Source organism: Protopterus annectens, chromosome 10.part0 (genome assembly GCF_019279795.1).
Source record: "Protopterus annectens isolate FY-2018-M chromosome 10.part0, PAN1.0, whole genome shotgun sequence".
Classification (NCBI taxonomy): Eukaryota; Metazoa; Chordata; order Ceratodontiformes; family Protopteridae; genus Protopterus; species Protopterus annectens.
In genome coordinates this window covers 902721767-902793855 of record NC_056744.1, presented here as the reverse complement: position 1 = coordinate 902793855, position 72089 = coordinate 902721767, and positions in this window count along the sequence as shown.

The window sequence follows — 72089 nt, the reverse complement described above, 5'->3', positions numbered from 1 at the left end:
GGTGTCATGAAGTTCACCACTTCTGTCTTAAGAAGCATGAAGTTGGCTTTGGAGAAATATTTTACTGTGGTTTCCTTAATGGGGGGTAGGGGCGGGATGTGGATATCAAGGGTGATTAGCTTATGGTTGGATCGGACCAATGAGGAGTTGACTTCAGGTGTGGAATACCGGTCACTTATGTTGGTAATGACTAGGTCTAGGATATCGTTGCCCCTTATGGGGGTGTGGATAAGTTGATCCAGGGCATTGGATTTTTTGAATTCCAGAATGCATTGAACTAATAAGTTGGTGCATGAGAAGTTTTCCCAGTTAATGGTGGGGTAGTTGAAGTCGCCCATTATTAGGGAGTTTGGTTGAACCCTAATATTTTCCAGTACATCAAGAAAAGAGAAGTGGGAATCCTGGGGCATGGTGGGGGATCTGGAGCAAGCTACAATTTGGATTGCAGTTTTGCACAGAGTTAGTTGCACTTGGATAGCCTTGGATGCATTGTGCTGAGCAACTAGCCTGGAGGTGTGGACATCCTTAATGAATATGGACACACCTCCGCCTTTGATGTTTCGGTCCAGGTTACATGGCCAAAAAGTGTGGTATGAGTTATAGCCTGGTAGTGCAGGGGTGCTCTCTGGAGCCTTGAACCAGGTCTCAGTCACTGCAAAGATATCGATGTTCTCCATTTTAAGGAGTGCCTCAAGTGAGTGCATTTTGAGATTTAGACTTCTAGCATTGAGTAGCATTACCCTCAGTTTTTGCTTGCCTATTCCTGTTATGGTGGTGAATTTGTTATTTGAACCTTGCATAAAAAAGGCACTATAGGGGCAGCAAGAGCCTTAGCCAGTATCTGGAATCCCAGGGGCAACAGATGCAGGCCATTTGTGGCAAAGCAGCATGGACTGTGACCATGTCATCCCAAGCAGACGGATACTGGATCCCTTTAGAATGACACCAGAAGCTTAGCCAATTGTTGAAGTCAATCATTTTGTCCTTGTACTGCGGTATCATTCTGGGCAATGGCAGAATGCTACTCAGGGCTATGGTCATACCTACCTAGGCTACAAGATCAGAAAGCTCTTCCATGTCTCTTTTCATGTAGTCTAGGGAGGTGTCTCAGGTCATTCACACCAACATGGACAATAACAGAGTCATATTTGTACTTGTTGTGGAGTGACCTGAGTGTGTGTGTTATGTGGTGCATCCTGGCACCCAACAGGCAGCTGACAGTAATCTTCTCCTTGTTTAGCCTGGTGAGTGGGACATCAGTGTGCCTGACTATAGAGTCACTTATGACTAGTGTGTTGGGTATGTTGTTTTGCCTTATTGGCTGTGGTTGAGTGGCACACTGAGTCTGTGGGCTATGTGTCATTTGGGTTGTGTTGGGGGATGGAGGTTGCTTGCGTTTCTGCTTTGGAGGTCTCTGTTGCTTAGACAGATTATTATTGAGAGCCTCCGCAAATGTTTTTGTGTTACTATGTGTGGATTTTGGTGGTGTAGATTTAGTGAGACTATGTGATGAGTGTGGTGTGTTGCAAATGTTTACCTTCTCCTCATGACTGTCAAGTTCAGTCTTGGTTGGAGAGATAATAAATAAACAGAGATCTCTCAGGGTAAGGTACCTGCTGTGCCCCCAAACAAAAAAATGTCAATATCAAGGTGCAGGTACTCCACGACTGTCAAAGCCAACCATCAACCAAAAAAGCAAAAGTCAATAAAAAATTTTTATACTTGAACAGCAAAAGAACTTTATTCCATGGGTTGTTAGCGCTTTCACGTCTACTCTGGACGCTTCTTCAGACTTCTTCAGATTTTTTATTGACTTTTGCTTTTTTGGTTGATGGTTGGCTTCGATAGTCGTGGAGTACCTGCACCTTGATATTGACACTTGGTTGGAGAGAGCTTTACCTCCAGTTTGGCTAGATAAGTGCATCTCTCACAGGTTGTAGTGTTGGGTGGTAGGAGGAGAGGGTTGTCTGTGTACATGAGGCAATTTCTACATTGCCTCAAGATGCCCAGATTCATCAGATAGGAGAGAACACTGGGAGCTGACCCTTGGACATGCCTGAATAAAAAAACTGTTTTCCTCTAGATAAGTGAGGAAAGTGAATACAAGAGCTGTTTTTCTCTAAGCAAGTGAGAAAGTAAGTACAAAAACTGTTTTCCTCTAGGTAATGAGGAAGATTTAATGCTATAGTAATTAGTAGCTTATTTAGTGCTTACAAGTTCTGAAGAAGTGCTGAGCATGAATAAGCAATCCCGATAGGGTCTTGGATAACATAAACACACTGCACCCCCCAACAGGTACACAGTCATATATCCATGTACACTACAGAGCCCCTGTAACCACAACTATGCAGGTACAAGCTGCACTCAGGCTGCATGGGACCTGTCCACATCCCAGGTTTTATCATACACATATGGCAAAACAATTTGCTCTCCACATACACATCATGTAATACATAGCTTCATGTCAGGCTGTGTACACACCGAATGGTGCACACCAACAGTTATCACAACCCACAAAGGGGGAGACACCACTGATAGTGGGAAGTACTGCACTACTATCCTGCTGAGTCTGGTCTGAAAGGCCATGAACCTTGATCAACTTATTTGATGTCAGCAGTACAGATGTAGATGTCAGTAAGGTTGATTTCACACAGCATATCATAACCTTGCCAGGTCATAGGACATCATCACCCATACTGTGTTCCACCTACACTCAGTATACTAGATGTACATTCCTATGTCACAGGAGTGTTTTGCAACTGGACTGCTGTCAGAACCAACACTACAGAAGGTGTCTGAATAATACATGCACATTACACCAGTGCCAGCTATAGTAAGACAGGGTTAATTCATTGTAACCCCCCCCTCATTGTAGTCTTTACCACACAGACTAACAGAAGTCATCTGCCTATTGAAGTATGTGAATGACTGTGACCTAGGAGCAATAGCTGTCTCAATGAGTGTTGCGAACAACATACAGAAGGGGCTTTGTGGGTGAGGTGTGTGACATATGGCCACAATCTGACAGCTACATATTGCATTGTCATCCCTATGTTAATAACCCTGTACCCATGAACTACCACCTAGGCAGCGGTCAACATAATGGACACTATGTGTAAGGCATGCAGCTGGGCAGTTGTCTTTCCTGTGATAGTTATGTCACCACACCTGTCAGGTAGTCGTAAGTGGCAACCCTAATCATGACAGGGTGCCATCCACAAATATAGAGATCATTGTTCAGCCATACACAACACTCAAGTGACCCATATCAGATCACATATTTCCTTTAAGGGGTATTGGCCATGTTCAGATGGCCTACACCAGCCTTCCCAATCCCCATCTCCACTATGTAGCATGATGCCTACACTGAATAAAGCCATGTCCAGCCCAGTGATGTTGGACATGCTACACGTACAAATCCTGATCTCAAACACATACTTCATGGACATCCACCTTCCTAGTACAAGGATCACCACATGCTGGACAGATCCTTGTCCCATACACTTTACATACTCCTGCCATACTATGCATCCCTGTCCAGCAAAGCTGCACATTGCCCCTCTTTCAGACATGGTGTGATGACCGCATGGTAAATATATCATTAACCCTGTGGATCAGTTATGTGGCACTGCTTGACCTGACCCCAGGAACCCGCCTGTCAGCTACAGCTAGGTAACCTTTCATCCTAGGCTCATACATGGCCCAGGGCATATAGCCTACTAGTTGACTTTGACCGTACATGCTATAGTTGATATCCAACCCTGCAAATACCATCAGGCTAGTCAGTGTCCCATGTGTATCACATGTGCAACACAGGTGAAACATGGCAAGATGTTGAACTGCTGTACAGAACCATGTAGATGTATATGGCAAAACACATACATGTAAAACCTTCCATGAGCAAGAATGCAGGGTCACAGGTCATGTTCATTAAGGCAGTGTAAGTCTTTATATGTGACATATACACAGCATCAAGGTCGACTGCATTAATATGGACACATCCAGGCATGTGTGGATAGGTGAGAACACCAGTACAGGCAAACAGACATGCCCACATCAAGACAGCATCCACATGGAGTATGAGCAATGTAATCAGGTGACACACACATATATGGTGATAATATCCAATCACCATTGAGTGTCAAATGTGTGTGACACATACATGTCAGTGGTGCCAGTGTCATGTAGATTTACAAAGACAACTATTTAATCGTAATAAATGTGATACACATATATGTTCAGCTGTAGCTCTTTACATCTCTGTGAGTTACTGTGACCTGTCTCCATCATTATGTCTTCCAGGTATGCCGTGTGCAAGGTTGCCACCTTATACCTGCTTGGAGGATGCGGCCCTCATCCCGTACCTACTTGATAATCATCATGTACTGTTCAGCCATGTGCCACTGGATGCACAGCAGTGGGATGCCTTGTGGCAAGAACTTTGCAGGAGGGTTAATGATGTGGGTGGCCACAAACACACATATCAGCAGGTGCACAGACACTGTACAGACCTAATTAGATGGGTGAAACAGTGTGCAAATGCAATCGCCAGGGAACAAGGTGGAACAGGTGGTGGGCCACCAACCCAGCCCCCACTCACACTTACCGAGGAGCTACTGGCCAATCTGGGGACACCTGCAGAACAACATCCACAAGCCTTAGTTGATATTGTGGAGGTGGGTGTCTCTCAACCACCAAGCCTGAAGTTGCCTGATAAGTCACTACTGCACATATAACAACTATATTCCATAAAGTTAAATGTGTCACTGTACAATATGTAATGTAACATCATATGCAAGGCATGTATACACACATGCTGCATATTATAGTATGCTACTCTGTGTATGCACACATGTGCTTACTCCATAGTATAGTCTATTGTACTGGCATATGTGTTAACATGCACATTCCACCCTGTAGCTATCATACAGATGTGGATAATGATCATACAGCTGTGTCACTCCTATTTAGGTACCTTTGGCATTCCGCTGTGACAGCAGCTTGTTGCAGGTGAGACTGTTATTATTTATCAGGCATGTTAATGCACAGATCGATCTGCCATGTGGCCATTTACCACATGTATACATAATGTGTGATCCTGTCACAATATACAGGTCGGACCTGCAATGCACCACAATGGCTACCCATGTGCAATACTTGCAAACTATGTGAAACACCAACATGAAACCTCACAAACTGTCATTGCCAGATGTGTGGACAGCTGCTCATACAATGGTGGAGATGTTGTTCACTGTAGGGATATGTACTACAGATCAGAACTACACATGTGGGGAATACAAACAGTACTACACAGTGAGCTGGAGTATGGCCAGCCTACAGGATTCACTGGTGTGGATTATACCCCTGCTATGAATGTCACACAATGTTATGTGCTATCTGACATGTCCATGACATCTAGTGGGCTGGCTGCAACACTGCCTAACTATCCTGAAAAACATATCCCACATACCAAACATACCATCCTTTCTCTGCATAACCCTGTCGTCAGTGGAGCATATGACATCTATGGGTGTATGTCATATGGGACAACACAGACATGTGAAATAGATGCCACATGACCAACACATGTTCACACATGGCCATGAAGGATGGCCAGAGACATGAAGCAACACATGCAGTAGACATGATGTGCTTGTGTGTACACCCTGTCATGCATTGGCTCCACATGGTCCAACTATGGCCTTTGTGTAATGGTTATATTGCAGATGTGGAACACTAGACATCCTACAGGCCTGTGCACATCTTGTGTTGGCGTGACATCAATCAACCACATAAGATGTGTTGAACATCTTGAGTGTGTCACAACATGACAGCAGTCACCTGTACAGTATCCACATACATACACAGACAACCACATCCGCCCACAGATACAGTACATTCCCCTTGCTGGTGTCGGACATCACTGTCATCCTTGCTCCTCATGTCTGTGTGTGTGGTACACAGATGTCATGTGGGACATGGTGTACCGAGTTTGCCATGTCTGGCCATAGTTGCCAGGCAGCAGCAATATGGTTGCAGATGTGCATGGGTATCATCCGTATACCCTTCAGTGACCTGTGTCACACATTCCACATAATGGTTTAGTGTGTATGCACCTCAGTGACGTGGGCCACATTCCACAGTATATATGTATTGTATCTGAACACAGTCATGGCTATGAACTGTGTCTGTAACTCACACTGTATAGCATTAGAGACGACACATGATTCCCTGCAATGGCCATGCACATCAGCTAAATGTGCAGTATATCTGTAGGGTGGACAGACAACTCTGCGTCAGCCGATGGTCCATGTTAGTATAACATATCTGCATTGGGACACCATTACTCCACTGTATATTTGACAGGACACCATTGTGTTAAACATGTATGCATGTCGTTACACACATCAGCAGATCACATATCATACTATATGTGATTGTCAAGATCATATGCCACACATCAGACAGGTTTACTGTTAACCTGTGCTGGTCTACATGGTGTAACACAGGAATGTATGCTAACTACTACAATGATTGTGTAATGTGCATGCCTTCTGCTATGACACATGCATGCTGTTGTGTGCAACCCAGGGATGTATGATAACTACCACTATTATTGTCTGAGCTGCATGCCGTCTGCTGTACCACATGCATGTTGCATGCCTTCTATCATATCACATGCATGTTGGGTGCCATAGCATGTATCTGTGTGTGTGTTTGTGTGTCTATTGCATCGATTGTAATGTACAATTCTTGTCTGCCCCTCACAGGTATTGATGTAGGTACATTTCCCTCCTGCGGTCCATCTGAAGTTAGTGTCCCCACAGACTCTAGCAGTGATGATGAACATATGATTGAGGTATAGGCAGGGTTGTCAGTGGCTGAATCTGTGCCATTGGTTGCCATTCCACCTATATCCCCCTCATCCCTGCACACAGTTCTCATGCCAACACATACCCCATCACCAGTGGCCATAGAGGAAGGACAGTTGGCATGTGGCAACTTGGAACAGGAAAGTGTAGAGGCTATGGAAGGTGTGCCTGCACACCATGGTGTCACCCAACTGACTGGTGATGCCCCACACAGGCATGTGGTCAGTGCTGCTCGTAGGAGGACCTCTGACCAACATGCCCCTACAAGACAGAGCGCAGCAGCTGGTGTCACCAGATGCATGTTTCAGGCTGTAATGGAGGCACAGGCATGTGCTGAATGGCACAACAGAGAATGCCAGAGGCTTCAGAGGGCTGCTGTCCATTCTTTAAACAACATACAGGCAATGGCAAATGCTCAACAGCAGCTTGTTGAAGTTTTGGATAGGCAATTGGGTGACATGGTTGGAGTCTTTGACCGTGGCATGACAATCTGCGAGCGTGAGATATCTGTGCTGGAACATCTGGTAGGATTGAGGCATCGGGCACATGGACGTAGGCCAGCTACATCACCTGTTGCAGATCTACATGAATGAGCTACCTCATATGCTCGCTCTCATAGTGGCGGTAGCAGCAGCAGTGCAGCTGGTGCTGTGCTGTACACACCAGGACACAGCAGGCCATGTGCACGTGGCCCTGGACATTCCCAACAGGGATACAGTTCCAGTGGACATGTGTCATCAGACAGTACCCAATTTGCACCTCTGCCTGGTAGTGCCTGTGCAACCCCTGGCAGGCACAGGTCACGTGGCAGTAACCAGACACCGTGAACTGTAAAACCTGGCCTGTACAGTCCACAGCTGTCAATAATACCCCTGTGTATGCCAGACACATGCCAGAACTGTGTGCATACATACACACACACACACACACACACACACACACACACACACACACACACCAGAAACATATGTAGGGCACCGCAACACACACATGCATAACATCCACACACGCCCAATGAGATCAGAGGCCCAAACCCACGCACATGATGTCATCCAATGGTGCTGCCTAGGCCTCTGGCAAACATTATCACCCTGTGCATATGATGATGCCTGTGCCGCATCCCTGTCATCCACAGCATCGGTGCAGCAACATGCTCATATGGTCTGATGCACAGTATGAACAGACTAGGAAGATAATTGTAGATTACAATTGTTGTGTATTGTTGACAGGCAGCAGACATACCATGTAGTACAGGTTTAGAATGCATTTTGTACTGCTAACAGTATGTATCATGTGTAACAGCAGTAACTGCATGTTGGTCTTGATGTTCTGACTTCCTCCTTCAGGTCTAATTGCATGTGCCAGTGGATGTCAGTGTTTGCAGTTAGTGTCCCATATGGAAATGTGGACTACTCGCAGGTATGTATGAAAATACCAGCATGCACTTTGTAGCTTCTACATCACAGTTAGAAAGTCCCACATTCCAAACACGTCTACTGATCTACTGATCCAAGAGCATGATAGCTGTGTATTAAGCTACTGTGGCTAGAGACGTGACATCCATACTGGGTGACATCACAGGTACAGTTACATAGAGTGGGGAGGTAAGAGAGCGGTCTAGCTGATGACAAGGGTAGAAGCCAGTGGAAAGCATGATGCCTCATTGGGAAGCAGTACTACATGTTCCCATGACAGGATGCAAATGCACAAATACACCCACACACTCAGGTATTCACACACATGTATTCAGAGACACAGTAACATACCCACACACTCACAGAATCACCGACACAGTAACACACACACACACACACACACACACACACACACACACACACACACACACACACACACACACACACACACACACACACACACACACACACACACACACACACACACACACACACACACACACACACACACAGTTGCTAGTGTTGTGGTGAGGACCCCTGCCTATGTGCAAATCATCATTACAGTACTGTGCACTTACATGATATGCCACAGAGGTTACACATGTACAGGCAGTCAGTATGGCCTAAGATTGAGGACATCAACAGGGATAGTAGATTGCATCGGTTGGATGGGGGGGGGTCTTATCAGTTCACTATGGTAACATACATCCTCACTCCAGGGACCAGAAAGCCATGCATACACACACACACATATACACACACACACACACACACACACACACACACACACACACACACACACACACACACACACACACACACTTGGCATTCACTATTGAATACACCTATGTCACGCACATACAGATACTTCACATGTGTGAGATACACACCTCTGCCTATGTCCTGCTTTCTACATTGCAGTCTGTACAGATGTTTACAACAGTGTACAGGAGAGTGAGTAACAATTGAGATGCATCCCCCACCATACGTGGCATATATGGACACACACGCAGCCACACATGCCAGTACTGTGAATCAAACACCTGCCTATCTCATGATATGTATGACAGACTTACAGCAGTATTGCACATGTTACAAAGTGTACTGACACTTCCTTTGGCAACTGTGCTGATATATGCACAATATATGCACACAGAAGGTCTTAACTGTTACAAGTGTCAAGTGATTTACCTTTGGTGTCACCCTGACTGCTGTCTAAGTTGAGTGTGTTCCCCTTCAATTAACAAAACCATAGCTTAGCAGTTACACAGGTTATTGTAGGAATGCTTGTGACACACCTGTGAGCTGTCCTCAGCAAACATTCATCTACAAAGATGCCCCACCACTTAATTATGTCCACAGATCTGTCCATACCTGAAGTACATCTTACTGTACTTTCAGCATATCACCATATACAGTTGGCAATGTTGAGGCTGCATTGCAACTGCATGATGTACTAAGACACACGTCACCTGCTAACATCAGCAACTGCACATGCATGGTATCTGAATGCACACCACTACGTGTGCATGTGTGTAGGTCCTACATTCCTGTCATTTGGGCATGTTTGCAGGCATTGCATTTGGTGGACATGTGTAATGACATACATGACACATGGACTGTTGTATGATATGATAGGTGTCATGAGTGACCAGTACAGAGGGAATGTTACCTCTGTCAACACTGATATCACACCTTATGTACTGTTAGCATTAAGCAACCATGGACCTACCTTCCATGTGCATGTGTGTAATGGCTGTAGCCACCTGTCTGCACAAAGGACAACAACAGCTATGCTATTTACATATATGTTGTATGTGTGTGGCAGGTACATGTATGTCATATCCAAACATGAGGGTGTTTAATGGTGTACTGCAACAGTCACCTGTTAATGCTATAAATAACTGAGGGACCCTGGTATGTGTACAGCCGACCTGGTTGCAAACAGTGGTATCATTGCATTGCATAACACATGATGCAACTGTATCAGTACATGGGTACTCTACACAGTTGATGTAGAGCTAGGTACACTCCACTGGTCAAGGGTCACATGGTGTTGTACTATTATATGTCCTACCACATGTATGGATGTTTGTTGGTGGTCCGAGGGCATGGTGGTGTCTGAGGGTTACATCCTAGAATGCAGCCTTTGACACTGTGACCTGCACCTGACTCATCTGTGATGCCTTTTGTGGGAGTACTGGTCAGTACACGTGAGTGGCCTTTATGTATGTGGGGACACCACCACCTGGAGCGATCTGTACCTGTGTTATGGCCCACATGTCTGGTTCTGAGGTATATGGTGGCAGTGTTATTGTGCACTATAGAGCCTTCGGCCAGGTGTTCCTCACTGCACAGATGTCAGTATTCCCCATTGTTGGATCTACAATGAGCAGCTGTGATTATGAACGCTACACATCTAGCACTGGTTAGCATAAGCATACAATGCAGTTGTCCTCTAGGTGTCAGGATGTTATCCTGTGTTTAGGGCATTTGCCTTGGAATGGCACTATATGGATGAATGCGACCTAGGTATTATCCCCACTGCCTTGAATCATGGATGCATGTGATATGTGACAAAGGCCTGTCTACTTTCAGTCATGTCATCCCAGAATGACAACACTGGGCAACCTCGTAATTACAGAAGGACATTAGCTCATTGTGTTGGTCAAGCAGTTGCCACTCTTAGCAAGACATCGCTGTGAGTGGTAGTATTGTGCTTGGTATAGAATGGTACATCTAAGGTGATGGACAGCAGCAGACGTTGTGTAGATGACTGGTGTCAGATATATGTAGTGCAGTGTTCCTGCTAACAATGACAACTACTAACACCGGAGTCCATTACAATATGTTCTATATGTCTAACTGTAATAGCATGGCCACTGTGGCCTTCCATGTTTAGAATCACAGTGCATCCCAAACAGCCCTGTGCTACTAAGTGTATGAGCATGCCCAGTATAACCTTGTGTAATTGGAGAAATAGTGCATTCCAAACAGCCCTGTGCTACTAAGTGTGTGAGCATGCCCAGCGACATCTTGTGTTGGTTATGTGCCTCTACGTGTATGGGCATGGCCATTATAACCCTGTATAGTGATAGTGGTCATCCATTCTACAGATGGGCATACTCCAGTTCAGAATGAATTCCTACTTTAAACACACAGGTTCACAGGTATGTACATCTTAACCTCCAGCATCCCTGTTGATGTCCGCATTCCTAAAAGGTCATAATGACAGCCCTGAAATGTGTAGTCCCTGTGGTGCGACTCTTAACCATGTAGTATTGTAATAGTGCTCTGTAGATAGGCAGGTGTTCTGATCCCACCACTGGTGTGTGTGTGTGTGTGTGTGTGTGTGTGTGTGTGTGTGTGTGTGTGTGTGTATGTCTCCGTCTGCCTGAGGAAAGAATAATGCTTTTAGACTGCTCACACTCCATACAATTCCTATACCCAAGTTTGGCAAGGCTGATGATGTCACCCACCTAGAAATACACCTCTGAGAGTGCTGTGACTCAGTAATCTCGGTAGTGCATTCTGTAACTGCGTAACGCTGTAGTGTGATAATGTAGTTAGGTCGGTGTTCTAATCCCAGACTTGTCAACTGTGTGTGTGCATGCGTGTGTGTCTGTCTACGTGAGACAAATACAATGCTTTGTAGAGTATGCACTCTCTGTACAAATCACATGACCACCTTTGCCCATCCTACTGTTATCACCCACCTAGGAATAAACCTCTAGGAATGCAGTAACCCAGTATTCACCATCGGATGTGCTCTAAATGTGTATTGCTGCAGTGTGATATGGTAGGTAGGGGTTTGAATATAGGACATGGCAAGTGTGTGTGTTTGGCTGTCGGTGGCTGTGAATATCTAACCGCTTGACATGTTGGGGAGTGGATTTTGTAGTTTTCCTTTATGGTGTCCATCTTATGACACAATGGCCACCTCATGAGGAGTACAGATGTCAGTCAGCCATGGGACTGTGTTGGAAAGCCATACCCCTACATCTGGCAAAAGGCCTGGTGAATAAAGTATGCACCCATGTGTCATACACAAACACACTTGCCTAGGATATCCCGCTATGTTGCTAGTACCATGCACATTGATGACAGATAGTAGGCATGGTGTGATTGCAGTGGACCACAGAGGACATGGCACCCTGTACAGCAGTACAATAGGCACATAATTGCGGACAATGTGCCTTCACTATGTTCCCCACTGGATGCCTGCAACATACGTGGTGCCATCAAATGTGATCCACAGAGGCCATATAATGCCATATACATGTGCCCTGTATGGACCAATGCCACTGACACCAGGGAATACCTGTATCATGCTATCAATACAGGTGCAGGGTCGACCTGTTGACTATAAGCAGGTTTCACCACACCAGGCCAGTACTGGCATATCGGGGGATAACAGTCTGTGTACATGACATGTGCCTGCCAAACCAGGTACACATGTACATGTCACTGTACATCCCAGGCAATGTCCATGTGAAGGACTATCAAACACAGACATGGCATGCATTGCAAGGCTATGGCCATACACAATGGTAACCAGGATGTCAGGGCTGTTCATGCAGTACCCATCTATGTGGGACATTGCAGGCACTACACCCCTGTACCACACTGCACACCATTGTCGGGTGGCGCAATGCCAAGGATTAACTTCACCCAGCCTTGTACAGCCATCTTGCACAGCCAACCACTACACACCCATGAAGCAATGCATACATGCATGTCAGTACTGGTACCTTGTGTCTGCGTGTGGGTTATGATGCTCCCAACCACAGTCACTCCCAGTATAACCCTCATTGGCATACCAACAGATGTCAAACATGTTCACATGTCCTAGCCCATAGAACCTCCAGATATCCTCTGTGGTGCATGTCATCCTGTGTATTACTGCAGTGTGGCAAACTAATTAGTTAGGGAGTGTATTTATGGCCCTGGCAAAAAGTGTCAATGCAAGTCCATTAGAGAGTGTGGTTGTGGTGACAATGGCATCCATTCATGTGGACAGCTATGTGTGCTACACCTAATGTATGTCTATTATATCTCTGTTGCAGATGTCTCTCACCTACACACATATATGTTCTTACAGCACAGCAACATGTTGGCTTTGTGGCACATGTAGTAACTGCATGCACATGTAATAGTAATGACTAGTCAGTCACGGGTTTGACCCCTGTACTGGTAGGCATGTGGCATATGATGCTTAGGGTTTAGTCTCCAAGCCCTTCTCTGATGTACTTCGTCTGTCCCTCCCACACACTCTCTGGTGGATGTGGAGGAGTACACTTGCATAGCAGCAGCATGTGTATTGTAAGTGATGGACATGATCAGGTGATGGCCTCTGCACCTATTGCAGTCCTCCTCTAGCTGATTGCATGTGGAACAGCTGTGATGATGTTCCCATAGCCATTCGCATGATAATCACAACACATTATCTAGGAACATCATGTTGGTGTTTGGCCATGACAGTCGCTGTGAGTGGTACCTGGATGTGGTGTTTTTAAACGACATCACAGATGATATCTGGATGTTCCTCAAACATCATACCCAGTGGGAAATAGCCTAAAGACAGGAGGATGATGTGCCAGACATGACTACAGCATGTAAGTGTAGCTATGCTGCATTGAGACTACTGCCTGTTTAACATATTGTGTTTGGTAATGGCAATTCTGCATGTTTTAAACAGACATGGCAGAGCTCTGTTCATGAGGGACCCCCATCTGTAGGGCCATCTGTGGACTGGTCAGTGTCTGGAACCATTTGTTTCCTGTGTTACACACTGAACACACATCTGTGCACAGCAGGAGCATAGTGTGAGGAATGCAGACAGTACATGGTGATAGGGATGTGTTACTGTCATCGCATCCCTGAGTGGATATATGTCACATGAAACAGTGGTATGACAGACACTGTCTGGGTTTCCTAGTGACAAGCCAATATTGGGCAACTGTTCATAGCTGCAGTCACATGTCTACTACACATTGTACAGATATCATGCAGTATATATGTATGTGTTGTACTCCCTCTGTAAATGTATACCATCTGTTGTGTTGGGTTGATGGTCATATCTATGCATACTGTTGTAAGTAATCCTGAATGCTGCTGTCTATTACTAAGCCATATTTGTGTTTAAACTGCAACACCATAGGCTGTATGGGATGGGAGGTCCTGGCAGAACCTCCTGTGCCACTTCAGCTGACCATGGCACTGGGCACCAGCACATCTGGGGCCCAGTCTTGGACCTCAACCTCTGTTGGCTCTGCACCACCTTCTGGTGGTGCCACCACTGAGGATGGGGAATGTCCCCCCTGTGAGCAGGGCCAGACAGGAACATGTCTGTGTCATGCGTTCCTGGATGTGGTGCGTTGGGTGCTCACTAAGGGATTCCAAAGCCAGATACACAAGCTCAAGGGTGGAGTCTCACATTTACAGAGTGAGGCTGCCCCTCCTGGACAGCCCCCAGCACTGCCTCCTTTGCAGCTGTTTTGGTGCAGTGGCAGCTGCCCATGGCTGGGGACCTCCATCCCACTGCTCCCATGGGCTTGTGAATGATAAAAACACCCATCCCCGTCTGAGGTGTATCCCCCCACCTGTGTCATATACCGACCCTGTATGCTGTCTTGTCTGTGATCCTACTCTACCTATCTTTCACGGGCATACCTACTCCCCTTCCCCCACATCCCACTCTCACCCTACGGAAACATAAGGCCAATCGGTTCCTAGGACAACATTTGTCCTACACATAGCTGTCCATTTCACACACGTGCCCACTGGACACATGTAACCCTTGTAATATGCATAACAACATACTCCAGTTATCCTCACCCCTGTCCCTCAGGCGCACGATCCTGGTATGCACATCTCTCCTAAATGGTCCAGGTACATGTGATACGGATGACTCCACTGTACACACAACACTACTGGTCCCTCTATGGTTACCTCAATTACCTTTATCGTGATGATGATGTTGCACACAGCGCCTTGCAAGAGTACTGTCCTCACATAATTATTGGACAAGTACTGTTGTGTTAATGTAAATTACATGCACAGAGTGATGTATACGGCCAATGTACAACTGTTTGCGTGTATGAATGGCACATGTCTGTCTGAGGGAGTCTTGATATTACATAGGACAACACCACTACATAATACAGGTGTCACTGGTATTTCCCTTTTCATTCATTTGCAATGCTTTGTTGCCACATGGTATGTCTTTGATATATCTCTATATATGTATGTACCTTAATGCTGGACATAAACACTCACACATGCATCTACATGATGGGATACAGTCCTATACTGTTGAATGACTGCGCTGTATGATATCTTTGTGGTAATGTCCGATGTCTGTATATTTGCCATGGTGTATTGGTAAATCACATTAGCTGTGTGTGAAGGGTCCTGGTTCCGAGCCTTACAGAGGCAGTTTATTTTGTTGCAGGGCAGAACAATGCCATTGGATATGGAGGGATTAAGGCACATTAAAGCAGTTGTGAGCGGGTGTGCATGGGTTTGCGAGGTGTTAAGCAATGCTTACCTCTGGTTACAGCTTCTTACACTCAGTTAGCCTCTATATTGCTTTACCAGTGTAATACTTGCATACTGGTAGCCAAACAGGCTTACACCCGCTCGCTCCCACATTTGCAAATGCACAGATATTGGTGCTTGCATCTGACGCTCACTCTCCGGGGTAGGAGCGAGGACCACAATATTACCTTGTGATGCCTATTACATCAGATTACATGCTTACAGTATCAGGAATGGCTGCCCATTAGGTGACAGCATGCCGTTCGACTATACGGAATCAGCGGCCTTTCCATTGTTTTATTCATATTATTTGTGTATTCCTCTTATAATCTGCACCCATCTGACTGATACATGGGAAATGAGACTCTTAAATACAGGCAAGTAATTGGGATTTGGGACCCACATAAGTCAGCCGAGTCATGCTACTGCATACCTATTATTCTATCATCTTTCTAAGGTAGTCAGCGGAATATGTGCTTTCTGTCCCTATCAGACCTCTCATACAATTGGGGAAAATGAGGACTGAATCAGGGACACTGCATATCAACATCAGGGACACATTTAAATATTTGGTGCTATTACCCTGATACATTGACAGACTCAGAGCATATGAATTCATACACATTGTCTGAAGTACATGCTGTTTATGACTCTTAATTGTTGTTATTATTAATTACGTGTAATCCATCACCTTTCCTCCTAATATCACTAGTTCTAGGAGGGTTTAGGTGGGACAGAATTAGAATCTGAGTCAAAATCAGGGACGTCCCTGGTAATCGGGGACAGTTCAATGGTATGGTCTCTATGTGTTCCGCCAATGGTTTACTGACTATCCAGTGGATGTGCTCTTAGGGGTAGGGAGGTATGGGTGCCAGCTATGCCCATATCGGAATATTACTTACATCCACGGGGTGGTCCTAATATGGCTCTGCCAGCCAACACCTGCACGCCTAGGCCCATAATTGCATACCCATAGTTCCCCCACCTGCCACTCATCTACAGCACTCATCCTTACTGTGGGTGCAGCTGGAGTATAAACACACCACTACACACTGCCCACTCTCCCCATGTCTGGACACATGTCGTACGTTGTGTCGACACATGGCTTGCACATCCTACTGGTCCGTGTACATCTACATCCTGGTTTGATAAATCATTACTGGGACTGGCTCCGATCATTAATTATTGGTGTCCCACAAGGGACTTCAATGTCTATGTTTCAAGTTTAGAACTTGCAGGTCTCTCCCACTGGTAGTATCCTACCGGTGGTCTGGGAAGCAGTGGTGTGTTTACCATTATTGTGTGTCTGTATGTCTCACTGGCCTAGCTGGGGGGGGGGGGTGGGAGGTGATGCTACGTGTTACATGTTTGTTTATTGGACCTCCCACCACCATATGCATGGCCTGTGAGCATATGTTACTCATAATTGCTGTATCATATCCTAGCTCTATACATGTGTATATTTACTGTCACATATATATATATATATATATATATATATATATATATATATATATATATGTATCTATATATATATATATATATATATATATATATATATATATATATATATATATATATATATATATATATATATATATATATATATCTATATATATATATATATATATATATATATATTTACATTACTATATACAGCTATATCTCTATATGTATGCATGCATATATATATATATATATATATATATATATATATATATATATATATATATATATATAAAATCTAACGACATATGGGTCTATGGTTGTCTGCATATATATATGTTTATATGTGGGTATGTATCTGTATTAATTCTCTGTATGTATACATTCATACTATGGTGAGGGAGAGGCATATCTCTATGTTGCTATGGGTAGATATGCACAAACATATAGCTACATGTATACATCTACATCTGGTTATTCCGTTCCTTGCCATATAGATTACACTTTGCTTTAGTGGGTCTCGCAGTGGGTGTGGCTAGTCATTGGCCAACGTCTCTGCCCAATGAACACATTTGATTGCATCCCTAGGGCTGCCCATACAGGCCCACATCAGCCAACACCTGCACACCTAGACCCATAAGTAGCTACCCATAGTTCTTCCACCCTCGCCTGCTTAACAGCACCCATCCTTACTGTGGGTTCTGGTCTGTTCTGGACACACCACTACACGCTGCCCACTCCCCACTTCACGGGACTCATTTCATACAATTGTCTTGGCCCATGGGTCATCAAGGTTACCCACACTTGTATTCTGAGTCTGTATACACCACAGACAATATGGCTGGACTATCGCCTTTATTTGGTTTGTGCAAATTATGGGATGTCCCGCAAGGGATGCTCCAGTCTGTATTTAAAGATTACAATCCACTGGTGCACTGTGTACCCCCCCGGTTGTATCCTGCTTGTGGTCTGGGGAGTAGTGGACTCTTTACATTGTTTGCGGGTATGTTTCTCGTGTCCGGCTGGGGGTGGTGGTGGAAGGGCATGCTATGTGTTTCATGTTTCATGCCTGGGCTCCTCACTACCATTGGCATAGCCTGTGAACATATGTCACTCCTGTGTGCTGTTTCCTGTCATAGCTGTGTATATCTGCGCACACACACACACACACACACACACACACACACACACACACACACACACACACACACACACACACACACACACACATATATATATATATATATATATATATATATATATGTATGTATGTGTATATATATATATATATATATATATATATATATATATATACACACACATATATGTATATGTCTGCAACTATATATATATATATATATATATATATATATCTATATATATATATATCTATATATATATATATATATATATATATATATATATATATATATATATATATATATATATATATATATATGTATATATATATATATGTGTGTGTTTGTGTGTGTGTGTCTGTAAACCAATACATACCCAGCGCAAACACACTTACACATGCATAATGGTGTTTATATATGCTTCCCTTCATACGAGTGCCTTATTCATTATGACACTGACACTTCATTCCAGTTATCTTGTAATCGATATTTAGCAGGTTATACAGCAGACAGATGTCGCAATATGTTCATGTACGGATTACCGATGGTAATTGGAATGTGATACAGTGGGATTCGGTACGAGAATATCTGTTTGTTAGGGAGTTGCTGTAATGAATGCACTATTGCTGTGCTGCTCCATATGCATATATAGCCATATTCCCGTGGATCCTGGTTCCCCAAAGACACACCCCAATGCCTCCCTAACACTGCTGTCATCCATTCTCCTGTCAGATTCGCGGTGTATCAACACCACTACACACTGGCCACTCCCTACTCCTATAGAGCCATCCAATTGGTTTACTCACTCCACATATCCTCAGAACTCAAATACGTTTAGTCCACAAACACTGGTGATGTGAGCATCTGAAGGAATACTATTCACAATTATTGGGTTTCCCCACATGGAACACGCATGTGTTTATGGCAAGATTAGACTCTATACTTCATTACATCCTTACTGCCGTTGACATGACATTATAATTAATTAATATGTATGACTATGTGGTAATGCACACGTTACACATAGAAGCCTAATTATGTACATGTCCAGCATATTTCCTTTACAAATAGACCAGTTTAGCACTTGGCGTTGCCATAGCGGGAAGATCACAGGTTTGATTCCATGTGTTGGGAAGCACTCACATTTGATTATCGTCAGCACAGCACTGACTTTGGACTCTGTACACACCTCTGCTTTCTAGCTGTTTCATCCCATCCCTCTTCTGCACAGCCTACTATCGATGTTTGTATGTGCACATTCCTGTTATCTATGTCTACATATGGAATGCATGTGTTACAGAGAATGTATTTCTATATATTGATGTCTGCATGTGTGTATGCATATATACGTATTGTGAACTCGCTGACCTCCACGGGGCGGTCCAATTAGAAACGGGCCATCCAACCCTGGCACGCCTGGATCCATAATTTCATACCCATAGTTCCTCCACTCTACCCGTGTTCAACTTACACACGTAACTTCCAATATCTACTTATTATCGCAGCCATGACACCTTCAAACATTACCCTCTCCAGAGCGTTAGGGGCCCTACACATATGTTGTCCCACCTCGTGTATTCTCAGGCTCTCCCACCATTTAGTCTTTGGACATACCTGCCCTTGTTTGTGTTATGGATGACGGCCAAATGCGCCTTAGAATTTTTGGTAGTCCCAGCAGGGACTACTCTCTGTTTGTGTGTAAAGTAGACTTAGCAATTCAATGATGTTACTCCCACTGATAAAACACTGCCTGTGGTGTGAGTAGCAGTGCTCTGCTCACTCCTGGCCAGCTTTTTATGACATACGCTGACAGCACTATATAATACCATAGTTGCTGTTGATTCCCTTCTCATCCCTTGTCTGTGCTTTATTGTTATGACATTCATTCTTCATATATATATATATATATATATATATATATATATATATATATATAAATACATGGCCGCCACTTACCGCTGCCCCTATATCCAACAGCCATTATTCTGGGCATCATATAAAATTAGCAGCCCTTGCATGGTTTGGACCCAGGAATGGACACACCTTAGTTTGACCACTACATCATTCGTGGTACATTCTGCATGGATGGTAGTTAGGTTATATGACTTTACTACAGGCATTCCACACTATTGGCAACAAATGTGACAGTTGGTTGGTGTACGTATGTATAGTACATGTTAATGTTCATATGTTTCTGAGAAACATATGTATACATTTGCAAGTATACATATTTATAAATAGGACACATACATGACAACTACTTATATGCATGTATGTGTGATGTGTAGCTGTAGCTATGCGTATATAAGTATGCACATTTATAGATGTATGACTACATATCTGGGGTTGTACATGGCCATGTATATGAACACCCGCATCCAGGAGGGACATGTGCCGTTTGTATACAGGGATGATCATTACGACGTGGAACCTGGACAGGGTATACAATTTGTGGACGTGTTCTCTTTGGACGATGGCTATGGGGAAGCTTCTAGGGAACATGTGAACGGTATATATTCCCGATAATGCACATGGGGAGATGTGCATCACACTCAGGTGTTTAATCCTGGGTCGTAGGTTATGCAGGACCGGCTGGAGGCTGAGCAGGGTTGTGGACAACTACTGCTAATGCAACTTGTGTCCGGATGTCTATGAGGCTGGACATCGTGTTGTGCCACCAAGTCTAATCTTTAGAACAGACACTTATCCCATGAGGGATGTCCAAAAATTGTGGACGCCAATGACTCCCATTCTTTTGGCTATATGAAAATAAGGGAGGATTATACATGTAAGGGATACCTAGTTTGCAAGCCTGAGACTGCCTAGGGTGAGACTTCCTTCTAGATATGGGTAGGGGGCACTATGTGCAGATATGGCTGCACAAAGCTAGCAGCCAGAGTATGGGTGGTTTTGGTGGACGTTCAGCAAGGGGGGGATGGTGTGCTGTGGAGAGGATGATGGGTATTCAATTATGTATCCAGGTGTGTTGGGGTTGGAGGCTCAGTTCAGGCCAGACCATTATGTGGGTGTGAGCCGGTAATGTATCTGTCCATGTGTATTGCACATTTTAATGATCATATGTTTGTGGGATTGTGTTCTGCAGTATGGCCTGTCAGGGTGTATTGTAGATGTGAATGTATGTTCTTTGCTTTCCTTTCTGATTCACCCAATGCTCCCTCGTACACCTCCAGTTCACCTATTGTACATCCAACCCAGTCTCCCCTTGGCAAATTACTACATTACTCGTCACCAACCCCCCCTAATTCCACAAACATACCATCCATCCCTTCTCTGGTTGCTGACCCATGGCACAGAAAGCAGTATACATTGCGTACTCTACATATCTCTGGTGCCAATATGGTTTTGAGGACAACCCTGGCATATTTGATCTTCCACATGCTGTACTTCACACACATAGGTACATGCAAATACTTATCTTTCATGACATGGTAGGTAGACCTGGGTAATACCCATTCATCTTTGGGCCGTACAGACAAGGATGACTCAGACCGTGAAAGGGCAGATATTGAGCAAATGCACTAACCATTGGGCCATATGACTCTAACAAACATACAGGATGAATTGAGCAATTGAACATGCATTGTCCTGCATTTGTAGATGTGTGTGTGTGTGTGTGTGTGTGTGTGTGTGTGTGTGTGTGTGTGTGTGTGTGTGTGTGTGTGTGTGTGTGTGTGCGCATGTGTGTGTGCACGTGTGTGTGTGTGTGTGTGTGTGTGTGTGTGTGTGTATGTGTGTGTGTGTCTAGCATCAAAACACATTTGTTCTTCAGTGTTATGCTTTATACTAGCAGATGGCCAGCTATTATAGTCTAGTATCTCACAATATAGCCATTTATCCTTTTATATGACAATGTTTGCAAATATCAGACTGTCATACAGCGCACAGTGTTAAAAACCCGATATACTAGTACTTATTTGTACTTTAATGCCTGCACATGGTTCCTTCCCACCCAGTCCTTTAAAATATGATCTGATTATCCTGCATTACATAGTCATACCTGCTGATCTTTGTTTGCATCTCACTTTAGCTGTACAACTCTAACTCATATGCCACTTTGCATTGAGAATGGACTGACAATTGTTACATTTACACAGCATCATTGCTGTTTTACATGCCATGACTGTTGTACTTATTGGGCATGCACTTATTGGGCATTATTGTACATTGTGTAATGTTATATTATACTGAATGAGAGTCACAGCGATACCATAATTGCTTTTTCTACTCAGAAGAATGGCAACAACATTGAAAAGAGAGCTCAGCTTTAGAGAGAGAAGACTGAGTTCCTCATGATAGTACTCTCTGCACTGACAGGGTAATCTATGGGCTTAAGGCTAGACGCATGAGGCACTAACCTCAAAGGTGGATGGAGGTGATAATATACATTACTGGTGATACTGGACATGGACAGTGATATGAAGAAAGCAATCAATAGGGAGGAGGTATCAGTTCTCCATTTGCAAGATTAGTATGGCCAGACCAGACAAGATCACCAGGTACATCATTTTTAGTGGGCTTGAGAATGAATTTGATGTTGAAGTACCATGTCATGCCAATGTGTATATTCTGAAACACAAGTGTGATTGTCCTGGCCTGTTTGTATATGTTGCATGCTTATGTTTTAATTTTCTTGCCCATTTTGCTGGTGAACTATCTATTATGTACCTCAAACCTCTGTCTTGAAAAGACCACCTGTTAATACAAGTCAGCCACCTAATATCTTTTACCCTGTTGGGGTGCTCAGTCAGTATGGGATGTTCATACTCAACTCTTAGGACCCATGTCTATGCCTTTACTGTGCCTTCAGTTGTTTATTTTTATCTTCATCACAACTACATTTTTCTCCTTCGGTGGTACCTGTACCATGCAATTGGTTCCCATATACTAGAACTCACATATTGTCTAATCTGGAAGGGGAAGATGGCTCAGGTGAGGACACATATGGCTTGGACTCATTGCAGGCTGTGATGCTAATGATAAAACAGCTTGGAATATTATGACTAAGCTTGGTGCATGCATACATAGGTGCCAGCCAAATTCCACTGCATATAGCGACTGTCACAGTGGTCTCTAAAGTTAATGATGTTCATAACAGGTTTAGCCAGAACCAGAGTAAAGGGACAAGCACAGTGCTAATCCATCAAGCATTCTATTGGGTACATTTCCTTGCATTGCAATGAAGGTGTGTCATCACAGCTGGACATATCACACACACACACACACACACACACACACACACTCACACACACACACACACACACACACACACACACTCACACACACACACACACACACACACACACACACACACACACACACACACACACACACACACACACACACACACACACACACTCATGCCACATAAATCATGGGTATATAATTCTCACTGCACAGATGGGCTTATCCCTCATTGTCATATAATCTATGTGGATGTAGAGGGAATTGGATATTTACCAGTGTATTCCCCACATGCTAAAGTCTCACAACTGTATTTAGTCACACTGTGGCTAAGAATGACGCTATTACCAATGTAGCTGCTGGGAGGGCACTGACATGATATGCGATTCTGAGACATTGTTGCCACATATGACATTATAGATATTATACTCCACTGCATATATGGAACTGTATATGAGACGTTTGCTGAATAATGTCCATGTGTGGTATGAGGAGGAGCTATGCAGGATAGAATGCATGCGTGCTGCATATATTGTTCAGTTAAGGCATCAAACAGCAATTAATATGCATTGTTGGTATGAGCTGCATGCCTTGCCAATAACTATTAACATTTCTCTTCAACTAAATGCTGTTATACAAGATTCTGCACAACACATGTTTTACATATCAAAAATGTGACGTCTAGGTCATGAGGGGTGTCCTGGTTGGGAGCATTCTAGTCCCACAGTCTTGGACATTGTTACTTTAAGAAAATTATATAGTTCAATAATGACAATTATCATTTTATGATGAACACACCATTTCAGGTTTCCTCTCCATTCCCCAGTCTCTGGCCTACAACACTATAGCAAATTCAGGGTGGATATAAAAATAAAATTCACAAAAATATTATAGTGAACAAGAGAAGACATACATTTATTAATTTATTTCCAGTTTGATAACCGGGGTGGTCCACTGGGCTCAAGGAGTCCATTTTCAGTGGAGGCCCGGGAAGAAAAGCTCCAAAATTACAAAGATACAATAAGAATACAATAAAAATATGATAAAAAGTACAATAAAATGCAGTTATGAATAATCCTAGTATTATATAATATTTTAAACAAAATTGTAAGATGATACAGTGAGATGTAGCAAAAAGATGTAATGCAATAAGTGGAGTACAGGAGACTTAAGGATAGTTCATACAGAACATGCTTGGTAACGAAGATGGGTAGTGTAAAGTATGCAGAGTAGTAGGAATAAATACCTAAAGTGGAGGAAGGCGACAGAGGCAGTTGAGTAGTGAAGCAAGAGGCAATTGTTTATTAGAAAGAAGAACATATGTGAGAAAAAAGCAATAGGGGGTAATACAAGGGGGATGGAGGGTAAAGTTAGTAGAAGAGTGTTGGACACAATTTGTAGAATGTTAGAGTCATTAGTTAGTCAAATGTAATATAGGTTTAGATGGAAGAAGTATATAGGGGGAGAGAAGTACAGAAAGAAGGGTATGTATAGTATTTACACTATGAAAGAAATATCAAGGGGAAGCTGTTGGGCAGAATAGCAAGGTGAAGAAGTATTTAATGAAGAAAAAGTAGAAATGAGTGTAATAGGATTAGGGGGGCAGAGAGCAATTACATTTCCAATTTTGGGAGAGATGAGAATGGAGCTGGGACTTAAAGAGTTCAAGGTTATTGGAGATTTTTAGTGAGGGGGGAAGAGAGTTCCATTTTCTTTGCTAGGGAATAGGATAGCAGACACTGGCCAGAAGGACGCTTTGGTTTGTGAATAGCAAGTTGATTTTGTTGTGCAAATCTTAGGGGTCTGTGGGGAGTATAAGAAGGAAGGATGTATGCTAGAGCAGGGCATGCAGTAGGTTTAAAGATTAATTTGTGGGCTGTAGTGAGTTGGAGGTAGTCGCGGTAGTTGGGAAGCTCTAGCCATTTTAGCATGTGTAGGGAAGAGCAATGGTGGGAGTAGTGTTTAGATTTAGTAGTGAATTTGGAGATTTTGTTGTAGCAGATTTCTAGTTTTGAGGAGTTGGAGGATGCAAGGTTGGTTAGAAGAGGGGCACCATATAACAGTGATGGTAGTAAGTAGGTAGTGGCAAGAGTTTGCCTGGTAGAGGGAGAAAGGAAGTAAGAGTTTCTGTATAGTAACCCAAGTTTTTGATGTTTTTTTTAAATATTTAATTGGACATGAGTATTTAATTTTTGGTGTTCGTCATTAGTAACACTGAGAAGTTTTGCGAAGGGGACAACTTCTATTAGGGAGTTGGCATTACTGGTAATATTGAAAGATTGTTTGTCAAAGTGCAGGTTTTTAGAGGGAGAGAAAAGTAGGAATTTGGATTTATTAGCATTAAGGGAGAGGTGGTTTTGAAACATCCAGTTTTCAGTGGCTGTAAAGGCAAACTGGGTAATTGCTTGGAAAGCAGGAAGATTAGGAGCAGAGCAGATTAAAGTAGAGTCATCTGCATACTGTACTATTTTAGTGTTGGGAATGGCTGCATGGAAATCATTAATGAATATATTGAAGAGCATTGGACCGTGTATTGAACCCTGGGGAACCCCGGTTGGGGTAGGAAGGAAGATTGAGGTACTAGTTTTCCATTTCACAGCCTGGGATCTGTCAGAAAGATAACTCTTGAACCAGGTAAGTGAATGCTGATCGAGATTGAGGTTAGACAGGTGAGTTAGAAGGTGGGAGTTAGAGACAGTGTCGAAAGCCTTGGAATGATCTAGAAGGACAGTGGATACAATTTCTCCTGAGTCCCGAGCATGGTTTACTATGTCTAAAAATGAGAGGAGAGTGGTTATTGTACTATGGCTGGGGCAGAAGCCATGTTGAGTAGGGGTAAGGAGGTGGTTACTGATGAGGAAGGGCATAAGTTGGTGGTGGATGCATTTTTCTAGAATTTTTGATATTGGGGAGAGAATGGCTATTGGATGGAAATTAGAGATGTTATTGTTTTTGCCTCATTTGTGAAGTGGTAGGATATAGGCAGCATGCCACAATTTGGTGATGTAAGATTCATGAATGGATCGATTAATGAGAATGATAATGGGGGTGGCAATGGCATCTGCAGCAAGCTTTAGAAAGTGTGAGGGGATATTGTCAGGGGCATTGGAGCAAGGCTTGAGTTTAGTGAGAAGCTTTTTGATGTGAGAGATAGAGATGGGTTTTAGATGGAAAATAGGGGGAGGGATGGGAGAGGGAGATTGAGTGGGGGAAGGGAATGTAGGGTTAAGTGGAGGGGAGGAGATATTATTGGGGAAGGTCTTAGTGAGTTCAGCTATGGAGTTGGTAAAGAAGGAGTTGAATTGGATGGCAATTTCTATGTCTGCATCAGGACAGGGATTGTTTTTTGTACCTGGGTGCAGAAGAGAGTTTATGGAGTTCCAGAATTGTTTTGGGTTTTTTGAATGGGTAGACTGTAGTTTAATGTAGTAGGATTTTTTGTCTTTTGTAATAAGCTTTTTGGTTAGGTTACGAAGTTGCTTGTATGTGAGGAGGTTGTCAGGGATTTTTTCTGATTGTAAAGTTTCCAAGTCTTGTCTCTTTGTTGCATAAGTGATTTAGTATCTCTCAAACACCTTCTGTATATATAAGTTATGATACTGATCAATGCAGTTTTGTAGGTTATCACAGTACTGTTGTCATGATTCATGAGTACCTGCTATGGGATCTGATCTATAGCAAATATCTGCATTTAAAGTGGTGTGTGATATGCACTTCCTTTAGGTGTGCTGATTGTATTGTCAGTTTCAGTATGCAAGTGCATTGATTGTGTTACACATGCTCACACTTGCACACAAATATACACATACACATAAACAAGCACAACATACACTCACCTTGTCAGTGATGTACCCAAAGTCAAAACTTCCTGCAGATATACTGCCCAAATATTTTTTTTGAATACACAACACTGCATGTTCAAAGAAAGTCAGTAAACAATTTTTCATGAGTGTTAAGTCCCACTGTGCTACTATGTGGGGTATTTCATCCCCCATTACTTATATAATAATTTCACTGTCACAAAAATCTCGGGAAAAGGATAAAATAACATTTATGGGTGAAATACTGTACATAGTAGCTAATCTCACAGTGAGGCAAGCACATCCAGAAGGCAACTGTTTGAAAGATTGTTTTGGATTTTATATTTCTGGGGCTCTACATTTAGACAAATTTAGATCTAATACATGCACATATCCATATGCCTACACACACGCGCACACACACACACACACACACACACACACACACACACACACACATACACACACACACACACACACGCACGCACAATCACACACAAATACTCACACACACACACACACACACACACACACACACACACACACACACACACACACACACACACACACACACACACACACACACACACACACACACACACACACACACACACACACACACACACACTCACCTGCACACATACAAGGACACAAGTTGCACCAACCTTATCTAAAACACTGTTGAATGCACGTTCATAGGTTCATAGGTTCATACTAAGCTATCTGCCGTAGGGCATTTATAAGCCTAGCCAGAGTATGTTTGTCTTTCGCCACCCATTTTTAATTAATTTTGCTATGCCCTTTTCCGAGGTTAGTATACTGTGCCTCTGTCTAACTGTGACACAGAAGTGATACCCGGGGTAAACCTACGAGTCAATGAGGGAATCTGCCTAACCTGGACTGGGATTTTATTCCAGAGTGAAGGGAGCCTCTGGGTTATGAATCTGTCCCTCCAGCATGTCCTATTTATTTCAGTGCTGAGGTTCAAGTCTCTCGAGCGTGTAGCTCGATGGGATTTGGATTTTCTGAGGTGCAGCATGTCCCTTAATTCCAGGTTGGACGTGGTTTTATACGTCAGGCACAGGTCGCCTCTGAGCAGGCGGTATGCCACTGAGTAGAGCTGGAGTTTCTTTAACCGGGCAGCAAATGACATCTGTTTGAGCCCTTTGATCCTCTTGGTGAGGTACTTTTGGGGTCTTTCCAGTTGCTGCAGGTGTTTGGTAGGGTACATCCCAAAAGGGGCATTGTACTCAATTATGGGCCTGATGAGGGATGAGTAAAGAGGCACGATGACCTCCCCTAATCTAGATGTGAATCCCTTCATGATTAGGTGGGCTATATAAAATGTTTTTCTAACCACTTTGGCCACGTGGTTGTCAAATGAGGGATTGCTATCAACTTGGGTCCCCAGGTCCCTAATTACTTCTTCTGTACTTAATGGATTTCCACCTATGTGGTAATTAGTGGGCACTTTGTTTTTGCCAAAGGGGATAAATATACACTTTTTGGCGTTTAGCTTGAGGCCATGGATCTGGCACCAGTTGTCTGTTTCTATGAGGCCCTTTTGGAGGAGGCTTGTGTCGGCTGGAGAGTCGATTATGGCGCCCAGTTTGCAGTCATCTGCGAACTTGGTCAGCCACAGTCCTTCTGTGTTGGCCTGTACCTGCAAGAAATATATACCGAACAGGAGAGGTCCCAGGACTGAGCCTTGTGGGATGCCACTTGTAACTGGTTTGGAATCTGACATGGCTCCAGCAATTCTAACCATGTGGGTTCTGTCCTTGAGCCAATTTGCAACCCATCTAGTGACATAGGGGTTTATATTTAAGCTGGTGAGCTTATCTATAATGCCTGAGTGGGGTATTGTATCAAAGGCTTTTGCGAGGTCCAGGTAGGCTGTGTGGACCGCCTTCCCTTCGTCAATGGCCTTGGTGACTGTTTCAAAGAAGTCGACCAGGTTTAAGAGGCAGGATCTGCCCTTAAAAAAGCCGAACTGAGTAGGATCCAGTGTCTGTAGGTCCCCAATATCTTTATTTATGAGGTCCATGATGATCCTTTCCATAGCTTTGTAGACCAAGCTAGTCAGGCTTATGGGGCAATAGTTTCCAGGATCCGTTGAGGCACCACCTTTGTGGAGAGGGACCACTGTTGCTGTACGCCACTCTTTGGGTACATATCCTGTAGCAAGGCTGAGATTGAACAGTAGTTTTATGTTTGGGTTTAGCTCTTCTTGGAGTTCATGTAGAACGCAGCCCGGGACACCATCTGGTCCTATTGATGCTGTGTTTTTTGCTTTGGAGAGGGCGGCTCTTATCTGAGCATCTGAGATGTCAGGGGGGGCAGCACTCTGCTGGGATAGATATTTGCCCTTTTGGTGGGGAGGGGGGGGGAGTTTGTGCTGAACCTGTCAGCTAGGATGTTGGCAATGTCTGTAGGTTCGGTGTATTTTTTGTCATTTTGGACTAATTCTGAGCATATCTGGGAATTCCCACCCAGGTTTCTAACATAACTAAAGAAAGCCTTGTGATTATCCTTAGTGTCCTGTGCAATTTTTCTCTCGAAGCTGGCCTTAGACGATTTTATGAGTGCCCTTAGTTTTTTGCTAATACTGATCAGAGATGCCTTCCCTTTTTGGGATTTTGCTCTATCATGTAGTAGCTTCCTCCTTCTATTGTATAGTTTGTTTATGGCTGGGGTCCACCAGACAGGACGTCTGCCTTTGGAGGATTGGGTCTTGGTTTTATTTGGGATTGCATGATCCATGCATTCCTGAAGGTGTTTATAGAATGCATTTATAAAGGATTCTGTGGTCTGGGCCGTATTTTCCACAGGCCCGGGGGCTTTGAAGGATTCCACCTCGGTTTTGAGGAATGTGAAATTTGCTTTAGAGAAGTTTTTCACTGTGGTTTTCTGGGCAGGGGGTGGGGTCGGGATGTGAATATCCAGTGAGATCATTTTATGGTTTGATCTTACCAGTGAGGGATACACTTCTGGTCTGGAGCATAGAGTCCCCATGTTGGTGATGATCAGGTCCAGTATGTTTTCCCCTCTTGTGGGAGTGGTAACAAGTTGTTTCATAGCATTTGAGTTTATGAATTCTAGGAACCTTTGGGCTAGGGTGTTGGAGCTAGAGTAATGCTCCCAGTCTATGTTTGGGTAGTTGAAGTCGCCCAATATAATGGTGTTTGGAGAGACCTTCATATTTTCCAGTGTTCTCAGGAAGGCTGAATGGGGTTCCTGGGTTTGGGAGGGTGGTCTGTAGCAGGCTATAAACTGGAAGGCAGTTTTACCCACTGTTAGTTGCACATGGATAGTCTCTGATGCTTCGTGCTTTGCCACCAACCTGGAGGTGTGGGTATCTTTGATGAATATCGATACTCCCCCTCCTTTTGTGGTTCGGTCCAAGTTTTGGGACCGAAAAGCATGGCATGAGGTATAACCTGGTAGTGCTGGGGTGCTCTCGGGAGCCCTGAACCAGGTTTCTGTTACTGCACAGATATCAATGTTCTCCATGCTAAGGAGAATTTCAAGTGCATGCATCTTGAGGTTTAGACTTCTGGCGTTGAGTAGCATTACTCTTAGTTTCTTATCCCTTGGGATACCTATGGAGGTGGGTTTGTCTTCTGAGCCTTGCCTAAAAAAGGCACTATGGGGGTAGCAAGAGCCTTTGCCAATATCCGAAATCCCAGGGGTGACAGGTGCAAGCCGTCCCTAGCGAAGCATCGTGGCTTGTTGAGTATATCATCCCAGGCTGACAGGCATTGGATCCCCTTTGAATGACACCAGTACTTAAGCCAATTGTTGAAATTGATCATCTTGTCTTCATATTGTGGCATCATTCTTGGTGAGGTTAAGATGCTACACAAGGTCAGGGTCATACCGGCCTGGGCTACATGCTCAGAGAGCTCCTCTATGTCTCTTTTCATGTAGTCCAGGGAGGTACGTCTCAGGTCATTCACACCAGCATGGACAATGACTGAGTCATATTTGTACTTGCCTTGGAGTGACCTGAATGCTTGTGTTATGTGGCAGATCCTAGCGCCTGACAGGCTGCTCACTGTGACCTTCTCCTTGTTCAGCCTGGTGAGCGGGACGTCAGTGTGCCTGACGATAGAGTCACCTATTACAAGTGTATCGGGTGTGTTGTTTAGCCTTAGTATACTAACACAGTCAATGTTTTTCCTGTGGGTGAATTAAGTAACACTGATGGTCCCACTAATTCCACAAAACTTGGAGCAAGGCCCAACATTTTCTAAGTTCAGAAAAGGAAGAGAAGACCCAGAGGACCAGAATGACCAGAAAAATGGAAAGGATTCCTTCAGATTCATCCACGGACAATTAGCTGAGTAACAATGAAGGCCAAGCTAGAGCAGCAGACTATATGAAAATCACCTGGAGACAAACCCCAGAGAAATCCACGAACAATGAAGGCCAAGCAAGAGCAGCAGACTACATGAAAAGCACATGGAGATGGACCCCAGAGAAATCTCACAATCACTTTCTGATGAAGACTTGCCTTTGTCGAAAACGTATAGATTGGTTTGGTGTTATTGGTGTTTTGTGATTTTCAATAAAAGATCCTTTTAAGAAGGAATCCTGGTTTCCGACCTCTATTTGGACACTCCTTGCAAGTCTTTATTTTTGGTTTTGTGAGATATGTGTTGCATGTGTTTTGTTTTGGGGTAGCGGTTGCTTGGGTGTCTGCTTTGGAGATCTTTGATGCTTACGCAGATCTTTATTTAGAGCCTCCGAGTATGTTTTTGTGTAATTATGTGTTTGGTTTGCTGTCGCGGTAGGTCTATGTGAGACTGGAATTGTAGTGAGTGTGGTTTCCTTCTCCTCCTGACTGGTTATGCCAGTACTGAGTTGAGAGAGCTTAGCCTCCAGTTTGGCTATATGGTTGCATCTCTCACATGTGTTGGAATTTGTTGGGAGGAGGAGAAGGTTGTCTGTGTACATGAGGCAGTTGTAACATTGCCTCAAGATTCTCAGGTTCACCAGCTGGACCGGAGAGGAGCTTGACAACTGACCTTTGGACATGCTAGAATAATATTGGGAATTCCTTTATAATTGAAAACAATGGCCAATGGGGAGTGAGGGTGCAGTGCTTTTAATTTTTAGTGATGACTTATATAATTGCTTTAGTGAGCAAGTGCCAGGTAACTTAAGTGCAATGTGTTACAGGTAACTTAAATGCAAAAACGACAAACAGTAACTTTCTTTCAAGTGAAACAAGGAAATAAGTACAGTAAGCAATGCAGATATCACTAGGGATCCACAGAAGCACTGAGAAGCCACGTTTTAGGTGGAATTAGTGTTCCAGGGAAATAACAAGCAAACAAACAACAAGCATACAAACAAAGCTAGATTCAGCAGGCCTGGATCTAGTCTATGCTACAGCAAACAAGGTGTACCAATTTCAGTAAGAAACAGTTCAAATATGCAGGCACTATAAACCTTTAACCAGAAATTCCCTCAGAAGGGCAGAGTCCAGCCTCTCCTCCCACAAGAGTGCAGACCATGAACCTTCTTAATGTAAAATAACTGGCCTGAAGCCCAAGTGCATAAACCAGAACTAATACACTTTAGGAAAAACAGACACTGAGATCTCAATCAGCAGTTCCCAACTTAGAAGGATGAAAGCTACCTGTCCTGCCACCACAGTACATGCCACAAACCTTCCTAATGTAAAACAACTGGTCTGAAGCCCAAGTGCTTAATCTAAAAGACTTAGAATGATAGCTACACTTTAATCAAGTTACTACCAAGCAGTAATAAATACAATTGAATACTTTAAAGAATGCCTGGATTAGTGCTCAAGTTATACAAACAAAGCTAGATTCAGCAGGCCTGGATCTAGTCTATGCTACAGCAAACAAGGTGTACCAATTTCAGTAAGAAGCAGTTCAGATATGCATGCACTATAAGCCTTTAACCAGAAATTCCCAGCTCAGAAGGGCAGAGTCCAGCCTCTCCTCCCACAAGAGTGCAGACCACGAACCCTCTTAATGTAAAATAACTGGCCTGAAAGCCCAAGTGCTTAAACCAGAATTAATACACTTTTAGAATAACAAACACTGAGCCCTCAATCAGCAGTTCCCAACTTAGAATGATGTAAGCTACCTGTTCTGCCACTACAGTGCCGACCACAAACCCTCTCAATGTAAAACAACTGGTCTGAAGCCCAAGTGTTGAAATTAAAAGGCTTAGAATGAGTTACACCAAGCAGTAATAAATACAATTGAGTACTTTTAAGATGAAGCAAAAGCAAAATAAAGTAGGAAGAAACACAAGTACAGTAAAAGCAGATGAATTTTTTTTTCAGAAAAGTAGCAAAAGCAGTAGTAAATACAATTCTCATGCAGTGCAAGTTGGCACACTTGAATATGTAGCAATATTAGTCCACACACAGTTTGAAAAAATGTAATTAAATTAAAAAGGACTAAAAGCAAGTGCAGAAAGGGTTAATTAGGTAGAATGCGGTAAAGAGATGGGCCTGGAGGAGTGTCTTAGATCAAATCTACAGTGGGGCGGGCACTGCAAAAGCCACCAAATTTAAACTACAGCCAAGAACTGGGAGGGGGTGGGGAAAAACAGTTTCAACACAGATGTGAGGAATGTGCAAATTATAAAGCCAAAAAATATATACTGTTCTCTCTCTCTCTATATATATATATATATAAATATATATATATATATACATATATATATATATATATATATATATATATATATATATATATATATATATATATATACAACAGATATCTAAGCAAACAATCTAGCTCTATAATACAGAATAAAGCTGATATTTGCTGGTGGTGGGTCTAGGTAGAAAGTGCAGCAGATTGTGTCTGGCTTGGGTGCTGCTGCTTATATTCTCTTATTTATTTATTTATTTATTTATTACAGTTTGATGACCAGGATAGTCCACAGGGCCTGAAAGAGCCTTTTTTTTCAGTGGAGGCCCAGGGAGAAAAGCTCCACAGGATATAGACAATTTTACAATAGTTATACAAAAGTAAATAAAGTAGTAAAATAGTGAAAAATACAGAGGTAATATACAATTTGTTAAAAAATAATGTAACATTTCTAATCCTAGGTAATGATTTACAAACGTGAGATTCATGTAGTCTAAACATATTAAAAGTACAGGCATTTCAGATGAAAAAGACATAAGTAAAACATTTATGTACAGATAAAACAAAACAAGCTTTTTTTTTTTTGGAAGTTAGAAATATGAGGAGAGGACAGAGTGAAGAAAGTGAGGTGGGAGAGGTAAAAGGTGGTATATAGTGGAGAAAGGGAGTGGGCTGGGGGGAGTTTATGAGGTATGAGGTAGGAAAAGAAGTAGAGGCAAAGGATAAGAGAACACAGTAATAAAAGATTGAGGTATACAGTGTATGGGAGATGGTGTTAAAGAGTTTATGTGGTAGGGGTACAGGAACATTCCCACTTTGAAATGAGAGATTGGAGAAGAGTTTTGAAGTTTGAGTGGCTCTGAGTATTTCAAAGAGTGGTAGGGAGAGAATTCCGGAGTTTAGCTAGGGAGCAGGATAATAGTAGGTGGCCAGGGGGTCGACAAGGCTTGTATATGTTTAGAAGATTGTGGTTTTCTGATCTTAGAGAGTGGCTGGGAATGTAGGGGGTTAAAGAAGTGGACAGAGAAGGACAACAAGAAGGTTTGAATATCAGCTTGTGAGCAGTAGTAAGTCTAAGGAGATTGAGGTAGTTAAAAAGTTCAAGCTATTTTCTTTTCTCTTTGTTCTGTTCTGTTTTGCTCTTTCTTTTTTCCATGTGGTGGTGGTTGTTCCTGTGAACACGGCACTTTGACTTTTGTATATGTTTTCACGTTATGTGCATCATCCCACAAGTGTGCAGACCCTGTTGCTGAGAATTTCTGCAGAGATTCACCTAATGCTTTTAGTTAGTATAAACCAGTATTCAGGTCTGAAACAGATCTTTTATGAGTTTCTGCCTATAATGTGTGATTATATCATTACTAGCACGATAAGGCTGCAGACGTGTACAGACAACTACAGTTGAAAATTAAATGCTGCAACAACCAACATTGAACCATAATGTATGATGCCAGTTTAGAATACCTATTATTGGAATAACCATGCCACATCTGGGGATCATGGACTTTTCTTGGGAATTTGGAACACATTCATAATGCACTGTCTAGGTTGTGTGCCGTATGCCTATTTGTTGAGCATATCCCAGGCAAGTCACATAGGTCTGCTTAGTATCCATGCTGTTGATTTTATGGCCATAAAGTTACAATTTCCTCCACCAGTTACATCTGGCAGTACAGCAGTTTGGTAAAGTCAAGCGATATGGGTGTCCATTAAGTATAGTTTTTGGGTGTAGATTATTATTATTATTATTATTATTATTGTTGTTGTTGTTGTTGTTATTTATTTTTTTGCATATGGGCCATATTGCAAATGAAGTTCTTCCAGGAATTTGCTGTCTGATGGCTGGAATATTCAAGCAGTGTTTCCTATTTCCAGTACACTTGAAGCTGTCTGAAGTTAGTTAAGTGAAATAGGTTGGCAATTGGGATCATGTTACTTGACATTATAGGAGATAAAGCTTAAATGGTTTAGGGTAGTAATATCCATATAGAAATTGTTCAGTCACTCTCTGTTGATGAATGTTGTGTACAAAAATGTGTGCCAGCATCATTGCTGGTATGCTCCTCTATATCCAGGCTAGTGCATCTAATTGCCATTGTGTAGCTTCCTTTGTTATTCTGACAAAAATAAGGTGATTGTTGTTTATTTCTGTAGTCAAAGCACCTCTTACTACCTTGCTATGCTGTCTTCCATTTGTCTCCCCTGCTCGTTTGTGTCCATGTTATGTTGTCTTTGAGCTATGTTCATGCTTTTGTTCATAAGATGTGATTTCTTGTTCATTGGATGAAATAGTGTTTAACAAGACATTCAGCCACACGTAAGGTGTTCTGCTTAGTGCATATCTGTGTCTGAATTGTGTTTCATTTTGTATGTGCCACACTTACATCCTGCACATTGCATTTCTGAAGGCAACTCTACTTAAATATAATGCTGCAGATTCTAAAGTCAAAAATTTTGAAATGGGGAGTTTCAAAATAATTTTTGGAGGGGTGTTGCTCTCTTTTGTCTCCACATACCTTACTGCTATATATACTAGTTTCAAAGTTGCTTCTCTTTTTGGGACTTCATTTTTCATCCCCAATTTTCTTAATCTTACCCCATAACTGCTGTACTTTAGGAAACATAATTTACCACTTACTTTACCTGTAATGCTTTCCTTATGTGGAAAGTTTCAGAGTGGTCTTAATTTTCTCTGTGAAACATCTTAAAACACCAAGTGACAAAGTGTGCTCTTTTTTCCTGATGCAGACCTTTTACATCCCATTAAAAAAATGCTGAGGGTAGTAAAGAAAATAAATCTACTGAAACATCAAACACATAAAAGACACTAACAACCTGAACATGTGATGAAAATCTCCATAGTGAACAGTTTCTGAATACTACATATATGAGAAATGCATCTAATGAGAGGTTAAAAATGAAATTCAAAACAGAAGCTCCATTCATGTACTATGAATAGGACTGGACCAGTAGTGTGTGTAAACAGCATATAAGATGCATGGCATTCATTTTGCAGTAATAAATACTGGATAAAATACTCAGAAAACTTCAGACCTCTTTAGGTTAGAAATAGCAATAGCGAAACTTGTAAAACTGTTTCTGTTCAGTAGCAGTTTTAGAATTTTTCAGATATGTTCTAGCTGCTCTGTATAAGTTTTGAAAGCTGATCTGCCAGAGTTTGCTGTCATTATAAACAACATTAGTACATTCCAGTGCCAAACTCTCAATTTAGTAAGGCAGAGTGCTGTAAACCGCAAATGATTTATAAATAAAAAGCATAATAACAAGAGCTGATGTGTGAACAATAAGAAATACAGAATTTGAGGCTAACATTTTGGAACTATGTTTATTGCTGTTGTATGCAGCTTACTGATTGTTTTATATAGCATGACTTATGTTGTAACCTTTTACAGAAGATTTGCAAACAGGAGTATAGTAAATAAGTTATGTTTAACTCTATGTATTTGTGCTAATTTCTGTGTGAAGGACTATTTCAACATTTTACAAATTCATTTCGAGCATATCTATGCAGTTAGGATTGTTAATGAAAAATGCCTTGCAAATATGCAATAAAATGTTTAAATATAATCGTGTTTTACTTGCATATTATCACTTTATACAGGAATGAGGTTGAAGTGATGGGAATAACGTATTGCTTTTGTTATAATTGATATGACAGGATGTCATGTGGTTACCTAATAGTGAATAAGTGGTTAAGTAGGATTAAGGTCACATTTCATTCAAAATCGTATTTTAAGAACAGATTATTGAAGTGCAAATTTATGCTTTGGAATTAAGTGTTCCTGTGGCATTACTTGCTAACCTACAGTAATTTCAGCAGTTTTTGCAGCTTTGCTATCTCGCTAATGACAGTTAATTAACTGTTCCCATGTAAGAATACAGCTGCATTTAATTTAACGTAATTGTAATATAATTTGTTTTTGTAATTGGGTGGCTTTTTGTAAGCTGAAACATATGTCTTTCAAATAGGCATGATCTGAGGAAATGTTAAATTGCAGTCTGAGAGGATCTCTGTTTTAATGTTTTTAGTAAGTTAAAATTCCTGATTTAAGTAAACAGCTTTTTGCATTGTTTATCTGTTACTGCTTAGACAAGTTTAGTCAAGAATGGAGAAAAAAGTATATTTATTAGCTTTGATCAACAATGTATGTGTTAGATAAGGGGGATGCGGACATTAGCTAGGAGGCAGTCCTTATCTGAAACTGATTGTTGTTGTTGTGTCTTTAACTGATTGTATGGACTATAATTCAATATACATTAAAAATTCTTGGACTGTAATTCAATATACTTTAAAAATTCTTTTAGTTATATCATCACTGAAGGACACATCATCTTACAACTATTGGTGTATACTTGACTAATATATATACTATCAGGAAGGTGATGCCTTATTTGCTTCAAAAAGAAGCAACTAATCTAATCTAATCTCATTGCATTAGAGTATTTTAAATTAAAATAGCTAACTTAATCACAACAATTATATCACAATACATAGATCATTTTAACAGCTGTTTTTGTTTTGAGTAATCATTTGTGCTGCTTGGAATGTATCAGATTTGATTTGCATGACTCAGGAATGGTACTGACAGTGTGGGTTTACATAAATCCTTAGAAGAATTTATTGAAATTAAGTTAGCCGTACATATAACAAAAGCCATCTACTGCACTTATCTAGAAAAGCAGTTCTGCACAGAACATTGCCAGAATGTAATTGCAAAGCTTATTTTCCAATATATCCAAGCTAAAGATGAAAGAATAAGAGTTTGTTAGGGTAAGTAAAAGTTGAAAGTAATATATATATATATATATATATATATATAGAGAGAGAGAGAGAGAGATAATACAACAGGTGCACAATAAAACAATGTCCCTATCCTGGGTTAGGATAAGATGATGATCATGATCTAATCAGTTTATATAGCCTTCAGACTTGCTGCATGGATGCCAATTTAGCCTTCTCAGGAACTGAGTGTGTTCTGCAAGTTAATATAAGAAGAATCCCCTAATAATGATTTTTTTCAGATACTTTATTTTCAAATTCCTGCACTGTCAAAACTAAAGACTTTGACTAACAATAGCCTAGTATGATGGAACAACCACTATCAGTAAAAAGTGTTATCAATGGTGGTGAAGGACTAGTATATGATGAAAGTCTGCCAGTGAACAAAGCACCTCTACATCTCTTTTCAGTAACCACTTTATCCATTTCTGAGTATTATGGTGTTGGCTCCTGTCCTACCAAGCAACAGCTGTGAGGCAGAAAATTATAGGTTCATAGGTATATACTAGGCCAATGACCACTAGGGCCTTTTTAAGCCTAGCTATGCATCCCAAATGAATCCAAAAATGTCTGATGCCCTAGAGGTTATTTTTAGGGGTATGTTCAAGCTAGGGCATGGGTGGTCACACATTTACAGGTTGCCTCTATCCTTTAGAGACATAGGTATATTTCTGATTGCCATCCACTGGTCCAGGCTATGCTCTTCATCCAACATGTCCTGTTTATAGTGCAAGCAAGGTTTAGGTCCTTGGAATGGGTAGTTCTGATGCTGATTGTTTTGTGGATATGTAATAGATTTACTAGAGACAGATCCTGGGACACTTTGTATGTCAGAGATAGAACATCCCTAAACAGTATGTAGGAGACTGTATAGGGATAGAGCTTTGAGGTGATTTGCATAGCACATGTTGTTAAAACGCTGTATTCGTTTTGTGATGAACCTCTGTCAAGTCAGCATTCTAGCTGTAACATGGGTCTGGTCATGTACATACCGAAGGGGGTATTGTACTCAGTGATGGGTTTGAGAAGGGCTGAGTACAGTGGGATTGATGACCTCCTTGGTCCTAGATGCCATGCCTTTGCTTATAAGCTGAGCAATATAGAATTAATTCATTACTACCTTAGACACATGTTGGTTGAATACCATGTTACTGTCTACATACATTCTCAAATCATTAACTAATGAGTCTACTCATAGGGATATGTTATCAATGAGGTAGTTTCTTGAGGTAGCCAACTTCCCAAGGGGTACTTTTATGCATTTCTTGATAATGAGTTTTAAACCATATCTATGGTACCATTTATTTGTCTGTATGAACCCTTCCTGGATTATATCAATGTATTGTGGGGATTCTATGACTGCTCCTAATTTACAAACTTGTCAGCCAGATGCCCTTGATATAGGCCTTGATTTCTAAGAAGTAATTGGCAAAAAGGAGAAGACCCAGCATGGAGCCCTGAGGGATACTGTTTGTGACTGGCCTATTTGTAGAGGTGGACTCTTCTATCCTAACCTTCTGGGTCCTTTCTGAGAGTCAGCTGGCAATCTAACTTGTAACACAGTGTTTTCTATGCCTAATTCAGTGAGTATGTTTAAAATGCCTGGGTGGGGTATTTCATCACGTGCCTTGATGTGGAGAAATTCAATCTTGTTATCCTGTTTGATCAGCTTTATTCCCTCCCTGTGCAGTAGATGGCTTAATTATGTGGAAGGCATTGTATTTCTGCACTACTGGGGTGCTCCCTATGGTTTTAAACCATGTCTTAGTAGCTGCACAGATGTCTACATTCTTCAAGGTGAGGAGTGGTTGGATGGATTAAACGTTCTTGTATAGACTCCTGGCATTGAGCAGTAACACCTTTAGATTTCCTTTGATTGGTTTTGCCATGTCGGAATGTTTTTCAGTTTAGTATTGTCTAAAAAAGACCCTATGGGGAGGACAGTGTTTTAGCCAATATACAAAAGCACAAAAGGGAGAGGTACAGACCATCCTTGTCGAAGCAACATGGTTTGTTGACCATATCCTCCCATGCAGACAAATATTGCACCCCCTTGGAATGACACCATTAGCTAATCAATCATTAAAGCTAGTCATCTTCTATTCATGTTGTAGCATCATCTTGGTAAAGGTAAAATGTTTCTGAATGCTAGACTTACACCAACCTGGGACACATAGTCTGAGTGCTCCATAATGTCTGTCTTCACTAGACCAGGGAGGTATGTCTCAGGTCATTTACATGGGCATGGACTATGACTTAGAAGTACTGACACTTGTGGTCCAGTGACATGAGAGCATGCATGATCTGGCAGATCCTGGCCCCCTGACAGACAACTGACAGTGACATTCTCCTTATTCAGCTTGGTGAGTGGGATATCTGAGTGTATCTCACAATGGGGTGTCTTATGACTACAATATTGGATTGTGTAGTAGTTTGTCCTATGGGCTTTGAAGTTGAGGCTCCATGAAGTGTGACTGTATGTACTGTGGTGGATGCTGTTTTGATAGAGTGATTTTGCGGTTGCTGAGGGTATCTGTTGTAGTTCCAATGTCTATGAGATCTATGGGGTTAAGGAAGATTACTTGTAAGTTCCTCAGCATATGAATGTCTACATGTCTGATCCATACTGTGTGGATATAGTGTGTTCATTTCTGATAAACTGGTTGGTATTATGAGTGGTTGCATGTGAGAGCTTTGCTTCCACTGACATTGTGCAAATACACCTCTCACATACCTGATTAGTTTATTTCAGAATAAGTTGATTGTCAGTAAACATAAGGCAATTGCTAAATTGCCTCAGTATGCCCATATCCACTAAGAAGGAAGGTTCATGTCCAAGGATTCTTGCCATATTTGGTTAGTCAGTAATCTTTGCAGGAGGGAAGAGTAGTAAAGGGACTATCTACTCCTAAGCATGTGGAGCAGTGCTTGTCCCTGTGCTAACCAGTTTCTCTTTAGTCAGCCAAGTAAAAGAGTAGTCGTGCTGGGCTGAAAGTGCAGGAATGCGACAATTAAGTACCAGCAACAAATACAAAGTGGAAAATTACACAGTAGCACTGCCTGGTAGGCTTCTCAAAAGTGCAAATCTTAGCAATCAGCAAACAGTACAATATTAACGGTCTTCAAAATTATTTAATGTGCAAAATCAACAAATAAAGCAAAAATGAAGCAGTAGTGCATTAATGGAGTTAACTGAAGTGCAAAACAATAAAATAAATCTTTTATCTGCCAAGGATTGGGCAGGATTAATTCTACACCCTCTTAGAGTGTGATGATAATACCAAGCAGGTGGGAGCTCTGGGAAAATAAATAGGAGACAATGTATAGCAAGGGAGATTTACTCAAGAGCAATACTGGTTTGCTGGGTGGGCACACAGTTTTATGGATTTATGGAAAACATTGGGTTGGAAAAGTACTTAAATAGCTTACACTACTGACAAACTACTGACAATAGCAGTGAAAGAGGGAAGGGAGGGACTTTGGAAGTCAGATTACCATAAAGGGTGGAAGGCAGAGAAACATGATTTTAAAACAGGGTATGAGGGTTTGGTAAAAGTTCAAGCTGCAAGCAGTGGACTAGCTACAAAGGGATCAAATCAAATAAAGTCAAGCTTTGTGACTTCAGAACTTGTAGCAAGTCACATTTCTCTTAGTCCTATGACTCCGATCTATGGGTCAATAACCCTAGGTAGGTTAGAACTTCAGAAACTTTAGCTTTTGTAGTGGGGCAGGGAAGAACTGCATCAATTAGTTGGGAGCAGCAGGGACAGCAGTACTTAATGTACCAGTGGGGTCTGGGGCATACACAAAGAACAGGAGAAAACAGTAGCAAAGTAAAAAGAAAGGCAGTGCAATGCAAATTTAAGCAGGCAAATGATAAGTAGAATAGAACAATATATCAGCAAAACTGCAGTTTAAATGGCTGTAATAGCAGCGAAATGCAAATCCTGCAGTAGAATTTACAATACTGCCACTACTGTAGTCCCACTACACTCTAAGGTACCAGAATATGAAAATATTTACCAGTAAAATGTTTATAGAAAAATGCAGTAATAAATGATAAATGAGGATTGAATCTGGCAGTAGTTCACAGTTCTGCTGCAACAGCAACTGAAACTACAAGTGTAAGGCCCCAAACAGAGTGTAGTATAATGTATAAATTAAATACATTTTCCCACCATGTCAAATGAAGCGACAAGACTAAAGGTCCCAGAACACACTAAAAAAAAAAAAAAAAAAAAAAAAGCAGTATCACCACACAGGTCATAATAAGTGCACATCAAAATATTTAAGCAACATTGAAATAAAAGCATTTTTGATGAAAAGCTTTTTCCTTAGAGTTCAGAGCTTTCCACGCCTCTCAGAGTGTCAGAGTCTTAGACAAAAACATGCTTGAGTACACACACACACACACACACACACACACACACACACACACACACACACACACACACACACAAAAGATATACTTTGGATCATTGACATTTCACTTTCTTATATGCCTTTGGGATCTGGGAGAAAACCAAATATTTTGGCTATGACACATACAGATACAAAAAAAAAAAGCATGCAAATTACACACTTCCAAACTACTGGAAGTGGTTTGTGCCATTTATAGTCTTAGTTAAGGTTAAGGGCATTAAAGCATCTATCATATTCTGGCTGCATGAACCCTTTACTCCTGGATACCCCTGGGTTAGAATAGTCTGTTGGAAACAAACATTTGGTCTCTATCAGTACTCTTGTAAAGTGTCTCACTCTTTAAGGCAAAAGACACAAACATTCTCCTGCTCATCAGCAAAATCAGCAAAAAAACCCAATAAAAGTCTCCTAACAGCATACTTGAGATACTTCTGGAAGATTGCAGAGAAACTCATGTAACCTTAACAATGATAATTCTCCCTAGATCACTGATGTAAGGAGGGAGAGCCTCTCTTCTTGGGCACTTCACTGGATCAAATAATCGTCATAGCAACAGTAGCCTTGCACTGCAATAAAACATGAACCTGCTAGTCTCACAATATTATGTAGGAACTGTAAGATGCAGTTGTTTGTCCTTATTTAAGTTAAGGTAAATGACACATTAACACTGTTGTGCTTCCAAAGTAACATCTTTTTTTCCATTTTCATGTTGCACTGTGTGCTTGTGTGAATGTTTGAGCCTCTAAACTCATTGTGCAGTAAGTATCAGCCTAACAATGTTCTGATAGCCACCTCACTGCATGTGCTATTTAACTGGCATTTTGGCATTAAGTGGGTCATTGCATATAGGCACTCTGTACCTAGCATTTGCTTATCGGGGTTTTCTGATGTAATTTTAACTTATGACTGAGTTTGCTTAAGTTTCTACCCTTTTTTGTTCTTTATGGTTTGTGCGACTTTTTGGCTTGTGGTTGGCAGAGTGATTCCTGAGGTCCCTTGAAGGTTGACAAGTGTTACAGATAACTGTAATAGTAACACTTGCTTAGGTAATATAAAATACAGTAAGATAACATCAGCTAACATCCTGAGTTATATCTCCCATTACTTGTTTATTTCTAGACTAGAAAGACTAAACTACAAAATACTGTCTTGATATCCCAGCTTAAGGAAGAGTTAAAAATACAAAACCAGTCCAAATTATAGAACAGGGACAGGAAACCACTACATATTTATATATACAGTCTAGGTTATTACAGAGTTTGCCACAGTGGAATTATAAAAAAGGCATATTGTATAACATGCTTGCATTTGACGAATGGGTGGCATATACAGTAGGATCTGTTATATGGACAGATGCATTACTTAGATGCATTACTTAGGTGTTTCTGGATTTTCATACCCAAATGTTTTAAAACTTTCATTCAGTTAAAACAAGATGCTTATCAGTTAAACACTAAAATTGGATGTATGACAGCCGTTCGAATGGGATTTACACAAGGGCAGCCACTCACAGCTAAGTTATTAGATAATTTCAAAATTGTCTATCAAAACTTTTACTGCTTGATGTGGTGTTTTTACTATAATGCAGGAAAATACAGTTAGGTACTCAGTTTGCTTAATACCCCAGCAAATGGCTAATAATTGCTGTATACATGCGTGATAGCCCAGTTCTACTGGAGTCATCTTCCTACTACAGAAAGTAATTGGACGTAATGTTTTTTCCATTCTATTGTTGCTACCTTGTGGCCATTCCTGTAGTAATACCACAGAGAGTGTCTTTTTCCCTGCTGCTGCTTGTAGTACAAATGGTAACTTTGGTGTGGGTGCTATTAATTCTATAGCTTGTGCTAATTTTACTTTTATTTGTGAAAATGCCTCCTCTTCATGGGGTCCCCACTCTAAAAAGGTGGAGTTCTTTTGTTCCTGTAACATTTTGTATAGGGGAGCAGCCACAGCTGCATAATCCTCTATAAATTGGCCCTTTTGAAGTAGTGGAACAAATTGGACCATTAGTGTACAAAACCAAAGGAAAAAAAAAAATAAACAGAACAATGTTGGTACATAAAGATAAACTAAGAATGATCAAAAACAGTGAGCAATGTAAATCGGATTAAGTGTATTCTCTTGTAGGTTTCCAACAGAAAGAACATAATGAAATTGACATGGTTTAAAGTGCATCCTTTTGGAAATCCAGTTTCGGATGACCAAAGGCAAAATCAATCGGCAATGGAAATTTTATTTAAAGAATGTTTTTTTAAAGCAATAATAATTGTCATACTAATTATCATTGTATTGCTTAGCATTACATTGTATTTACAACATGTTAATGAAACCAAAAAATTATATAAAAAAGAAAGTAAAGAAATGTGGAAAAGTGAACAAGACTGGTCACCATCGTTTAATGCCTTTTTGGCAAGACAATGTTGGTATGCAAAAAGCATGAATGTTACTAACTGTTGGGTATGTAGTTTAATACCAAAAATCTTGATGAGTGGATGGAAAATAGGAAATACACCCCAGGGATCACTTCTGTGTCTCTGCTCGACAGTGGCACAGGAAAATATCTTGGGTGGCGAAAGCCAGGGAGCCTTGTTGGCTAGGCTTATGTAAGCCCTTGGGCCGATAGTCTAGTACCTTGGGCCGATAGCCTAGTACCTACCTATAACAGAGGTCATGCCTTTAATACCTATTCCACTAAATTCCCTTAGTAGCTGGAGAGTCTTAATAAATGAGACAGGAGACCAAGTCATAAATGTACAGCTACATAAAGCAAGAGTACAGTTTTCTGCTATAGTGCAGGGAATCACATGTTTTCAACAAAATGGAACTGTTTCAGTGGGTAATAATAATTGTATTCAAACAATTAAAATGATAAACTTTCACAACCACATGCCAGTACGTGGAGTATTTTTTCATGGTTTTTTCTATTTTAATACCAATTATGGGTCAGTTAATATTAAGTGAGTAAGCAGTGTTTCATTTTTTACAAAATGATAAAAATGAGTGTAAAACCAATATTATAGGTTCATAGGTTAGTACTAGGCTAACTGCCCTTGTGAGCCATTTTAAGCCTAGCCAATTATGCCCTGTGAGATTCAAACCCTGTACCTTGTGTTTGTAAGGCAAACACCTTAACCATGTTGTTGAAGTAAAACAGATAAAAACTTTACAGTTGTACATGATAAAACTCCTACTATGGGGCAAGTAAATGTCAGTCTGGTAAATAGCAGTGTTGCTCTGTCAGATGGGTTATATTACATCTGTGGCAAATATGCTTATAAATGCTTACCAAAGGGATGGGATGACACCTGTTATATAGGGTTAGTGGTACCAGCAATGCATCATGTAAAATAATTACCAAGAGGAAGCATTAGAAATGCAAAAAAGAAAAGGGATATATTACCTGTGATTGAAAGTCCAGAAAATCCAGTAGACACCTTAGATCTATCACACATCTATCATCAAAATCTTGATTATATTAAATTAGAATATATAGATTTAGGAGATGATGTAATCTCTGGAGCAGGTATTTTCCCTTGTTATGGGGCTGCAAAAGCCATCTGAGAGCTGAAAAAACTATCCAAACTAGTTGAGGTATTGGCAAATGCCACTTTCTATGCAGTCATTGACATTACAATTGAAATGACAGCTATACGAACTGTGGTTTTAGAAAATTGAATGTCAGATTACATACTAGCATCGCAAGGGGGTGCATGTGCTTTAATAGGAGAACAATGTTGTATATTTATTTCAGACAAAACAGAATCTGTAAAAGTATATTCAGAAGTGATCGCGCAAGTGTCTCAACATACTAGAAAAAACTGGAATGATGATTGGAGTGAATGGTTTAGTAGTCTATTTACAGAATGGACAGGAAAGATCATTATATATTTTTTATTTCTTTTATTATTATTGTAGGGATTGGTTGCATATTATTTACACGTATTAAAGTCTGCTTAACAAAATCTTGTCAAGTTACTGCTGTTAATTGTCATAACGAGAAAGTATTGTCAAATAATGCTGAATTTGTATCTTTGGTTTAAAATAAAACAAAAGAGGGAATTGTTAGAGTATGCTCAACAAGGTATTAAGGTTGAAAGTAATTCTACTACAAATATGTAACATAAATAAGATATAAAGCTTAATTAAATGTAGAAATAGAGTTTAGCAATATGTGATTAGCATCCATACTAAGTGACTGTGGCTTGAAAAATAAAGAATTTGCTTAATGGACATGTTTCCTACATAATCAGCAAGAATGTATGCATTTCACACTGTCAGAAAGAAAGCTGACCTCTTACAGACTTAGCATGTATGCGTTTCACATGGTCAGTAAGAGTAAAAATGTAAAAAACAGGATGTATGCATTTTACATTGTCAGTAAGAGCAAAAATGTAAAAAAAACAGGATGCATGCCGCTTCTTTAAAGAATGGACAACAGGAAAACAATCTGTACATGTTTCTATTATATGACTGTTAAGCAAGGAAGTTTTTGAATGGATATGCTTTTATCAAGTCAGCATTTGCACAAGATTTTTGCTTAAAACACAGTACCAGTATTATTTCTTTACAGGATGAAAACATTTTTCTGCAAACACCAGCAAACAGATGTTTTCATACAAAGACAAAATAGAATACCAAGGAGAAAAATAGGATGTAAAACCACTATAAAGAGATTATAGCAGATAACATTGCTGAGATATTTGTGTAGGAACACCCATTTTTTCTGAGGTAATATTGCATCTCTCACATCATCCATGCTGTTTGAGAAGTAAAGTAGTACAGTACCTGAAGCTGTAACAGTAGTTCGTGTGATTTGTTATAAAAAGTTATTAATTACTACTTTTAAAAAGTGACAGAGTTTGGTGCTGCATCAGTGTATATTCTGCAAGTTTCTGTGGGCAATGGACAGTGAATGCAATTATAACTAGACTTTGATTTCAGCAGAATCCAGCCAGTAAGACCTTAGTGTCTTAAGAAGACTTTGGATCCATCACAGTAAGCAGCACCTTGATAGTTAATTCTTCAGCTCCTCCCACCCCTTAATAGTGTCCTAATTAGGTAGAAGAGGTAAAACAAGAGGTACTCTATAAGACGTAAATATAGTTTAATATTCCTTTACAACTTTGTTATATGATCTCAGTGAGTGAGTTCTTTTTAATGTCATGTAATCATCAAGTCTATCTAATTAAATTGTATGACATTATCAATCACTGTATGAGCTATAGTACCTTCTTTTATATAGTTCATGGACTCTCTTTCTCCAAATAATGTACATTTAGAAGTTTGGGGAATGCTTATATTCCAGGGTTATTTGTGTGAAGTTGATTATTAGCATTAGTTTGCAGTAGGAATGAAGTGGATCTGAGGATTGTCAGCTATTATCTCCCTACAGTGGTGTGTGTGTGTGTGTGTGTGTGTGTGTGTGTGTGTGTGTGTGTGTGTGCACAATAAGGCAAGGAGTCTGATCCCCTACCCAAGCTTCTCTTTGGACCCACATCAGAATGCTGCCTATAATTACTTTATCTGACTACAGTTTTAACATAGTATAAATTGAGTGCATAGCTATTTCATTATAACGTCTGCTAACGCTCGGCCACTCTCCACTCCCCTGCCCTGTCCCCTATTCCCTCCTGCCCCCACTACCTCTACATTTATAGTAATCACAGCCGCACCCACAGCTCACCCTCACATCACCTCCACCAATCACAGCTCCTCAAGTCATATCACATTATACCACACCAACATGCTCCACACAAAATACTCCCAATCACTCTCATTCCCACTAGGCATTTTTTACATCGCCCACACTACTTCCCCATCCACATATAGTGCAACCCTATAATTCCTTTTCAGACCCCCCACCTAGAACCAACTTAAACTTTATAACCATGACTATCACACAACTAAGTCTAGTCTGTCTTCTCATAATTCTTTACAACACCACAAGTTATCACTCTAGCAATATTCCTAAACTTAGTAGCACACACTACATTATGCACTCTCATATACAAGCACCAGACATTATAATAATATCTGCCTACAATTATTCAAGAACTACATAACGGACCAATTTAGAACTAAACACATATGCTCTCATTCCTACTCCAAAAAAACACAATACTTTCTCACACTCCTCACCAAACTCCAACATCTATATAACCATTTTAACTCCAGGCTCACCATAAGTGGGGATATCCATCCCAACCCAGGCCCAAATCCATCCTGTCCAACACAAACAGCTCCATCACAAATGTCAGAATATAACGCCCCCACTTTCTTCATTCCTGGGCAAATCAACAACACCAGCAAAACCAACCATCTTTTAATGCTAAATATTAATATTAGAAGTATCAAAAATAAAATACCTCAACTCCAGGCCACAATATCACACTACTCCCCAGACATAGTTGCTTTAACAGAAACCTGGCTAAATAAAAACATAGCTAACACAGAAGTTCTCCCTACCAGCTACAATATCATTAGACAAGACAGACCACTTCGTAAAGGGGGTGAAACTGCCTTACTGTGAAAGTCCAACTTAACTGTCCATCAATTACCAAACTCCTACCCCTCCCCCAATAATTGGGACATACTTATTTCACAATTTCAACTTCACCCTAAAAAGGTCATCAACACAATTGTGATCTATATTCCACCTGGTAATACACCTGATAGCCTTGAAGACTTCTTATCCTGGTGTTCTTCCACATACTCACAAGAAACCCTTATTCTGGGAGACTTCAACCTAGATTGGTTCACCTGTATATCAGAACCACCAAGTAATCTAATACATCTCCATGGCTACCAGCAGCTAGTCCAAATTTCACCTAGATGTGATAAAAAATCTAAAATGGAATCCATCCTTGACTGGGTCCTAACTAACAACCAAACATTGTACCCTCACAGAGGCAGTCTCCCAGACACCTTAAGTGACCACAACATAATATACTTTATACATAGTAGAACAAGCATATGCAAAACCATTAACTATATATCCACTAGAAACACAAAAACATTCTCTCCTGAGGTCCTCAACACTTTACTCTGTAACTGTGACTGGACCCCCCTAAAAACCCTCCCACTTTACCAGGCTGTAGCATATTTCAACAAAACATTTCTACAACACCTAGACACTGTTGCTCCATTATGCAAAATCAAGGTTAGAACCTCTACAAACCCCTGGCTCAGTAAGGAAACCAAACAAATCCTCAAGTCCAGATACACTGCCTGGCTTTACTATCAAAAAAGCAAAGAAACACAAAGCCTAACTATTTTATTTTACATTTGTTAACCGGGCTAGTCCAACGGGATATATGTCCATTTTCAGTGGAGGCCCAGGGAGAAAAGCTCCGCTATAAACTACTAAAACAAGTTAAACTTATACAAAAAATATAAATTAATGCAGAAATAAAGAATATATAATAGTATTTAAGAAACGTAACATAACCAACTGCAAGTTGCCAAAGGATCAGAGTACAAAATGAGGCTTAACATAGAACAAAATAATGAATAACAAACAAGAATACTCTATTGCAGAATTGAAAAGAAAATAAATTTAGATATGTATTAATTTGAAGAGGACGTTCAAGTGGGGTAGAAATTAGGAAAAAGAAATAAGGGGATAAAGGAATCAGAGGGCAGGAAAGAAAAAAGTTCAACTAGGGTTGGTACAAGAGCAGAGCCAGTGGTTGGAAAGGAAGAGTTTTACTTTAGCTTTAAAAAGTGGGAGTGAAGATAGTGTAGAGAGGTATTGAGGTAGTTGGTTCCATGTTCTGCCAACTGAGTTAGAGAATATGGAGTCATCTGCTGAGTTATTTGATTGGGAAATTTGAATCAGTATTTTGTTAGAAGAGCGTAGGTTCCTCTGATTATTGTAGGGTTGTATGAGGGAGGAGAGTGTTGGAGTGTTGTTAGGGTGATAAAGGGCTTTGTGGACAATAGTAAGCTGGTGGAATTGTATTAGGTTGGGTAATTCCAGCCAGCCTAGTTTTTTAAGATTAAGACAATGATGAGTCCTATAAGGAGAAGCTATGGCAAATCTGGCAATGTTGTTGTAGGATGAAGCTAGTTTATTGAGATTGTGTTTAGAAAGATTAGTGTAAATGGTGGAAGCATATAGAAGGGTAGAGATTAAGTGGGTTCTAGCAATGGTAGTTCTAGTTTTGGGAGTTAGGAAAGCTTTGATTCTATAGAGAGAACCAATTTTTCTGTTAGTAGCTTTAATTGTAGCGTTGATATGAATGTCAAATTTCAGTTGATTGTCAATGGTAATACCCAAGAGTTTAGTGGTTTGGTCTGGGGAGATGAGGGTACCATTATTGGATGTAAGTGTGAAGCTAATAGAGGGGGATAGGTGAGTGGGTGTAAAGAGCAGGAGTTTGGTTTTCTTGGGGTTGAGGAGTAGACAATGATTTGAGAACCATTGCTCTATAGTTGTGAAGATATTTTGTGTGAGAGTGTGCAGCTTGCTCTGAGTTGAGGCTGAGCAAATAATGGTTGTGTCGTCAGCGTATTGAATGCAAGTTAACTGAGGAGTAGCTAGATGAAGGTCATTTATAAAGATAGAGAATAGGAGTGGACCTAAGATAGAGCCCTGAGGGACCCCTGTAGTGGTGGGGAGGAGATCGGAGAGATGGTTATCCCAGAGAACTGCCTGTTTACGGTTGTCCAGATAAGATGCAAACCAGTTTAAGGCAAGATTATCTAGAGCGAGGGATCTTAAACGGTGGAGGAGAAGTTGGTGATTGACCATGTCAAAGGCTTTAGACAGGTCAACAAAGAATGCTGAAGAAAGAGTGTTGTTGTTGCGGTTTTTGTTAATAGTGTCAATAAAGGATAGTAATGCTGTGCTAGTACTATGGAATGGTCGAAACCCATGTTGACAATTAGCCAGGAGGTTGTGGCTAAGTAGGTGGTGAAGTAATTGTTTGTGGATGCATTTCTCCATTATTTTTGCAAGAGGAGAAAGTAATGCTATGGGACGGAAGTTTGAATACTCAGTAGAGTCACCTCCCTTGAATAGAGGGATAATATAAGAGATTTTCCAGAGTAATGGAATAGTACTTTCTTTTATAGCCCTGTTGATGAGTATAGAGATGGAATAGGAAAGAGCTTTAGCTCCTAGATGGAGGTATTCAGCTGGTAATTTGTCTGCTGAGGGGGTTGCAGGCTTTAGTTTTTGAAGTAAGGACGATATATAGGAGGTTGGTATAGGTTTTAGGTGAAATGGAGGGAGAGAGGTGGTTTGGGTTAATAGTTAGGAGGTATCAGGGTTTTGTTGGTTAGCCAGTTTTAATATGGCTGAAGTAAAGAAGGTATTAAAGGCATTAGCTGTTTGTAGTGGGTAGTCAGGGTTAGAGCCTAGTGGATTTGGTGTGGCAGCTTTGCCAGGGGATAAGAGCTTGTTAATAGCAGACCAAAATTTTTGTGGTTGGTGAAGGGAGGATTGTTGAAGCTGTGTATAATAGATATTTTTATCTTGTAGGATGGCTTTTTTGTTACATTTCTTTGTTGTCTAAAAGTAAGGTGATCAGTTATGCTTTTTGTGGTACGCTATTTAGCCCAGGCTTTGTTCCTGCTAAGGATTAGTTTTTTAGTTTCATTTGAGAGCCACTGGGCAGTTTTGGTTTTCATGCATATAGAACGCATTGGGGCATGATGTTCAAGGATATCTAGAAAAGTATTATTAAAGTAACTAACAGCTTCATCTATAGGGAGTGATTTCAGAGGTGACCAATTAACTTGCATAAGTTCATTATGAAACAGATTGGGGTCAAAAGATTTTTTGCTGCGGGATGTTCTGACTTTGATAGGGATAGCAACATTTGTTTTGTGCCTGATAATATATGTTAGAGAGTGGTCACTAAGGTCATCTGGGAGAGTTCCTGTTGTGTATTTTTGTTGTGGACTATTTGTTAATATCCAGTTAAGTATAGTTTCTTTGTTATTAAGTTTGTTTATTCTTGTTGGGGAGTTAATGATTTGCGAGAAGCCATGTAGGTTAATGAGGGTAGTTGGGTTGGTATGTTTACATTTGTTCCAGTCAATATTAAAGTCTCCTAAAAGTATTATTTCTTGTAGGAGATTTAGTGAAAGCCAATTAAGTAGGTTTTCTAATACAGTAGGATTTTTTCCAGGGGGAAGATAGGTACAGATAATATTAATTGTTTTGTAAGGGTTGAGCTGAAGTTTTTGAAATAATTATTTCAACATTACTGTCAGATATAGGGTAGAGATTCGTATTACTTATTTGTAGTTCGGTTTTATAGAGGACTACAACCCCGCCACCTTTTTTGTTTAAGCGGTCTTGTCTAAGGATGTTGTAGCCTGGGGGGTAATTTCATTATCCTTTATTGTAGGTTTTAGCCATGTTTCGGTTAGACAGAGAATATCAAACTGCGAATATTAAGATGGGAAATTGACAAAGATTTGGGGGGTTTGGTCGAAGGTGTTGGTTTTGTTTTGAAAATGTGGCAATTAGAGGATTGTGGGGATGGGTTAGGGCCAGGATTGGGGTGGATGTCTCCATCAATTAATAAGGTAATTAGTACTGGGTTGTGAAATTGAGGAGTTTTACAGTGGTAGTTAACATGTCTTTTAAGGCTATGAATAAAGAATTTAATGTGAAGAAGACGGTGATATTTTGGTTGAAGATAGGAGGTGTTGTAGGTGGCATTAAGATTGTTTATGGATAGAGGCAGGGGAGTTGTGAGGGTTTGTTTGCATAGGATATTAAGAGTAAAGGGTAGGGGTTGTTCATAGGAGGTTGAAAGATAGGCAGAGGTGAGAGTAGTTAGGAGAGTTAGTAGTGACAAAGTTTGGAATTTATTAGACATAATAAGAGATACTGTAATAGAAATTAAAGTATTTAGATAAAGGCAATAATGTTAAAGAGTAGTAGGTAGATATGTGGGGGAGGGAGGAGACAAATATGGAAGGGGGTGGAGACTAAGTACCAAGAACTGCACAACTGTGCAAAAAATGCATTAGGCTGAACAAAAAATCCTACTACACAACATTACAAACTAAATACCAACACAATCCCCCAAAAATTTGGAAAAATGTAAACCAGCTACTAAACTCCACCCAAAAGGCTACCCCCAAACCAACCACCCCTGACACAAAAGTTCTCATCGAAACTCAATTCAGCTCCCACTTTATGAACTCAATTCTATCCTTAGTATCACAGGACAGTTCCTTCCTCACTATCCCCCCCAACACAAATAACTCTAATACAAGCTTTACCCTCAAAACAGTTTCCACCACTTTAATCAAAAGCATGCTCTCCAAACTAAAAATCAAATCAACAGCAGCCGACCTACTCCCCAGTTATTTCTTGAAACTCACAGCAGATGCTATTGCTATCCCAGTCTCCACTCTCATAAACAGATCAATTGTTGAAAACTATATGCCCAAACTCTGAAAAATATCCTATGTTGCACCCATACATAAAGGCGGGACCTCCACTGAACTTAATAACTACAGACCCATTGCTTTACTCTCCCCCCTAGCCAAAATCCTAGAAAAATACATCCATACCCAGATGCTAAACTATCTCCTAGACAACAACATCCTGTCACCTACTCAGCATGGTTTCAGACTTGCCCATAGTACCACTACAGCCCTCCTCTGCTTCACAGACACAGTAAACCATCTCAAAAATGAAAGCCTACAGGTGTCAACTCTTTTTTTGGATATGTCCAAAGCATTTGACACAGTCTCACACCAAATCCTACTAAACAAACTAAACCAATATCACGTATCAAATTCCACTCTTACCTGGTTCCAAAGCTACTTAACTGACAGGTACCAAGCTGTGAAATGGGATAATTCTCTCTCTCCTCAGCTGCCCATAACTATAGGAGTCCCACAGGGTTCAGTCTTAGGACCACTACTATTCACAGTCTTCACAAATGACCTTCATACCTCCACACAGCATGCATCTATCATTCAGTATGCAGAGGACACTACCTTAATTTGTGCTGCACAAAACATTCCCACCCTCCTGCAAACAACTCAACTAGCATTATCTGACTTTGAAAATTACCTTACCAAAGCCCAACTAATCCTCAATCCAAAGAAAACGCAGCTTATGATTATAACCAGTTCTAACAAAAACACTAACAACAGTCGTTTCACTATCTAATCCACAAATGGTACTCCAATCGCTCCAGTGGCACAGGCTAAGCTATTGGGAATAACCATAGACTCCCACCTAAAATATGATAGTCATCTCAACTTAACTATTAAAAAAGTGCATGCCAAACTGAGGTCACTCTACTGTATCAAACCATTTCTTACCAACAACACAAGATCAGCCATTGTTCACTCCCAACTTCTTTCCACCCTACTCTATGCATCTCCCATTCTGATTAATCTCAGCAAAACTGAACTAAGCAAAATGGAAGCCTGCTATAACAGAATTGCCCGCTTTGCTGCAAATTGCTCATATAGAACTCATCACTGTACTGCTTTGAGACAGCTCTACTGGCTTGAACTGCCCAACCTCCTAACCTACAATCAGCTCTGCCTCTGTCATTCTATTACCTCCCCAATAAGTGTCCTGCCCTCAAAAACCTAGTACAACATCACTCAGCCAAAATCCTTAGATCATCAAGCAAACTACTACTAGAAGTTACCAACAGCTACAATAGCTTTGGAGATGCACTATATAGCAGTTCAGTGGCTACAAAAATGGAACTCTGCCCCCACTAGCATTTAAAGCACATCATCCAAAGCTTCCTTTAAAGACCTCATCAGGCAATATCTCAAGCAAAGTTGTCATTGCCATGATTGCTCCCCAGGCTAGTGAAAGCAGATAACGTATACATACTAAATCTAGAGTACTTGATAATAGTTTTCAGTCTTACTCACAAACACTGGCTAATTTATAAAGTATGTACTGTACCTGTGTACTATATATGTATTCTACCTATGTTCCAAATTTCAGCTGTACACCACAAATCTATTAATTACCTTTATTTTTTAAATTAATATTTTTTTGTTTGTTCTCTCCACTGTAACTGTTGATGTGCCGCATACCACTGTAAAAAACATGTCTCTTGTATTTTGTGTGTATACTGATCATGTCTAAATAACTAAATGTGTCTGTAAATTTTCTTTGTGGAGCTTTTCTCCCTGGGCCTCTGTTGAAAAAGGGCCTTTTCGGCTCAGTCAGACACCCCCAGTTAACTAATGTAAAATAAATAAAATAAAAATTGCTGATACATTGTGCTTGTATTTGGAGTGATAATTTGTTAAATCTTCATTGTTTTTTTTTTCCCAGATACTGTCTGACAGAGCCTTTGGGCTCCACTCTCTTGACTGAATTTTACATCATGTTTGCTTTTCTGTGTCTTGAAGAAGGTGTCATCCTGTTGTAAAGACAAAAGATAAAATTAGCTTAAAGGATCATATGCACTCCTTTTTTTGGTGATGCAAAACAGGGTAATGTAACCCCTCTAAGTGTACTTAGTTTTGATACTCTGTCTTGCTGTGATTTGTTAAACTTGTTATTTTGACATAATACTCATGGGTTGAATATAAATTGAACTCAAACCATGAATCAAGGCCTTTCTGGTGAAATGCAGCCCTTGTGGATAGTACTAGTAATACTTATATCCTGAAATATGTACATGGCCGTCTAACACTTATTAAACCTAGCAAGACACTTGACCGGCTCAAGACAGAAAACAATAGTCTTGTGTTTCTGCAGACAGATATGTTAATGGGCTCAAAACTGAGTATAATGAGAGCTCATTGGTTTAAGGAACACTGCTGTTTACTGTGTACCAAGAAAAGCATCTTGGTGGGTTAACAAAAGGGCTTAGCTGGTAATTGCTAAGTGCTAAATCGATGGGCAAGCAATTCAGAAAGGAAATTTAAATCTTCCATACTTACAAAATACTTGTATGAAAATTTCACTAGACTCAACACTGAAAAGAAATCCCAATAAACTCTTTCTTTAATTTGATTTATAATGCGCTATAGTCATACGGATCCTTAATATTGGGTTGGGTTGTTCATTTACGTATATGTTTAACGTTACATAACCAGATTAGTCATTTGCTGTGAGGATCCTTTCCTATCATTGCCCAGGACAAAAGACCATTTCATTTAATAAGAGCAGTAAAAGTTATAAATGCAGCTAGAGTGAAAACAATATAAAAGCAGGTTAGATAATGCATTATATTGGTAGCAGTAAGGTATCGTTTGTCTTTGTCATTTCGGCAGACGCACAGTAAAACACATCCTGTTTAGAAGATAAGGTCATGTACAGTCATATCCAGAATAAAGATATGAATGTCAGTTATATTAATCATGCATGAGTTATTTTGTAGACTAGCTGATGGGATTTTCTCACTGACTAGTAAAACTCCACGCAAACTTATTTGACAGTGTAAAAATACACTGATGAATACTTTGCACTGGGGGACATAAAGTAGCTTCTGTTTTCATTTGCCAGAGACAATACTTACTTTACTTATACAGATGTATGGTCAACAGAAGAGATTTAGTTTTGCTACTGATCAGGAACTGTGATCTTATAAAGAAAAAAAAACATTATGGACTAGACTGGTTTTAAAGACACTGTCTTTTCTCCATCAGAACATTCTACCTCATGCAAATTATACTCATTGCTAGGTAAGGATCCCAAAATAATTGCAGTCAACTCCATGCTGGATTAAATTATATCTCCAAAACCTAGAGCTCAGTTCATCACACCACATCATAAAATTGACAAAGGTAGAAACATGAACATATAGGAAAGGACTGCTAGTTGCATGACTTAGATGAATACACTGCAGATGGAGAGTAACAGGCTTAGAAATTCAATCAGGTGAGCTCCAGAAACTTAAGAAGTGAAGTAAAAAAAATACTTTGGCTTGTTGTAAAGAAAAACAAGTGTATTCTTTTGCTGGACATTATAAGCATAAAGTTGGAGGGCAGTCAATGTATTACATGAAAGGAAGAACTAGAGATAGTGAAAATGGGTGCAGCCATACTGTCACTAAACCTTATTGTTACACAGATTAAGGACCAGGCAGACCACAACAATGGAACATGACATCTTATTTCCTAAGGGATCTTACACAACAAACAAGGAACAAAGTCTACAGGATAATTCTGAGTTCCTGAATGTAACAACTGCTCAGTGCTGACTATCTAGCTGCAGCTTTCCATGAAGCTGTCCTCTCTCAGTAGTAATATTTGTTTCATGGTACAGAAAGAGATATGAAGTCCTGACTATTTTCTAGATGTCCTGGGTTTGATTTAGCAACCGGGGTACAGGAGAGTACAGCAGAAGAGGGAAAAGAATGATGAGGCAGTCAATTATTCACTCCCGGGGGTAGGATTGACGTTATATGTCCCAGAGTGGGTATTTTGTCTAAAGTCCCTAGTGGGGACTGAAGATGAGAAGGAAGAATTTGTCTACAAGGGCTGGGGCTTTGGGGATTAACATCATTTAAGGAAGCAGGTAACATGTCCTTGTACTGCCCTGTTGATCTCCTAATCCTTGAGTCCTCATGGACATTTACAGGAATGGTGGGGCTTAAGCAAAAAACTCCACTTATGGCTGCCTGGATAACAGCCATATTTGGAATGTGCCTTCACCCAATAAAAGGGAATACGTATTGCCAGTGATCATAATGATGGCATCATTAAGTCATTATTAGGAAGTAACGCTCCAGGGAGACATGGCTTACCTAGAGGCTTTTATAAACAGATGAGACCACATCAGGAAATGCTGCTTGTATGAAAGGTCAATTTAGGGAGCACAATTTACAATTACTGAATAAGAGTGCATGTGTAGTTGATCAGAGATTTTGTATGAAATTTAGAAGAAATAAATCCTGGATAATTGAAAGTGTACAGGGAAGTGTGAAGGACATTCTATATGTTTTAAGATGTCAGAGTGTTGCAGTAATAAGGTCTTTTACATTTTCTTTGTTGTTCATTCAAAATTGTATTTGGTTTTGGTGGATGTTTAATGTGGATTTCACCCCAGTCAAGAGCTTGAATAATGATCAATACTTATCACTTCAAATTTCAGGTTTTCTGACTAAATTACAGTTAACCAGTGCCAATAACCTGCAAGTGTCAGAACCCATTTTCAATGGACATTTGGGGAGAGATGCTCAGTGAAATACAAAAAGCTTTAAATAGTACATATGTATGCATAATACAAATGCATGTGTTAAAATAGTAAAATAATGGCGAACAAGGTAACCAGTATAGTATTGTAAGAAGGAAGATGAAAGGACAGCAAAAGATCAGAAATCAGCTAGTGATCTTAAAATAAGCTATTTGGGGGAAGAATGACAGTGTTTATAATGATAAGTAGTATTTGAATCCATGAATCAATGTTAAGAGAGATTATTAATGTAGGGTAGATCTCTTTATACTATATACAGGAGATATATCCACAACACCAGAATAAAGGTGAAATAACTTCAGGGTGCTACTGAATTGCATTATTCAGATGTACAATTATATACCACCTTCGGGTAAGGTATTATCTGATGACCATTTTTATGGATATGACATTAGTGGCATTTTTGATAGACAAATGCAAACTATTCCATGTTTCTGATACTGTAGAACAGACTTGTGAGTATCTATGATAATTTTGACCTAGAAAGTGTTTTGTTAAAAACTGCCTTAAATATCTGATTGAGCAGAAGGATTACTTCACTATAATAAAGAGTAAAGGGATGGACATTTACTGGAATGATGACATACAGAATTCATTATTTTTACAGCTGAAAAGGGTGACTTGCTGTGTAGCTTAAAATCAGTTCTATGAAAGATGCAGTTGCGATTTCTTACTGGAATCAGGATGTGATGTTCAAATGTGAGACAAGAGACCTAGTAATAAGCTTGCTGTAATTTGTTTAAGAGTGAGGAGCAGAGGGTTGTTAGTGTGGTGGCATGAAATAATTGAGTGGCAAAGTTATAGGCTTCAGCTGTAGCTAACCATTCTTTTGAAGTCAAGAATTGACAATCACAATAACAGGAACCTAGCTTAATGCTATCTTGGTGAATCCCTTCTGAAGGGCAGTCAGACGTCAGAGTTCAATCAAAAATAGGCATTACACAGATCACATTATCAGGCATAATATCAGTACTAATAAATGCAGTTTTACCAAGGGAGATTTAGACACATAGTAGTAGCCATCTTTTTTTTTTTACTTTTTAGTAGCATTACCAGGACAACAAAGAAATGAAAACAATGAACAGTCCAGAAGAGTTGTTACCTGAGATGTTGTTTGAAGGTAACTTTAAGGAGGAAGAGCCTGAGTCTTTTGTTATGGTCAAACATACTATGTTCTAGGTTTTAGAGACAGTAATCGAGAAAAAGGGATTGTAATAGGTCCATGCTTTAGGCAGAAACTCATTAATAGATCAAGTAGCTTTTCTTGAAATATAAAGCTCAACAAAGGGGGTTAGAGAAGGTCATTTTACTGGGTTTTGGAGCATTATGTGGGCTATTCTTAGACAACTTTTTCTTAAATGCTGGCTAATTGTTTTAAGAGAGAGGCAGTAATGTATTTTTATAGGTAACCAAAAGCAAATTTCAAAGTGCTGTGGCCTGCTTAGAGATAAGGAAATGTGTACATGACTACTGAGGGATGCTTAAGCAATTAAAAAGGCTTGAAAAGAGGAATATAGTAGTAGCTGCTAAGCATGCTCCAAGGAGTTATGTATTGATGTGCTCTGCAAAGCACACTGCTTTTCCACTTACATCAGAGGACTGTTTTAATGACACAGAGATTAACAGTTTAATTTAAGAAGAGTGTTGTCTTTATCTGCCAGTTTAATGTTGTTGGAGTCTTCAGGCTGATTCATCTTGGATAAAAAACTTAGTTTCCTAAGTGTTATGACTGAGGCCTTATTCTTCTATATATGATTTGACTCTTTAGGAGGTCCTTTGCATTATTTAGGTGAGGTCTTGAGAATTGTAGAGGAAAATAAAAAAACAGCGTAATATGCATATTTGAAAAATGGGTACAGGGTGTCAGGTGGATAGTTTAGTTTAGATAAAAGTAATAATTTGAATGGGATGTAGAACTTATGCTTGGGGTGCACTCAGTGAAGACAAGGGGATGTCTGACCTGATGATCTCCCCTTAAGTAACTACCTGCTTCAGAGTTAATTGTTTTGTAAATAGCTAATGAATATCAGGTAGGCTGATTCTGGGCAGTGACCTGGACTAAAAATTTGTTGAAAAGAAGGCAGAAGGCTTTTGTCATGTGAATGTTTTAGCAGCTGCCGATAAATACATTTTTATAGTTTTGACAGTGGTGGTTGTACAGCTATGGGTTTGCATTGGCCAAGGTCAGGTCATGGCACACGTTTAATGATAACTATCTGAGGATTTCCATGTGCTCAAGACATGGCATTTCTTAACTGACCTGCTGATAACAGTAATGTGATAGACAAGGTATCACAGTATGGGTGATACTGTCAGTACTTAAGGACGATGTTCATAGTTTTCTTAGGCATTTATCATCTCTTGGCTTTGGATGGTTGTGAATTATTGTGATTGAGACTGATGATAACTGTAGGGTGCTGATGCTGTATTGGTTGGTGACTGTCTGTGGATGGATTTTATAACTGTCCTTGGCATACATTGATGAATGCTATAAACAAGAGTATATAGCAGGGATGGCTGAGATAGGGTTAGGCTGCTGAGACTGTTCTAGTATCAGTAGGACATTGTGTTAATATTTTTTTTTTATTTGAAACATACTGTTTTTATATTGCTTATTTGCATGGATTTTACTTTGTGAATTTTCTTGCCAGTATGCATTATACCAAGATGTGCTTTGTTTTGTCACAATGTTTACAAGTCTTGTCACATTGTAGTTTGTGTTTTTAGTGCTAAGGGGATTGTTTATTTGCCTAATATATGCATCAGAGCTACCCACCCAATGGTATAAATATTGGCTTTAGGTAATTTGGACATATTGACTAATGTTAATGTGACACCCCAATCCCATATAAAATGGGAACAAGGGGATTGGTAATGACAATAAAATAGTATGTTTCTACCAAGAAGGAGCAAAGAAATAAATGTTTTGAAGTGCTTTAGCCTACTACTAACCTATGAACCTATGAACCTATATGTTAGAATCACGATTAAGCGTCTGGAGTGAGCTTCAGCTTACACTTTTTGTGTTGTGGGTCAGCAATGATCTATGGCTTTTGTGTGTGTGTGTGTGTGTGTGTGTGTGTGTGTGTGTGTGTGTGTGTGTGTGTGTGTGTGTGTGTGTGTTTTTCTTTAAGTGAAAATAGATGAGAGATCATAACTGAATTATTCAGACAGAATGTCAACAGAGGTGAAGTTTTCAGATTAGATTTTAATGTGCAGTCTGGGATGCTTTGCCTGCTTGTAAACTTGTCTGCTATAATGATTACTACATTGATGTCCAACTACTATACTTGGAGACAAATACAGTCCTCAAGCATGAAATTTATGGAACGTATAAGATACTGCTGATGCAGTGTCTCAGAGTCTATACCCATCTGTTCCCTGTTGAGTCACAACTGCTCCTATTTCTGCTCTGTCACCAGTTCTTCTATAGCAAATCCATGAACCAATGAGAGAAACAGATTCCTGGAGTTTGTCATCCCATATACAGACCTGATATATTGAGTATTCCTGGATAGTCATTCCATGGCTGCATTGGAAAACAAATTTTACAACTTCAGATTAGGCAAAATATAGAACATGTTGTTGATGGCTAAATTAGGTCTAGAAAAAAAAAACATTAATGTTTATTACTAAAACGAAGACTGATTGCCATTCCTTGGTAAAATGAAGCATGTCACTGACTCAGGGGGCTCATCTACTCCCCTATTGAGCAACCTTTACAGCCAATTACACCCAGAGAGAACCTGCAGTAGTTTAAGTAATATTTCCTGCTTAGATATGATGGGGAGTAGAATGCACATTCCTGCTAGATTGTGCAGCTAAATGTATATGCAAATTTGTTGTGGTACTGGGCAAGCAGGATTTGCCTTATCTATTTCCTATCTAGAAGGGAAAGTCTGAGAATATGGAAACTAGACAAGTGAAAAGACTATGTGCATACAGAACGCATAATATAAAGGGAATGATTACCACGACTAAAAGATACACACTTTTAATAAACAAAAATAAAGATAAAATGTATAACAACGTAAGCATTTCACGATTTACAGATCACTTCTTCAGACTAATTGTAACAAAAGCATTCAAGGCAATTTAAAACACCTGTAGCCAATCAGGAAACAGAACTACTCCTTAAACAATAAAAAATGCACACCTTACAAATACCAGTAAAATAAGTAAAACCCAACAGCTCACAGTCACTTAAATCATTGTCAAAGCCTCATAAATATATAAAAGAGATAAAAATTCAATGATAAAAGCAAACTTCACTTAAAATATCCACATTCTAAAAACAGCATTAATGGGGGAGTGTTCATGCTCTCAAAACCAGTCTTAAAGAGACTGAATCATTAATACCGGGAAGTCTATCAGCACTTAGATTCAGAATCCAGTTCTGTTCCATTACCTCTGTCTTACTCCTGCCTAGAAGGGAAAGCATGTGACTATGGAAACTAGACAAGTGAACAGACTATGGGCATACAGAAGCCCCCCAACATAAAATGAGTTGAAGAGTACAGTACCTGGGCATGTTCCAGACTACTAGCTAAAGACAGTTCTGGACCTAGGAATATGTGGATCTTCACTACCACACTTCTAGCAAATACTCTTATTGAGCTAGATAATGCCTTATGTTTTGAGAAAAGTCATACCTGCCTGAGTCTTTAATAGAGGTGAAATGTTATTTGACAAGACTCTCCTATTAAATTTTTGTTTCTTCTTAAGGGCATTACTGACCATATCAGTGCTGGAGACATTCATGCTTCTTTGTTTTAACTTGTGAATTTCGTTAGCAGAAATAGAAAAAACTAGAAGGCAGTATTCTGTTTGAGTTTTTTCCCCCAAGACACAAGTCTTTATTTACTTCTGCCAGTCTTATTACATCCGAAACAAACCTTGTGTATGGTACTTTATTTTTCCTTTAGTGGCCACACAATTTTTTTCTTTTACTCTTAGTCTTTATTTTTGCTGTGAACAAGTACGTTTTCATTCCTTATGCCTCATTACTCTCCTTTCTCCATTTACTTCCTTACTGCTATCTAATTCTCTTCTCTAATGCCATCTCTAAATATCTCATAAGCCTGTTTTCCCTCACTTCATATTACAATTCCTATTTGTATTAGACTAACTTACCTTTCACTCTCTACAAATTGTCTAAAATTTCTCTAAATATCAAATGATTGTCATATACCTTGTATCGATTCTTAACCAATATTTTTATATTAAGTCTAATTTGTTATAATTATTTAAACTGCAGATGTTTTTGTTGTATTTTTGAAGATTGTAAAATTATTGTTCTTAAAATGTTTTGCAATAATTTGAAGCTTTTCTCCCCAGGCATCCACTGAAAATGGGCTTCAACCCAATCAGACTTTCCCGGTAATCAAATGTCAATAAATAATAAATAAATTTACTCCTTATCGCAACCCTTACAGAGTGTGTCAGCTATTCATTAATCCTTACATAGCATTTGAAATACAACCAGATAATGCAAAGTCCTTTTATATATATATATATATATATATATATATATATATATATATATATATATATATATTTCATTTTTACCATCTTCACATGTTCACTTGATCCTATTAATCACTGTTACACATATTTCTTTTTTGAAATATTGAGTCCCAATTACATTCATATATTTTATATCCTTCTCAGTAACCATAACTGTTTACCTACTGTTCCTTTTTGCACTCAAATTTAGAGTGCTCAACTATATGTTTAAAGAATAATTCTACTTATAACTCCTGTTTTCCTCACTTAGCTTCTTATACAGATCCAACCCAACCTTACCTGATAGAGATTTCTGTCCAGATATTGCAACCATGGTAATCATTTGTTTATTACCCTTTATGGTTTACCTTGTAGTATTCTCTCCTCATTCTGTCTCTCAGTGAGTCTATTGGTTATTTAAGCTCTCCTTTAGATGGAGGTGACCTTATTTTCCACAATCTATTCATTATAGCTGTTTTTACTAATACAACAGTTATCCATATAAAGTTCTCTGTTGTTTGGGTAAGTGTACCTTCTTCCCATTCGTCTATAAATTAGTGCTTTTTTGTTAAGGATATGTCTTGTTCACCTATCATCCTTATCATTTCCTCTGTTTTCTTTTTTATATTCTTTGAGTGCACTGCAGTTCCAAAATATATGTAGTCAATTTCCTTTTGCTCCTTCTTGATGTCTGCAAGAGTCAGGATTTGCTTCTAGGAACATTCCTGCTAAATGAGTTTTATTTCATAGATGATTTATGTTTATATAGCTGTTAGCCAAGAAGTCCTGCCTACATAGCAAACTTATTTTTGCTGTGTGACTTGACAGCACTAGTCTGGTTTAATGAATTACTTAGAGTTGTGCAGTATTGTCAATGGAGAATAAAATCTAGGACTTTAAGAGGAAGCTGATTAGCAGTTCATAGCCATAGTCATCAAAGCTTTACACGGGCCTGTTTATACATCTTAGAAAAGCTAGACTTGATTTTTTTAGGTAGATTTGATTTTTTAATACTGCTTTTAGCAACTTACAAACTTCTCTGATGAGAAAGACTGGTGGTTTAGATGGACGTTTAGTGATAATATAACTTATCATCCTAAATGTCTTATGGATATCCAGTAATTATTCAGCAGCTGTTGTCATTTTCATCACTTTCACCAGATGATGCTTACTCTTCATGACGAGAGGATGTTGCCATATTTCTGATACTAATTTGGGAGGTAACTTGCATCTAAGAATAGTTTATTTGCTTCTTGACTACATTGTAGTAGCAGCAGTCAGTATGAAAGATTTGTCTCTTACTTCAGGATCAAAACTGATAGTATGAAAATCATAAGTTTTTAATAACTGTGATTTTCTCAGAAAAGGTTCATACTTTTAAACTTGAGAGTCAGACATAGCAAAGATAATACGTTTATCATTATATATGTTATAGAAACCATTTATATTTTGTGACATTATTTTGAGGTCCCATTAAGCAAGGACTTCTTTGCAAGGTATTAGGACTCTGTACTTTTAGTATTCTAAAAGTAAGTGGAAAAGTGGTGGTTAGCTGAAAAGAAGGCTGCCAGAGGCCACTGTGAACATGGAAGACAACAGATATGTGTCATCAGTAAAGGAAGTGTATACCTCTGAATGACTGCAAACCCATAACTAGCTTCAAACCACAATTCAAAAAAGAATTTCTCTGTTAAAATTTTATTAATAGTTAAGAGCTTTTGTCTCACACCGGCAACTTCATCAGAACTAATAATACCTTAAAAACCAATACATTTAAATCCTCTCTCTAGTCTCACAAGTTCCAGTGCTAAAACTTAGAGCAGCTCATCTCTGAAGGTTATTCTATCTAGTTAAGATAGCAGAATAGATTGATTGCTTTTCTTCCCTCAACCCTTTTCAGCTATGAATTTTGTAACAGCTTATAAGGTTTTATAAGTATTATTTTTACATTTTTATATAATTCTTAATATTTGTACTTACAAACAATTTTTTATACATATAATTTTTTAAATGAATCGTGAGGATTTTACAGTAAATATTTAATTATTGATAACTGGAACAACATGCTGCCATTTGTAATATTAGTCTTACTATTTGTGTAGGAAATTATGTAATATTTGTGATTCTAACCTCCAATCATAGTGGACTTTTGGATTTTAATTCATTGGTTTTTAAAGTATTATTAGTTGTAAATTTTTTACAGAGAAATTAATTTTTGAATAGCTATATTCAACCCATATGAACTCCATTTATAACTTCAAATGTAGCATATAACATAAAGAAAAACTGGTACTGGAAGGTCTCCATTGCCTTCCTTATGGGTTGATAACAGTAAACAAGCTTTACTCAAGCTTTTCCCATACAAAATTTAGAGATAATGATGTGAACTTTTTAAAACTATAATATGGATATTGGGATGTCAACATCAAGCATAGAAGGCCTGCACAAAGATTGCAGGAGGTTAGCCATTGTAATGGGGATATTTACCTTCAAAATCAATCAACCAAGTATATGCATAATATTAATATATTAATATCAAAGCTTAATTTTTGCATGCCCATTGCTTTCTACAACAGTTTAGTTGTAAGGAAAGTATAATTCCTATGTATCCTGAAAAAGTATACTTGTCAATGGAGGAGTTGTCCTTGTGCTCCTGAAATGAATTTTCTCATCACTGTTTCAAAATCTAATTGATGAAATCCTGGAAAAGGTATATGCATAAAAGTATGGCAGCAGGGTGGCATCTACAAGATGTCATGATTTGCTAAGCATAGCTGTGAAATGATCAGCATGGGATGTATAGAAGAACTGGAGCTATTAAGGAGCATTTACAAAACGTTATGTAAAATAGGACATATTTTTATGATTACATTAATAACACAAAAAATAGGGTATGATACTGTCATGTTGGAGTGGTGTATTCAAGCAGTGAAAAAAATCACATTAAAACATAGAGAGCAATGTGAACACATTCTGAGATATCAATGCTCTTTTGGTAAAACCGTTATGTCTGTTTCATATATTTTCATAACATGGCTGATTTCATAAAAGCTGTGTGACCTACAGGTAAACAAATGGTGCTATCTTATACAAGACATTAAGGCACACAGTCTTTCCACTGATACTTGCCATCTAAAGAATTATTGTTTTGAAATAATGTAAAATTATTATATGCATAACTTGCATAGATGTATCAGTATCACAAAACAGCAGTATGCTATACCCTCATGTCATTTATAATAGGAAAACTCTTTAATAGGTGAATAACTTCCTTACTGATATCTTAGATCTATCTTGCACACTAAAAGAGATATGACCCTTTGTTTGACCTTTACATTAGTATTTTTGGCACTCAAAATGTTGTTTTTCTGACATAAATCTGCAGTATAAAAGTAACGACTACAGACAGACTTTGATTCTAACACCGTTGTTTAGCCTATTGTCTACCAAAGAGCTATGACATTTTACAGTTTCTGAAACTCACACCATTTATCAGATACAATATCCTGCCTAAATGTGAGGAATTCCACTAACCTTTATGAGAAAGGATAAACAAATATACATAGATTCAAGACTGTATTAAGGACTAAGAACATGTAGTAAGGACATAAGAATGAATGAATCAAACATTATACCTGGTGGAAAAGAAGTTGCCATTGAAACACTTCCACACAGGCATTGCAGAGAAAGGAACAAACTCATAGGCATAGGGAACTACATCCAATTATCTTCCATGGTAGGAATTTACAAAAAAAGCAACGGTTTAATAGCGACAATAGCAGAGGATGTAGTTTTTAAGATGACTTAAATAATTTAACTTTGGGAGGATGAAACAATGAAGGGTGATATTTCAATTTATGTAAGGAGAAGGGTAGGATGAATGCTGAAGAGTCATTGTACATAACACAAACAGATCACTGTCTATACAGTCATATACCTTGTACAGATCATTGATTTCAGAGGCATTGAAAAAGAAGCAGAAATACAAGCGCCTCAGCTAATAATCTGATTAGTTCACACTTTAGTGTACCTGGATCTGAAATGTGACTTGTGCATTGGGGTTTAGAAAGGAATTTATCTTGATTTGTAGGTAAACGCGTTCTATAATATGGTTTGGAAGGTGAGGACAAATGGATATCTTCATAATACTTTTAAAGTATTACAGGTATTCACAAATGCAGTCACACCCCAAAGGTCAGCATATTTATATGCTTGAGTTACTATATTCATCAGCCAGCTGGTAGTGTAGAAATAAGATGAGCTGGCCAACAATAAGATCATGTTTATTCTCATCTACTTGCCATATTGTTTTTGGCTCCTCGATGCTCAGTTTGTCATTGGAGAGTTTAACAGGTTAAACCTTGTTTATATTTTTATGTATATTTTGTAGCCTGAACCATTTTTTTCTGTGAAACATTTTTGTACTGGGACCTTACTTACCATATCTTTGATTCAGCATTGAGTTGAGACAAGTCGAATTCCTTCACATAGGAGATGCTATGTAGGATTAAATTACACGTTTCTTAGGTTAAACTTCAGAGTCTTTTTCATCTTATTATTATCATCATCAATATCATTATTAATAAATTACCATTTAACATTCTAGTTTGAAACTGCATTGTGCTGTCACAGACCCTGATGTAGGGTAGTGTAGTAGTAGTGCATTCCATATTTAAACCTGTGTACTCCGTATTTAAAGTTAAAATCCCTATCTATAGGTTTAACATTATACATTGCTTCCAAAAAAGGTAACAGCTGTAAATTCCAAGACTTGTAAGTGAAAGTCCTAGAATAACAAGAGTGAATGTGCAAATATAGGGACTTGAATATGTTATGTCTGAAACAGCTGTATATTTCCTTTTTGGCACGGTATGGTGCTCTCAATGTTAGTATAATAGCTGAGTGGGTATACAGCCTTACATACTGTGGGTACAGGGACTTGCCTACTGCAAAAATGAATGTGTGTCTGTGTGAGTTAGGCATAGTTGCTTTAATTTTCCACAGTATAGACGCATATATACTCTTATTACAAAAATGTATACCTGCAAAAAAGAAAAGTATTTGTCAAAATTTGTGCACTACTTTCAAATGACTTGTAAAAGAAGACAATATTATTATTTTTTTCCTAAAGGGTGACAGATGGACATAGCCAATCATTTAGGCAAAAAAGTCTAGGCACATATTTATGGAACATTTTGGGTCTTAAGATATTGCTTTCAGGTAAGCTGTCACTGAAGTTGTCACCTACAGACAATATCAAGATTAAAGCTACAGTTATAATAATTTCCATCATCACCACTACTGTTCTAGAAAGGCTTCAGAAAATAAGAGTGCCAGATGATCATGTGTTTTCCATTTGTCCCCCTCAGTTATTGAACTTTTATTTTACTTATCTGGTAGGTTTCTGAGCTAAATTAAGAGTTATGCTTTTGATACTGTTTTTAGCACTGAGAAGTAAACACGTTTAACCAAATAACATGTGGATGACAAGCAACCTTGATACTGCAGGAACCAATGAGAGAAGGTGGGCCTGAGAAATTAATTATGGTCATCCATCATGTGGTAGTGAGACAATCTGGTCTGCTGCAATATCACCATCTTCTGGCAAAAGAGATGCATGTAATATACAGCACAGGAACTGGATATATCTGCTTAGCTTTAATAAACCTTGTTCACATTGTAGTCATCATCACACATTCGTAGAAGCACATACATGCACTCAGACGTGTATGTCAGGTACTCAGTTCAAGCAGTGTACATGTCAGCCATCAAAGAATGTGTTATGCTTTTAATAAAAATGCTAATACACCTGCCTGAACAATGGCACCTTTTATATTTCTTTTTCACTGTGATACATACAGTAGTGAATAGACATGGTTTAAATGAGGATGTTTTTGTTGGTTAGCAGTTACAGAAGGGTATGCAGAACTAAAGGGAAAAAAGGCATCTAGCTTGCATTGTCTAGTTTCCAACATGGTCTGCCTACTGTAGAAAAATGACTGAGTCTTGAAACTTCTTCACGTATCAGCTTATTTAGTCATGCTGACTTTTTTCTTCAGGTCTCTTCTCTGTTTCTCTTCATCACTTCTGTCCCCATGTCTAGTTATTTGAAATATTAGTATCTCTGAGCGCCTTCTGTGTGGAGTCTGCATGTCCTCCCCGCGGTCAAGTGGTGTTCGAAAGACATGTGTGAATGGGCGTGCCTTCGTTAAAGGTTGGGCATTAGGCTGGCACCTTGGCACCATACAAATCTACTGCCAAACATTAGTGGTCCGGAGTTCCGCTGTGGCAACCCCTAACCAGGAAAAGCTGAAAGAAGAAGAAGAATAATTCTCTGCCTATATCATTGTTGTGTGTCATATTTCTTACTTATGTTCTGCTATACTGTCTTAACATCTGCATCTGCTTTGAAATTTGTTCTTTCTGGTTAGATGCTAATAACTTTTAATTCTGCTTCTAAATTCTCGAACAAAATGATTATTTCCCTTCCATTGCCATGCACTTCTAAAGCTTGGCACTATCCCTTATGATGATATTCTTTACCACAGTATCTGTGCTCTCGTTTGCAGTCCTCTTTTTTTCTGTGTCATTTATACATGCTTCTTTTCCACTTACATGGTTTAGTTCCCCTGTCTTTGTTAACTATCTCTCTGATTCACTTTTATTAAATTCATTATCCTTATATCCCTCAATCTTTTTTGACAGAATTTCTAAAATGACAATTTGGTAAAATATAACTTTTGTTTTAGACAATACCTTCCCCCATTACTTTGATATTGTTACATCCGTATGATTTGTGTCTTTGTTTCTCTATTAATGTCAGCAGACTCACAGTTTCAGTGTTTTCTCTCAATCTAGTATAATCTACCTATGTGGATTCATCTTCCTTCTCTCTTTCCTACTTATTAAATTAGATATGTCATGTTCTACATTTTGTCTTTAGCTCACAGAGGATGTTTGGTTTGTCTGGTACATCTTCAACAATATTTGGTCCTGTGATGGTTTCATATACATTATGTATTTACTCTTTCGCAGACAGATACTATAATAAAATAAAGGTTCTGTATCTTTTCAAATGTATTTCCAATGACTGAAATAATTTAACTCATCACCAATTTACATAATGTCATGACTCTTTACCTAGAGGA